At 31.8% G+C, this 72089-nt stretch overlaps 1 protein-coding gene and 1 long non-coding RNA gene across 2 annotated transcripts; one reads left to right on the top strand and one right to left on the bottom strand.

Annotated features, from left to right (window-relative positions):
• The first annotated feature begins 38521 nt into the window (after positions 1-38521).
• Positions 38522-47866, top strand: LOC128242608 (uncharacterized). Its single transcript, XR_008262647.1, has 3 exons — positions 38522-38657; positions 46238-46387; positions 46634-47866. It is a non-coding gene; the product is annotated as an uncharacterized LOC128242608 (long non-coding RNA).
• A 13048-nt stretch (positions 47867-60914) lies between these two features.
• On the bottom strand, positions 60915-65326 carry LOC128242438 (uncharacterized). The gene has a single exon (XM_052959591.1). It carries the CDS (start codon positions 65262-65264, stop codon positions 61992-61994), a length of 3273 nt encoding a protein of 1090 aa, XP_052815551.1. The 5' UTR covers positions 65265-65326; the 3' UTR covers positions 60915-61991.
• Positions 65327-72089: the final 6763 nt, after the last annotated feature.

Below are 72089 nucleotides of genomic sequence, written 5' to 3'. Positions count from 1 at the left end.
AATGCTAATATAAATAATTCTTCTTGGGTAAAGAGAATAAATTATATTATTGGTCATCTTGGTTTTATGGATGAAAGACAAAACTTTGATGTGCATATAAATTATCTTTCTTTACTTAAATGTAGAATTCGTGACCAGTTTATTCAAGATTGAAATGCATCTATAAATGATATGCCAAAACTTTCACTCTATTGTAAAATTAAGGAAAACTTTTCTTTTGAAAATTACCTTGTACATATTAAAAATGATAGATTAAGAAAATATATGACTTGTTTTAGAATATCAGCAGATAATCTTGAAATTGAAACTGGTAGATATTTTTGTACCGCAAGAGCTGACAGAAAATGTAAATGTTGTTCTTCAAATATGATAGAAGACGAGTACCATTTCATGTTGTGTTGTACTATATATAAAAGATTGAGAAAAAAATACTTAGGCAACATCTCCTGGCTTTCTAAATATGTTAAAATCCGTATTACTAAGCAAATCAACTATTAAGATACTAAATACTGTAAAATTTATCAAAATTGCAATGGAAGTAAGAAAATCTACCCTGGAACTTTAACTATTTCTAAAATTTACTGATAATAATTGAGAATATATGATTTATAACTTACCTGTCTGATTATCATGTTGTTGTTTTTGTGTGCCTTTTTTGAATTTTGTGCTCTTTACTGTACTATTTAATCTTTGTGTGTTTGTATTTGTTTATGTTATGACCATGTGTTTAATGGCCATAGGCATTTGTATGCCAATATTTGCCAATAAACTTTGAAGTTGAAGTTGTGAAATATTACGCCCATTCAAGAATCATTGTTCGTAACAGTCGGCACTTATTTGCGCGTCAACATCCATTGTTTGGTGAAAACTCTTTTATTGGTAAACAATAACATTGTGTAGGGTTGTACCACTATCAAAACTTCGCTTATTGACACTTGTGCTATTTGCAAATAAGGGCCCTTTGTTGTCAGTTTGCAACTCTCACACCAACTGTCATATAATTTATTAGGGTAAATTATGTACACAGCGGGATAAGAGGGACTCAAGTCAAGTCAATATTTTATTGGCACATACATTAAATATATTGCCATAACAATCAATATGCATGCATGGTGGTGAAATTTACATCAGCATACTTTAAGTATGTATATTATGGAGAAAGGTATGCAAACTATGTGGGTTCCAAAAATCATCGTCATAATTAAGCATATCATTATTTGAGTCATTTATTAACTTAAAATAGTATTATCCTCGCCGTTTAAAAGCTTGATATAAATAAGTTGCGGTTTTGTTGATAATATTTACATTTGTTCTTAACAATAATGTTACAAATTTGGACTATCTTGGTCAACGTGTATAACACTTAAGCAAGGTGGTATGTTTTTAGATCACGATAAAATAGACATATAAGTAGGATGTGGTATTTAGTTTCAACATAGTTCATATTTCATTTAGTACAAATTCTATTTTCCATTTCAATATTTCTACATTTACCTTCTTCTGTCAATAAAGCATGTGCTGAACACCTTAACATCGTCATAATAATTCTACTATTATCATTTTTAATACATAAAAGATACTTTTCTAATACTAATTCTGATTTGATAATTCTGTAGCTATCTAACTTTGATGATGAATTAATAGTATCACACCAATCGTGTAAATATACATCATATATTATCTTACAACCCTATCAACTTGGGCTTGTGATACAACATCAAGTGCAAAAAAAGAATGAGTACTCGAGTTCATTAAGCAATTTTTGTACAGATAAAAACCATGTTTTGATATACTGACCACGGTCATTTTTCATATAATAAATAATGTATACAAAATAGTCAGATTTACTCTTTCACAATACGTTTGTTTTGCAAAACATTCATTGGAAATCTTGCTAATTCGCCGTATACAGTGACACTAGTTACTAGTTTGTTGTCTTACACAAAGGATATGTTTTAAAATTTTAGATGAACACGTTCTATATCGGGCGATTAATGAAATCCATAAATCTCCGAACCAAAATTAAGTTTTGACTGTACATTTTCCTTTTGAAACGCGCCAGATCTGATACTAACGTCTGTAATTCGTGTATTACGTGAATTTTATATTATTTCTTTTTATATTTTTCGAGTACTAGAGTAGTGATTTGGTACTCGGGTAATGGGATGATTTGTAGCGTAACAGACACAGAACTCTCAGAACTTTATAGAACTCTAAGTTATTAACCAACAATTGTTTCAAAGTTCATTCTTTATAAAAAATGTTCTTTCTAAATATAATAATATAATTCTAAGTACAATATAACGTTCTAATCTCATTACCAAAAACTAACTAAATTACATGCGAGCCCATTTCAGCTTCTTGTCTTCAAGGGGACTACCCCCGGACTCTCCCACTTCACAGAGAAAATGATGCAACTTAAATACCAAGTATATGAGTCAAATGTGACAGCTTAACATCACGAAGCACACACGTTTTTGTAATTAACATAACAGTTTATGCTTTTCTGTGCATTTGTACCAAGTCGGCTGTCAACCACTTATGCATTCATTAACAATCAAATATGCCCTACAATAATTACTAAATATTCAGTTTGAAGACAAATATCCATTTAATTAAAAGCTATTTATATCATAAAAATAACGTTAATAAGATCATTATGTTACAGATTGATCGAGTACTCGAGTATATACCCACAGTATTTGGTTAAAAAGTTATAACAGCCATTCATGGAATGTGAAGTTTAAAATCATTTCAAATGAATAATCACAACATTGATTGAAAAGTAATGACAGCAGAGTTGAAAAGTAATAACAGCAATGAACTTATATCATAACAGGAATTCCAATCAATTTGAAAAGAGTAATTATGTTTGAAAAATTGAATATATTTTACAGAGAGCGATTTTAGAATGAAAGTATACAGAATATAAAAATGTTTCCTGAAAGTAACATGTTAAATGATATATGTGTTGAGATTTGAAACTTTCCAATCATTACCAATGTCTAAAGTACTTAGTGATAATATTGATCTATAAACAATTAAAATTGGTAGGCATCCAATTAACTGTTTTGAAGATTCAAAAATGCTTACTTTCTAAGTTTTAAATGTGAACTGCCTATATTATAAGCCAGCCTGCGTTTTTCTTATAAACCCTCTTAATTGATATTATCAAGATAACTCTATATGGATACTTGGCGTTGTAATTTGCTGAATTGAATTTTGGTTGTCTAGCTCTTTTAAGTCTTTAAATATGGATTTGTCGGGCAATCCCATTAGCAGAAGCACGCTCATGAACACTAAAAAACATCAGCTTGTCATATATTTAATTGATTATTTGGAATGGGTTTAATAAAAGATAACCGCCATATCTCCATTCAGGCATTTGTTTATTTTTTAGCAGTTCAAGCACAAGTCCTTGCATTGGGATCATTGGAGGGGGCATGGAATTGAACAAATTAACAATAACTGGACAAAAGTTTTTTTACATCTTTTTTAGAATTGCTTACATAAAAATACTTGCCAAATTGCCATTTAGTATTTAAGCATTCAAGCGCACATCCTGTCTAGCATAAGAAACATTTGCACAGTCACCTTATTGTTTTACCAAATTTGTAATAATATCCGTGCACTATTCACCATGACATGCCTTATTTAAAGTTAAGCAAGACTGATTTATAACCATCAGATATTCTTTGAAATTAAAGCAGGAACTTGTTTAAAAACTGAAAGTGACAAGATAGCTAAAGAACCCGGCCTGTTGATTTCTTTAAAACCGATCACAATATCCAAAATAAAATCAATTGCAATTGACTAATGTATCTAAGTTATAAAACATTTGACCAAATTTCATGCAAACGAATTGACAACACCTAACAAAAAGCAATCTAAAACAATAATATGCATTAACCTACCTCATTGTTTACCCAAAATAATTTACTTTTTACTGAGGTTGGCAGTTTAAGTAAACAAAAATATACTTCCTGGTCAATTCGGATATTCTCGGCTTTTAAGGTTTTATAAGTCATCAAATTGTTCTTGCCTTTACCCACTCTCAGAAACGAAAAGTTTATATAAAGCCCTTGCAGAAAATGCGATACATTACTAAATTAATGGATGCTATCACTTTGAATATAAATAATTGAATTTGAAGAAAGTCGATGATGCATTGGTGTTCTCTTTCGATACCATGCACTTAAAAGTGTGTTGATGGAATAGTATACTATTTTCATCAACTATTATTATAAATTTTAAATTGTTGCATATGTTTTATATATGGAATGGTTATTTTTTTTTGAGTGTTTTTTCTTACTTTTGATACCTTTCGTTCAACCATTTACGTTATTACTTTATTTAAGATTGTTGGGATAAGAATGAGGTTGTGTACGCAAACTGATTTAACCCCCCAGTAAATTTACATTTTACTGACCGTTCCAAGGCGGTACCTAACAATTCTTGATAAACATACCTATTTTTTATATATAGTATGTATGCACTGTGTTGTTTGTTGAGATTTGTGCTGTTCTTCTATGTTTCTTGTTTGTGATTTTGTGTTATATGTCTTTGGCGTTTACCCAGTGCCACTAGACCGGGTTTATTTTTAAACATTTTGCTACTGAGCTTGTTTCTGTAGCGTTTTGCATAAATATTTGGACATGTTAATCAGCATGTTTGATCCCGTGTTTAAGTTTTTGTAAAAATAAATGCAGAAAAACTAGTTCATAAAAGTATACCCACCGACTCAGAAGATGTCAATTTATCCTTGTAAAGTCATTCACAATCAAAACAATTATTAAGATAGCAGAAAACGGAAGTATAAAATGTCAGGCAAAACGTCCCAAGATTTCTTCGGTACCATTTTCCACAGTTAGTATACATGTTTGCGGGAGTTATATCCATTGGAGTGAGGGATAGTATTAGCATTGTGCGGAATATGGAAGCGTAAAATACGACGTCATGCTGTTATTGCTACTTATGAAGTAAACTATACTGTACTAATAATTTACAAATAGCCACTATACTAATCTTTATAATCTAACTTATCAGTACCTGCTCATACGACTTCAAGCTTCGTTCATTTTATCTCTCGAGAACTATTACGTTTTCCTCCATTTCTACTTTCTATTGTATAGTATCGAATTATATTCAATCTAAATAACGACATTCATCTAAAATAAATCCTTGCTTTTTGTAAATGATAGCATTTTCTAACTTTCAATCTGGCAAAGTACTGTAACTGATTGATGTATTTGTGAGTGTTATTCAAAGCTGATACCAACACGTCATTTTTCAAAAAAAGAATAACGAGGACCTAAATCGCCATGTACATGTTCCAAAAGCATTTTAACTTTTATAAATTTAGTGAGAGAAGCAAAAATATCATATAGTATAAATATTTGCTTAAAGTATCAAATTACACGTAATTCAAGCTCTTTCTTTGATATTGAATTCATGCCACATAGTTTCATGTTTCCGAAGTGTCACCGATGCATCGTAATAAATGATCGTTAACAATAGTTCTTAGGAAGATCTCTTTCTCTGATAATGAATATACGCCTTATATACCAGAATGGTTTGCAGTAAAAATTTATTGTTATCAATGTTGTTTTTGATGAATGAAATCTGATGTAGAGATGTCAAAATTTCGATTTTGACTCTTTAATGTCACTGTAAATGATACCCCTGATTTAAAAAGTAGGCTCATTTGCCAAACATGTAAAAGAACGACAATGTCGGACGAAATGTATGAAACAAGAGATTAATTGAAAACCAGTGAAATCAAACTGCTGAGACAAGATCAGATTTTTCATAATTATTAATCATTAACCAGCAACTGGTACTCGCCGGTCCAATACACTAGCGATTGGAAAGGTCAGCGGTAAATGTCTAGAGAAACTGAAAGAAGGGATGACAGTATGTTATGTGTACTTGATAGTTATTATTCATATTCTTCATGTTTATTTCAACAAAAATGCATTTGTTTAGTGTTTGTTCTTTTACACATAGGTCAAGCAGAGTCCGAATTTGCGATTGAAATATGAACATGTTAGCATTATTTTGGAATAAATGTAAATCAGCTGAGCAATAATGCAAGTCATCCAGTCGTTTATTTTAGTTGCAATTTTGTACTTGTAATATCATTAAATTATCTTTAGAAACAAGTGAGCAAGCAGACAAAGTCGCAACTATAGGCAGCAATTACGAGGGCAATTGAGGTGGAGCCAGAGTTCATGCTGCTTGTTTTAGCAGCCCCAGTCCTTTAAGGCAATCACCCGTAAGGTGGTGCACATGAGCCCGAGAAAGGGAATAGAACTCCACGCTGGTAAGTGTGCGGCAACTGCCGGGACATGCTAACACAAAGAGAAAGAATTTGTCGGGAAGCTCGTCTTTCTCATACTGCTTCAATAATCTTATTGAAACTAAAATTCAACATCTATCTAAGATATGTTATTGTTAATATTTTCTTTTGGGATCAAAAACACTTTCAAATGATCATCAAGTGATTTGTCCGTTTGCATCCAACTTGCACATATATTTATGTTTAAAATGTTCCTGAAACCTTTGTTTACCTTTTTTAGAAACAATCAAATGAACTCAATTTTAATACAGTCCATTATATTAGTTAGGGCCAAAAAAATCCCAATTATATATATGACAATTGTGTTTACCCTAAATCTTGGTCAAAGGGAGCTATTGTCTCTATATTCAAGAAGAGGATACATCTGACCCTGATAATTTCAGAGGCAATACATTAGTTAATGTTACTTCTAAAATATTTTCTTTAATTTTGAGGAATAGAATAAATAGCAGGTGTGAACTAAATAATAAGTTTAGTGATTGCCAGTTTGGTTTTCGTGGTAATCATTCAAAGCTTATGCCATTTTTCTTCTACACGCTATTATCCAAAATGTATTAAACAATTAGTCAAAGCTTTGGTGTGTATTTATTGATTACCAGCGAGCCTTTGATACGGTAAATAGAGATGCGTTATGGATTAAGTTAATACAAACAGGAATTAGCTGTAAAATTACCAACATGATCAATTGTATTTATAATGACGTACAGTCATGTGTTAAACTATGCTCTGCTGTTGAATTGGAATTTTCTCAATTTTTCGATGTAACCGTCGGTCTGAAACAAGGAGAACCACTTTCTCCTCTTTTACATATATTGTTTATAAATGACATCTTTGAGAATTTTAATTTTCAAGCATTTACTACTAAGGATTTAGACCTTTTATCAATGTATATGATTTTATTCGTTGATGATATTGTATTATTCACCACAGATCCAGCAAGTTTACAAGCCCAGATGGATGCTATTCACCATTACTCTGTTAAATGGAGATTAAAAATCAATGTAAATAAAACTAAAGTTTGTGTTTTTGAAAAACGGAAGCAAGCTAGAAATGTGCAATTTTATATTAACAATGAATTGTTGAGTATAGTCGATAACTTTTATTATCTAGGTGCTAGATGGTCAAGCTCTTAAAGCACCACCATTGTCTCTTGTCATTGTTTGACAAAGTTCATCTCGATACTAAAACTAATTTGTTTTTGTTAAACGCTATGGTTGTTCCTATTTCATTGTACGGTTCAGAGGTATGGGTTTTTTTAACTTTAAGGAAGTTGATAAGCTACATATTAGATTTATGAAATATATTTTAGGTGTAAAGCAACAAACACCTAACTCTGCTGTATATGGTGAATATGGCAGATTTCCTTTATTCATTGTATGCAAGAAACGATCTGTTAAATTTTGGTTAAAAATTATGAAAAATGCAAAATTACCAATAAATATGGTATTTAATGTTTTGAATGCTAATATAAATAATTCTTCTTGGGTAAAGAGAATAAATTATTTTATTGGTCATCTTGGTTTTATGGATGTAAGACAAAACTTTGATGTGCATATAAATTATCTTTCTTTACTTAAATGTAGAATTCGTGACCAGTTTATTCAAGATTGGAATGCATCTATAAATGATATGCCCAAAATTTCACTATATTGTAAACTTAAGGAAAACTTTTCTTTTGAAGATTATCTTGTACAGATTAAAATGATAGATTAAGAAAATATATGACTTGTTTTAGAATATCAGCAGATAATCTTGAAATTGAAATTGGTAGATATTTTTGTACTGCCAGAGCTGACAGAAAATGTAAATGTTGTTCTTCAAATATGATAGAAGACGAGTACCATTTCATGTTGTGTTGTACTATATATAAAAGATTGAGAAAAAAATACTTAGGCAACATCTCCTGGCTTTTTAAATATGTTAAAATCCGTATTACTAAGCAAATCAACTACTAAGATACTAAATACTGTAAAATTTATCAAAATTGCAATGGAAGTAAGAAAATCTACCCTGGAACTTTAACTATTTCTAAAATTTACTGATAATAATTGAGAATATATGATTTATAACTTACCTGTCTGATTATCATGTTGTTGTTTTTGTGTGCCTTTTTTGTATTGTGCTCTTTACTGTACTATTTAATCTTTGTGTGTTTGTATTTGTTTATGTTATGACCATGTGTTTAATGGCCATAGGCATTTGTATGCCAATATTTGCCAATAAACTTTGAAGTTGAAGTTGTGAAATATTACGCCCATTCAAGAATCATTGCTCGTAACAGTCGGCACTTATTTGCGCGTCAACATCCATTGTTTGGTGAAAACTCTTTTATTGGTAAACAATAAAATTGTGTAGGGTTGTACCACTATCAAAACTTCGCTTATTGACACTTGTGCTATTTGCAAATAAGGGCCCTTTGTTGTCAGTTTACAACTCTCACACCAACTGTCATATAATTTATTAGGGTTAATTATGTACACAGCGGGATAAGAGGGACTCAAGTCAAGTCAATATTTTATTGGCACATACATTAAATATATTGCCATAACAATCAATGTACATGCATGGTGGTGAAATTTACATCAGCATACTTTAAGTATGTATATTATGGAGAAAGGTATGCAAACTATGTGGGTTGCTAAAATCATCGTCATAATTAAGCATATCATTATTTGAGTCATTTATTAACTTAAAATAGTATTATCCTCGCCGTTTAAAAGCTTGATATAAATAAGTTGCGGTTTTGGTGATAATATTTACATTTGTTGTTAACAATAATGTTACAAATTTGGACTATCTTGGCCAACGTGTATAACACTTAAGCAAGTGGTATGTTTTCAGATCACGATAAAATAGACATATAAGTAGGATGTGGTATTTAGTTTCAACATAGTTCATATTTCATTTAGTACAAGTTCTATTTTCCATTTCAATATTTCTACATTTACCTTCTTCTGTCAATAAAGCATGTGCTGAACACCTTAACATCGTCATGATAATTCTACTATTATCATTTTTAATACATAAAAGATACTTTTCTAATACTAATTCTGATTTGATAATTCTGTAGCTATCTAACTTTGATGATGAATTAATAGTATCACACCAATCGTGTAAATATACATCATATATTATCTTACAACCCTATCAACTTGGGCTTGTGATACAACATCAAGTGCAAAAAAAGAATGAGTACTCGAGTTCATTAAGCAATTTTTGTACAGATAAAGACCATGTTTTGATATACTGACCACGGTCATTTTTCATATAATAAATAATGTATACAAAATAGTCAGATTTACTCTTTCACAATACGTTTGTTTTGCAAAACATTCATTGGAAATCTTGCTAATTCGCCGTATACAGTGACACTAGTTACTAGTTTGTTGTCTTACACAAAGGATATGTTTTAAAATTTTAGATGAACACGTTCTATATCGGGCGATTAATGAAATCCATAAATCTCCGAACCAAAATTAAGTTTTGACTGTATATTTTCCTTTTGAAACGCGCCAGATCTGATACTAACGTCTGTAATTCGTGTATTACGTGAATTTTATATTATTTCTTTTTATATTATTCGGTACTAGAGTAGTGATTTGGTACTCGGGTAATGGGATGATTTGTAGCGTAACAGACACAGAACTCTCAGAACATTATAGAACTCTAAGTTATTAACAATTGTTTCAATGTTCATTCTTTATAAAAAATGTTCTTTCTAAATATAATAATATAATTCTAAGTACAATATAACGTTCTAATCTCATTACCAAAAACTAACTAAATTACATGCGAGCCCATTTCAGCTTCTTGTCTTCAAGGTGACTACCCCCGGACTCTCCCACTTCATAGAGAAAATGATGCAACTTAAATACCAAGTATATGAGTCAAATGTGACAGCTTAACATCACGAAGCACACACGTTTTTGTAATTAACATAACAGTTTATGCTTTTCTGTGCATTTGTACCAAGTCGGCTGTCAACCACTTATGCATTCATTAACAATCAAATATGCCCTACAATAATTACTAAATATTCAGTTTGAAGACAAATATCCATTTAATTAAAAGCTATTTATATCATAAAAATAACGTTAATAAGATCATTATGTTACAGATTGATCGAGTACTCGAGTATATACCCACAGTATTTAGTTAAAAAGTTATAACAGCCATTCATGGAATGTGAAGTTTAAAATCATTTCAAATGAATAATCACAACATTGATTGAAAAGTAATGACAGCAGAGTTAAAAAGTAATAACAGCAATGAACTTATATCATAACAGGAATTCCAATCAATTTGAAAAGAGTAATTATGTTTGAAAAATTGAATATATTTTACAGAGAGCGATTTTAGAATGAAAGTATACAGAATATAAAAAAAATAATTTACTTTTTACTGAGGTTGGCAGTTTAAGTAAACAAAAATATACTTCCTGGTCAATTCGGATATTCTCGGCTTTTAAGGTTTTATAAGTCATCAAATTGTTCTTGCCTTTACCCACTCTCAGAAACGAAAAGTTTATATAAAGCCCTTGCAGAAAATGCGATACATTACTAAATTAATGGATGCTATCACTTTGAAGATAAATAATTGAATTTTAAGAAAGTCGATGATGCATTGGTGTTCTCTTTCGATACCATGCACTTAAAAGTGTGTTGATGGAATAGTATACTATTTTCATCAACTATTATTATAAATTTTAAATTGTTGCATATGTTTTATATATGGAATGGTTATTTTTTTGGGGGGGTGGTTTTTCTTACTTTTGATACCTTTCGTTCAACCATTTACGTTATTACTTTATTTAAGATTGTTGGGATAAGAATGAGGTTGTGTACGCAAACTGATTTAACCCCCCAGTAAATTTACATTTTACTGACCGTTCCAAGGCGGTACCTAACAATTCTTGATAAACATACCTATTTTTTTATATATAGTATGTATGCATTGTGTTGTTTGTTGAGATTTGTGCTGTTCTTCTATGTTTCTTGTTTGTGATTTTGTGTTATATGTCTTTGGCGTTTACCCAGTGCCACTAAACCGGGTTTATTTTTAAACATTTTGCTACTGAGCTTGTTTCTGTAGCGTTTTGCATAAATATTTGGACATGTTAATCAGCATGTTTGATCCCGTGTTTAAGTTTTTGTAAAAATAAATGCAGAAAAACTAGTTCATAAAAGTATACCCACCGACTCAGGAGATGTCAATTTATCCTTGTAAAGTCATTCACAATCAAAACACTTATTAAGATAGCAGAAAACGGAAGTATAAAATGTCAGGCAAAACGTCCCAAGATTTCTTTGGTACCATTTTCCACAGTTAGTATACATGTTTGCGGGAGTTATATCCATTGGAGTGAGGGATAGTATTAGCATTGTGCGGAATATGGAAGCGTAAAATACGACGTCATGCTGTTATTGCTACTTATGAAGTAAACTATACTGTACTAATAATTTACAAATAGCCACTATACTAATCTTTATAATCTAACTTATCAGTACCTGCTCATACGACTTCAAGCTTCGTTCATTTTATCTCTCGAGAACTATTACGTTTCCCTCCATTTCTACTTTCTATTGTATAGTATCGAATTATATTCAATCTAAATAACGACATTCATTTAAAATAAATCCTTGCTTTTTGTAAATGATAGCATTTTCTAACTTTCAATCTGGCAAAGTACCGTAACTGATTGATGTGTTTGTATGAGTGTTATTGAAAGCTGATACCAACACGTCATTTTTCAAAAAAAGAATAACGAGAACCTAAATCGCCATGTACATGTTCCAAAAGCATTTTAACTTTTATACATTTAGTGAGAGAAGCAAAAATATCATATAGTATAAATATTTGCTTAAAGTATCAAATTACACGTAATTCAAGCTCTTTCTTTGATATTGAATTTATGCCACATAGTTTCATGTTTCCGAAGTGTCACCGATGCATCGTAATAAATGATCGTTAACAATAGTTCTTAGGAAGATCTCTTTCTCTGATAATGAATATACGCCTTATATACCAGAATGGTTTGCAGTAAAAATTTATTGTTATCAATGTTGTTTTTGATGAATGAAATCTGATGTAGAGATGTCAAAATTTCGATTTTGACTCTTTAATGTCACTGTAAATGATACCCCTGATTTAAAAAGTAGGCTCATTTGCCAAACATGTAAAAGAACGACAATGTCGGACGAAATGTATGAAACAAGAGATTAATTGAAAACCAGTGAAATCAAACTGCTGAGACAAGATCAGATTTTTCATACTTATTAATCATTAACCAGCAACTGGTACTCGCCGGTCCAATACACTAGCGATTGGAAAGGTCAGCGGTAAATGTTCTTCATGTTTATTTCAACAAAAATGCATTTGTTTAGTGTTTTTCTTTTACACATAGGTCAAGCAAAGTCCGAATTTGCGATTGAAATATGAACATGTTAGCATTATTTTGGAATAAATGTAAATCAGCTGAGCAATAATGCAAGTCATCCAGTCGTTTATTTTAGTTGCAATTTTGTACTTGTAATATCATTAAATTATCTTTAGAAACAAGTGAGCAAGCAGACAAAGTCGCAACTATAGGCAGCAATTACGAGGGCAATTGAGGTGGAGCCAGAGTTCATGCTGCTTGTTTTAGCAGCACCAGTCCTTTGAGGCAATCACCCGTAAGGTGGTGCACATGAGCCCGAGAAAGGGAATAGAACTCCACGCTGGTAAGTGTGCGGCAACTGCCGGGACATGCCAACACAAAGAGAAAGAATTTTTCGGGAAGCACGTCTTTCTCATACTGCTTCAATAATCTTATTGAAACTAAAATTCAACATATATCTAAGATATGTTATTGTTAATATTTTCTTTTGGGATCAAAAACACTTTCAAATGATCATCAAGTGATTTGTCCGTTTGCATCCAACTTGCACATATATTTATGTTTAAAATGTTCCTGAAACCTTTGTTTACCTTTTTTAGAAACAATCAAATGAACTCAATTTTGATACAGTCCATTATATTACTTAGGGCAAAAAAAATTCCCCTGTGTTTCCGGTAACTCGATTGATGCTATTTTTTCCTCGCCGACGCAAACCTTTATTCAGGCATAAAGGATAAAGGTTAAAATTCAAATAATAGATATATCGTCGTTAGTTCGTTGTTTCTCTGGCTCTGGTCCCGGATCTATGCGATCCGGAGAATAAACTTTCATTCTTGATATGTATAACCAAGACGCTTTGTCAACAGTAAAACAAAATGACGGTGTCAATACTGTCTATGGACGTCATAAAATGATCTTTTCTGAACAGCATTGATTTTTAAAAGCCGAGTTCGGCGAACATTTCATCCTGCCCGATATCTTGTAATTGGCAAACGCTTGTAATCGGTCCAAACACATAATTGTTCACAGGAGAAACAAATTGCTGCCTTTATAATGAAAATATTTCGGATATTTTTCGCGGTGTTATTAATCCATGTCCGAAATAAAACTAACTTCTTTCTTACGATACGAATTTGCGTATACCATGCAGGCTTACTGCTAGGCTCCAATATACATTTCAATAATCGTTACTTTAATTTATCCGCATTTATCAACTGTTATTTATTTCGCCCGATTAAAGTACCATCAACTGAAATCCAAACAAACAACTGCGAAATTTAACTTATTAACTCATGTTTTGGAATGAGTCGGCTGCAGATCAAACGGTACAATCTGTAGCGTCAGAGCACGAGCGGTGATTAGATCAAAGGCGCGTGGAAATGGTTTGTATTTAAATCGGTCTGTCGGATACTGTATGATCTTTTTCTACTTTCCCGATTTCCGAGGCTGGTTAGAAAATACCATACGATCGAAAATTAGATACGCAAAATAAATCCATAACCACATTACCTCGTTCTATTGTTAACCTACCTCCACACTAGAGAGCTCACAGTTGACGAGAAAATCGGCGATTTTCTTCAAGGAAATTAACAAATTTAGTTGATAATTGAATGTTTAGCTTGAAAATTATCACATGATTGGAGTAAATGAAGTGCTGGACAAACTTTAAAATTCGATCCGTCTTATAAACGAGTCTATACTAAAACACTAGATTCCATGGGAAAAATAGGCGGGTTGATAGACGAAGGAAAGGTAATGATTTCAGACATTTTACAATGCTGTTTTTTTGTCTGACATTTTGTGAATTATGAAACGCTTACATATAAGATAGTTGATCCGATGCAGCAGAATATTGCATGATCCTGTAATTTGAAATCGAAACTGAAAAAATAATCCGACCGATCGACCCTATTATTTTCGCCATGTGACCGGAAACACAGGTATTTTGTTGGCCAAAGTACAAATAAATTTACGAAGATGAAGAAGATTTTATTATGCAAACAAAGACAAGATCCATAGCATAGCATAATTGACTAATTAACAAGTATAATAATATACTGCTACAGCAAGATGTCATCTGGCATAGTAAGTTTACATAATATATTCAAATAGCAATATGAGACGTACTTGAATGCAGATTTTCATGTCGCACGGGAGAGACAACATGTATTCGATTCAAAACATATAGGTAAAAGCACGTCAGATATATACTAAGTGGCGCCTAAAGGCCTTGAAAGTAAATGTGGCAAGATTTTTTAATTCGACTATCAATCAAATGCATAAATTTGAAGAAACTAGGATTACGCCAAATGTAGATGTTTATACATGTTTTCCTGATATCGTTATAACTATCGCCTTCCAAAACAAAATAAAATTCATCTTCCAATACCCTTGACTTGAGAAAGTATTGTTTAAATCAAGGATAGTTATTTTCTCCTTGATGAAACCTAAACTCATACATTTTCGACAAGTAAATGTTGCCAAAATGCTGCCCAAAATAATAATTTAATATTTAAATAAATCCTTCTTTTCATACGTGCTCTGCAAATTGAAGTTCAATGTTCGAACATTTACTTTCGTGCAATACAAATGTTTGTAAGAATGTCCATGATACAATGAAATAAGACTTTTATACAATATGCTATATTTTGGACTCATAAATTATCCAAAAATTCATCGAACGTACAATGTGATTTATTTTGAAAGTTATTTCAGGGGTTCTGAATTGTATTCCTCCGTCTGCAGATAGAGTTGGGATCTCTAATCATAGAAGTACTTTGGGTTTACCTATAAGTTTATTATTTGTTTTATTGTTGAGTTTCCTCAAGTTAACTTTAATAAGATTTACCATTTGCGTTTTATCTTCATTAAAGATTGTTGAGATAAGAGTGAGGTTTGTGCAATTAAACTGGTTTAAATCCCCAGCAAATTTACATTTTACTGACCGTTCCAAGGCGGTATCTAACAATCCTTGATAAACATACCTAATTTTTTATATATAGTATGTATGCACTGTGCTGCTTGTGGAGTATTGCGCTGTTTTTCCATGATTCTTGTTTGTGATTTTATTTTATATGTCTTTGGCGTTTACCCAGTGTCACTAAACCAGGTTTATGTTTAAATTTTTGCTACTGAGCTTGGTTCTGTAGCTTTTTGCATAAATACTGGAAATGTTAATATAATGTACATGTTTATATTATATGTTACTCATGGACTGTAAGCTTATAGTTAATATAAGTCTAATTTTTCTTCTGCACAAGACTCAATTTTAGGCAAGTTGTGGTGCATACAAATGTGATGTAGTACCAATAGCTCGTTGGGGTGCTCGTGCATTATATTCTAGCTCTTTAATTAAGTTTTATTTAAAAATTAAAACAGACACTTGTTGTCAACTGTGTATTAATTCGATGCGCATTACTAATACTGATATATTTAATTAGGGTGATATGAAAACTACATTTTTGTATACGGCAGTTCATCCAGTTAAAATGTGACTTAGACGCCCACTTGGTTCCGGTAGGTACCGAATTTAAAAACCCCGACTCCGTTATACCGACTGCGTCATACCGAACGACGCTGAAAAAAGGTACTTTATTGACTGGCGTCAAGATTTTATTGCCTATCCATTGCATCGGACACTTGTTTTTCGTGTATATATGCTTTACACTCAAGGAGTCTATTCGATAAGAGATTGGATATCGCATCCAGATCGGCTTGTATATCATGCTGTTTATGGCAGGCGTTATCTAGATGAGACTGGACGTTGCGGTTACATTATGGTGTTTAAGGTCACTTTTAGTTGTGATGACACGTATGTCAATTCAAAAACGAGACCTTTCATAGATTAGTTTAAAAATAAAATAAACAAGAGCATCAATTGTCGCAAAATACTACGGCACCAAGATATATGTCGGCCAAGTTTAGAGACGGGAAGTGTAAATACATTTTTTTTGCCAATTTGTCTACTGTAGTGACTATGAAGACGTTGATGGTTATCGAACCTGACTGAGATATTCTGCCAATAAACTTATTGACTTAATACGGTGACGATTGGACAAAGGCTTCTATATCTATAGAACAAACAACATAATTGCCTCCAAAGTTAAAACGTAGTAATTATATTAACAATTTTCTTACATATTGCACAAAGGTTAACAACTCATTAATAATTAAAAAAAGCATAATGACATATCTGAGGATACTTGACTTACTTATGGAATATGCCCAATTTGTGCCTGAAGATACGTTTTAATATAAAACAATAATAAACACAATCCAATGCATTAAAGTAAAATTCATCAAACCCCCAAATTACGATCTTAGACTATATTCAACAAAAGTATCTTCTATTTCATAAAAGCCTAAAAATAACTGAAAAGTAATATTATTGATAAGCACAAATATTTATGTAGCGTAATGCTGAATAAGATTCGATATTCAAAACATTTCTCGTCTCGCTGATTCCTTTATAACAAAATGATAGAAAACCATATGTCACATTGTATACAATATTTCGCCAACATTATAAAATTCCTTGTAACTTTAGCTCTGTAATAACAATAACAAATGTCTCCTCGTTTACTTCTTGAAGTTAACTTAAAAATTATACGAATAGTTTTTACTTTATACACTAATATTCTTTAGTTGATTTTGGTGACAATTGTATTCTGTTTGTGCTTTTTTTCACATTGTTCGTGCTGCATTAAAAGCCCTGGTTGTGTTGTCACCGATTGTTGTGGTTTTACAAGCTGTATTTGCCAAGTTAACTTATTTAACTATTATTAACTTTTGATATTCACTCAAATACGAAAACTGTCAAATAATGTTACATTGTTGACCTGCTTGTGATGATTTTATAGACCGTTGAATTTTCTTAATCGAACTGATAAACCAGATTTTAGCCAAAGTGGATTTGGTTAAGTGAGAGCTTCAGCAATAAGAGATCGGATCGTCTGCGGCGTCAAAGGTGACCATGCACGTGTTAAGAAAAATATCACATTTGAGAGAGTTATTGATATATGAAGAGCATCGGAATAATCTGACATTAATGTAAAAGCAATGAAAGTAACTTTGTAAGACATGTATTTGAAGTGTGTCAACAAAAAGAGAGAAAAAGGCGATAATGAAATGCCATCAATTGGGACAAATCACGAGTTGATGAAGTGTCCGGCATACGAAAAATGTATCATGAAACGTTTCGTAACGACCATTTTGCAACGAAATGTACAAATGATTAGGCCTTGAGCCTCAAAACAACTCAGAAAACGTATAGTACATTCAGTGGAATCAGATTCGAGTGATAATTTAAAAAGTGGTAATATAAAAATACCTTCGAGTAAACCCGTGCCTGCATATTGTATGAAAAGAGGCAAATATGCAACACTTTAGAATTGAAGAAATGTTATGACTAATTTTTCAGGCATAAGACAACCATACATTTCTCAAAACTCAAACATATTTGATTTTAACAATGAAAAAGGTATGTCATGTTTGTCCTAAAACAATTCACTCACTTTAAAGATTAGCACCGCACCGCAAATTGGCAAGGAATCCTTGCTGCATCAGTCCGAACGACAGCAATTTTCTAGTCAAGCAGAAAATATTTATATATTGTAATATCTCTGATATATAAATGGAATTCTTTTCTCAGAGTGCAGGTATTGGATTGATTTAAAAGTATAACAACTATAAACTATTGTGCATCACTCAGAATTTAGCAAAATATCAATCTGAAGAAGCATTCGCAATCTTAGATATAGAGAGGGCATCGTAGATTACAACCTGGTACATAGCATTATGCTAAAACGTACATATGTGAGTGGACATTGGGGCTAAATGCAATGTGATATTGATAAAACCATGTGAAAAGAAATTTGTAATGGGTTGATCATAACTCAATGCCTTAGGATATGTTGCCTTTTCCACACAGTTTAGCTCTCTCTCGATGTTAAATGTTTATTTCCTGTCCTTTTTAGAAATAGGAAATATTTCGCAAATGCAATAAATAACGTACATAACGATCTCTGAAATAGCGAGGCACACCGGAAACATGTTCAATTTGTTGAATTTGCTGAAAGTGATATCGGGGTACGATATTAATATTATGTTTGATAACTTTCACTGTTGTAAGAGGAGATAGTTAAATGTATGTTCTTTTCCTAATCTATGACAATGACAAGAATTCCTTCCAATCGAAAAAACTCCAAAACTATTAAATAGAGTGTTTTCCCAAAAAGTTACTTTATATGCAATCACTAAAACGTATACAGCTATCTACTTGTTGGCGACTGAGTTTACAACATGTATAATATAACAGCATGGTTTAAAAATACCGTATTTCAAAACGAAAAATATAAAGCGCAGTTTATATATTAATCTTTTAACTTGACGTGTTTGAACGGTTCATAAAGACAAAGTATGATCAAGCAGTTTGATGGAAATACTTAGTACACTTAAAGGCTGATTGAAATAATCATATATGTTAATTAAGACTCATAATTCATAAATTATTATTTCACATTATTATTATTAAAGATGTTAATATGCAAAGCATTGAACTATTTATATACAACAACAACAACAACAACAACAACAACAACTTTTAATGCATTCAGGCAATTATGCCTAAAGCATAAAAATAGTTGACGAGAAAACAGGTAAATTTAGCAAAAGCATAATAATAAAATGTAGAAAAAGGTAAATGATTGTTAATCAGTAGAAGTGAACTATTTTGCAATTAAAGGTAAATATAGAATGCTTATATAAAATCATTTTGTCATTAGCAATTTGCTCGAACAAAAATTTATACAAAATATTCACCAAAGTCCGAATGTTTGTTTTACAGATGTTAGAAGGAGTAGTATTTATCCAATCGTGAATATCATAAGCTAATTCGTGTTTATGTATGTTCGTGTTTATTACTACAACAGGTCAACTTGCTATGAATTAAAAGTTTTATAAATTTTCAAATGACATTTCAACCGTGGATATATAGTGAATTAGTTGCAGAAAACTAGAAAACTAGAAAATATTTTTTCTAATTTTTGTATTGAGTATAGTATGTGTGTTAACACAGAGAAGACAAAAGACATGGTTTTTAAAAATGGCGGGCATCTCTCAAGGGCAGAAAGCTGGACTTACCGTGGAACTGTCATTGAGGTTGTGAATAAATTTACATATGTGGGTGCAGTATTCACACCTAAACTTTCATTTGACTGTATGGCTTCAGAGCAGGCAATAAAGGGGAAACGTCCCCTCAATTCTATCCTTTCTAGTTTGTATAAGTATGGTCAGCTTTCCAGTAGTACCTTTTTTAAAATATTTGATGTAAAAATTTCCCCAATTATGTTGTATGGCTCGGAATTGTGGGGATTTTGTGAACGACATGCTATTGAAAATGTTTTGCTTTTTGTCTGTAATAATTTTCTTTGTACTAACATAAAGTCATGTAATGCAGCTGTGCTATGGGATTGTGGTAGGTTTCCAATGTGGATTGAGAGTATGAAAAGGACTGTAAAATACTGGCTCCGATTACCTCGAATGCCAAATGAGAGATATCCATAGAAATGCTATTATATTTTATTACAATTAGATAACTTAGCTTACCCAATTTCATATCCTGTGTGCGGCAGCTTTTGCAAAATAATGGTTTTAACTTTATATGGATAAACCAAGATGTTGTAAATGAAAAGTTGTTTCTGCATCAGTTCACCGAACGATTAAAAGACACCCATCTTCAGAGATGGTTCAGTAATCTAGAAATGTCACCAAAGCTTATATTGTATAAAAACATCAAATGCAACTATGAAAGAGAGACATATTGTAATATACTTTTGCTAAGAAAATACAGACATGCTTATGCTCAATTTCGTAGTGGTGTCCATATGCTAGAAATCGAAAGAGGACGTTACTCTGGCACCCCTCGAAACCAGAGACTATGTAAATTATGTAATAAACAGGAAGTAGAAGATGAGTACCACTTTCTCTTCTCGTGTCCGGTGTATGATGATTTACGAGTGTCAGTTATACCGAGTAAATACAGGACCAACACAAATATCCATAAGATGCATATCTAACTAGCATCTAGAAATGAGAGTATTATTCAAGATATTGCTCTTTATTTATATCTTGCATTTAAGAGACGACAGCATATACTTGATGTCCTGTCTTAGTGTAAAACCTAAAAGGTGTGTCATGCATGTTCATGTACATTCATGTATATATATATATATGTTTGTGTAAATGTTCACTTAAAACACTGTACTGTGTTTATATTTGTAATATTGTGCATAACTGTGTCAGGGGCTGGAGGCCTAAATCACAAAATAAATGTCTTGTCTTGTCTTGTCTTGTCATATAAGTTCTGAGGTTATTTGCATGGTATATATATTTTGCCATATTTATGATTGTGTCAATGGTTTCTTCGCATATTAATTTTGCAAACTTGTGTATATTAGGCCAGTGTGAATAGTATGATTTAAAAAATTGTTTACGTATATCCCGGAATTTTGGGAATACTTAAAAAAAATGGTATTCCGATTATACTTGGTTGTGACTGCAGTTTGTACAAATTCTCTGTGTTCTTGGTATATTGTTATATCTCCCCGTTTCTATTTGCAGTGTGTGAGAACTGGCTCTAAATTTTGTTCATGCTTTTCTGAATATTTTACATTTAATTCGGTCTAGATAATTTCCAAGAACAAAATTGTGTTTAAATAGACAGTATGTTTCAAGTTTTTCTTGAGTTGTTTATTCTTGAGTACCATGATTGTTTATAAATGTATGTTATTCTTTGAATAATTTTGTAGTGTTAATTTAAGTTCTCGTTTGGTTTACCTTTATGTCATTAATTCCGCATTCTTGTAGAATGCGTTTTATATGAAATGCATTGTTGGCTTTATTTATCGATCCATTGTCCACTGTACTTATAAGCATACTATACGAATTGAATAATAAAGAGTTTTAGTCACTTTTAAGTCATTTAGACGAGTTTTATTCAGAACGATTTTCATTTGTATTTCCATTGGAAGTATCCCAAGATCTCCATCTAATGCGCCTATATTTGTTGATTTTTAAACATAATAGTTTTTTTCAGTATTTGCTATGGATAAGTTTGATGTCTTTACTTTCGTGATATCCAATTATTACAGAGTCATGGTTTAGTATCGGTGCGACTAATGTGTTGAACAGTTTATGTTTTTCTGAAATTTGTAAATTCGTTTGATTATAAATCATAAAAAGATTAAGACCCTAAGCTGCCAATTGATTCTGCTTCCCCCAGGGATATTTTCTTAAAGCTTAAGCAAAACGCCACACAATGAGATATGTTTACGCTCTGGTGGAGCGAGCATAAGTGAGTAAAGGACTATTTGACTGCGTTATCCTAAGGATATACTTTTAAGTTTTATCTGTACTATTTCCATGTATTATGATCGTTTATAAGATTAAAATTGGTAATTCATCGTTCTAAGAAGGTTTTCTAATAATTCATACCGAGAGAATTGGTGTTAGTTACGTTACTGTTAAAACACAACATAAAAGCAACGTTTTTTTTGGAAATGATATGTTACACAGAGTGCTTATACAAATAAGGTCATTATATTTTGCTTGATGAAAGAGGTATTCTATATTTTAAATATGTATTAGACAATTTCATCAATAAATCCCTAAACTTTCTTATGGTTGTGCAGATAACGCGAGTGTAATTTACGTTACTTTTAGCTATATTTTGCATAATAATGATTGATGCTGGTAAACTATGAATACTCTTTACACAATAAATCACGTTAGTTATACACACCTTATAGTCTGGTTTCATTTCTAATTTGAACCAGTGATAAAACCTACGTAACCATGAGTACGTTACTTAGACAGAGATTTGAATTTAATTCTTAAGTTTCAGGTATACAATGGGTAAGATCAAATAGAGTTGCAATCAATTTATGGTTAAAGCACAATAATATAAAAACATATGTATTTGTTCAACGGATATTGTAAAAAGGTATCTCAAATATATATTTTTAATTCTTTCTCATTACAGCGTGAAATTCATTGAAATGCAGTTTACAAACATAAATATAAATTGATAAATAAGGGGGAACTTAATTTTGTAATATAAATTAGATTTAAAATTGAGCTCATGGAACGGGCCAGACAACTATGGAAGAGTTCATTTAGAATCTAATTGTGAACAAAACTGCCCTTTTCCTATGGTTTCATGGTCCTTAGAAACTGCTGATAGAATTCCTTTTAAAACCATGTGAAGATGTTCACATATATTTGTCGGCAATGAAACGCTTCAAAGCCTACCATGAGTACCTGATTCATTCGGAAAGCTCGTCGATTACCCTGATTTATTCAAGTAAGTTGAATGCAAAAAAGAACTGCGCTAACATTCTTGATATCTGGTCCCGAAACAAGAACTCCTACGGACTGGATGGCATTTATGGGCAACAATGACATACTAGTAACCAAAATGTCATGTTTACTTTACGACCAGTGGAAAATTGACAACTTTGCAGACAAGTTTTGAGACCCTGTTGTTTTGAGAGAAATATGTTAAAATCTTACAAGTCTTGAAGGTGCCAATGTTGAAAAATTTCACAAGAAGGCGTTGTTTTCATCCTATCAAGAGGCAGGCGTTAAAACATTCAATGTTAGATCTTCAGATATCCTAGTGGTTTGAGCGGTGTATTTCAGGTTTTTTTCATACTGGTGTAGGTATTTAGCGGCCATTTATTTCGGAAATGAAATTGGTCAAAACAAAGGAGAAGATATTTGTTCAGTAAAGTTAGCCGAATAGCTTCACAAGGTGCGAGACAACACTTGCGCCTCTTTAAATCGTAGACAAGGACTATTTAGAGGTTAATGATTTGTTGCTGCTTACCATTATGCGATAAACGCCCGAAGGTGGGTTAGGGTTAACGTTTCCGATATTTTCTATATTTGGGAATGTAAGTTGTCATTTAGTTTCTGATGATGGCTTGATTTTTTTTTTCGTTGCATCGAATATAGAAACTTATTTGTTTTTTTCAATGTTTTTATCCTATCTGTGTTTTTTTGGGTCTGTTTTGACTGATATTTTCGGATTTAATCTTGTTTTCAAATGAATAGGGATACAATTAACTAGTGTCGGATATTTAAAGAAATCGTTTTTATTTATGTTGTATAAGCGTTTTATTTCTTCAAAACTGTAAAACTCATTTACCCTGTAGTCGTATATGTGTTCGAAGAATCGTATGCCTTTTTGATACCATTCTTTAAAATACAGTGTATGACCGTTTTGTTTTATCTCTTCTCAAGACTTCTCTTCATAAAACGTGGTTTTTATTTACTAAAGATCCTTCTGATGTTATATAATTTATAACTGTTTGATCAAAATCTGATTCTAGTAGGTTTTCATGACCGTAGTTCTTTAGTTTTCTATGGAAGAATATTTTCCAGTATCCGATTAGGGTCTATATATCTTTTCATCCATAATGCTTTAATTGAGTTTAAAAATGATTCTATATCTGCATGCTTAAGTCCACTGTGTTCATAGTCTTGGTAAAGGATATTTCTTTTTTATTTAATCGAGTTTCCCAGCCTACATTAAATCAAATATGAATTTTTCTATATCATCTATCATTTGTTTAGTTGGATAAGCTTGTACAGTAAATGTATAAATGAGCTTAGGTAAAGCAAATGTTTGAATTACCGTAACTTTTCCGATCAGTGTCAGTTTTCTGTGGTGCCATTGTTTTAATACGTTTCTAAACTCTTGATTTTTTTTATCAATATTTCTTGAAATATTTGCATTTTTATCATTTGTAAGAGTCATTCCTAAAGTGGTAGCATAAGCGGATGTCCATACAATTTTTTTGGTATTACACAATTGTGTATTTGAGTTTTTTTAATGATCCCTACCTCATAATGATTGATTTATTGGTGTTCAGGTTTAGGCCTGAGCATTTTGAGAACATTTCTAAGGTTTGTAAAAGTGTTTCAAAGGATTTCTTGTCACCATTATTGAAAAATGTTGACTCATCGGCAAGAAAGGTTTGCTTTATTATTTTGGCATTACTTTGAATTCCTTTTATGTCATAGTTTAGTACAATATAGTTAAATAATGTTTGAAAGCAAATTATAAACAATGTCGCCGACAATGGGCAGCTCTGTCAAACGCCTTTTTCTAGTAAAAATGACTGCTATATATGTCCATTATTATTTATCAGACTCTGAATGTTGTTGTAGAATAGGGTTACCCATTTTAAAATATCTGGTCCAAACTTCAATGATTTTATGCATTCAATGATAAAACTGTGGTTTAAGTTGTCAAAAGCTTTTGCAAAGTCGGCCAAACATAAGAGTCCTGGTTTTTTGTTTTCTTGTTAATATTCTATGATTTCAAAAATTACCCTCCTATTATTCTCCTATATATCTTCCCTTAACAAACCCAGATTGTTTATGACTTATAATTGATGGTAAAACTTTTTATATTCGACTTTTTATGGGTTTAGTTGCTATTTCATAATCTACCTTTAGTATAGTAATGGATCTCCAATTAGTAAATTCATCAAGGTCCTTATTCAGTTTCGGTAAGAGTGTTTTTAGGCCCTGTTTCTGGAGGTGTGTTAATTGTCCTGTAGTGAATGAAGACTTAAGTAATTTAATAAAGTATTGTTGTATATCTTACCAAAAAGTTTGATAAAATTCTTCAGTTAATGCATCAGAACCCCTTACTTTTATTGTTTTGCATATCTTTTAGGGCTAGTTCACATTCTTTGCTGGTCAAAAGGCCTTCACATGCATGTTTTTTTTATCTTCTTTAAATCTTCTTTAACGGGTTTCATATCGTATTTTTTATTTTTTTTATCTTTAGAGTATAATTGTGTATCACATCTCACTTTCTCGTTTAAGATTTTTTCTATACCTGTTATTCTCTCATTTTTAACCTTTTGAGTATTTATTGATTTTCCTTCAGCGCGTTTCTGCTCAAGGTTAGCAAATTATTCGTGCACTTTTCCTCCACATGCATTTGTAATGTGGTATATTTGGAAAGTCAATTGCAGTCAGTAAATAAGCGTATTCTATATTCATTTAAGTTAAGCATGACCTTTCAAAAAGGGAAAGTTAAAGCTGTGCTAGTCACATTGCACAATACATATTTGTTAAGCAATAATGGGTAGAAACATAAGTATCGAAATATTTATATTAAACTGTTAAGTTATTTTTTAATTTCTATTCTTGTATATATTTACATGCTAACATGCATTTTTGAATACGCTGTTTAAGTTGTGTACGCGTACAATTCTTTTGCACATTCATTGTATTGTATATTACTAATCAAATATAAGTATCACTTTTCTGACGAGATACCGAGACAAGTGCGGTACCAATACTAGGCAATTGAAGGCAATATATGCCAGAACTCGCTCAATATCGACCAAACTCGGCCAATATCAACAAAACTCGGATAATATGAGTTTCCTCTGATTAGATTGGCTACAAAACTTGCCTAATATAGAATTTGAAAAATTAGCCATTTTCATTGGCTGTAGAAAATCGCCTTATATGAGAAATATGCTGGAAAATATTTTTAAAGATAGCCATTTTGTTTCAGTTTTCCTACTGTTTTGATAGTATCATGAGTTTGTACAGCGACAAATTGGACGACGAAGGTGAAACATTTGACGTTTTGGCAAACGATTTACGAAATTAAGACGAAAAGACATGCTTCCTTACAATGTACAATGCTTTATTCATAAGTATGTGCAGACACCATGAATGAATAAGGGATAAATACGGCTTCAATGTGGACTTAAGGTAAGTTATTAGAATGTTTTTAACCAAAATAGTAATAGTTAAATAATAAAATATTTATTAATTAAGGGATTTTATATTGGCCCAGTTATTTGTCCTCTGTCAGCTAACCATGGACAAATAACTAGGCCAATATGAAATCACCTCATTAATAACATTATATTAAAACATCAAAAGGTATTCAATATATAAAGTAGTTTAAATCACATGTATTTATAAGCATACTGCTCTTGATAGTCAATCGATAGCCTCCAGTTTCTGTTTGAGTACACTGAGCGTCACAGATAGTGTCTCCCAATACTTTTCCTCACGCGTGTTGTCTACTTGATACCCATCCAACGATTGTAACCACGGTGTTGTATCTGGCGAATATTCCCGTCTTGTCTTTTATGAAAGAGTTTCCGTGCCCATGCCCATGCTCTTTCTGTCGCACCTTTAAGGTTTTGTAGGGTTTTCCTTATAGTACCCAAGACGTGTCTATTCAGGCTTCTGAGGTCCTCTCTTATAAAATTAAGCGTCCTTTTGAATTCTTTTCTGCGCTTGATGAGGGTATTGCATTTTATTTTTGAGACGTACTTCACAATAACATGCCTTGGTTTTGGTCCAGGTCTACAAAGTCGGTGGCACATATCAATATCGTTTTCATGTAAATTTAAACCTTCAAGTTTCTCATTTAAAGGTTTTACTATCGATGTTGTTGTTGTTTTTGGAGTTTCAGGTTCATTGCTTTCTTAAATGCCCGTAATGACAACATAGTTTCTTCTAGAGTATTGTTCAAGTTCGTTTATCCTACCTTCTTGAGTAAACACCGTTCTTAATATTTATGTGAAAAACTATAGAAACAAGCTCAGTAGCAAACAGTTTAAACATAAACCCGGTGGCACTGGGTAGACGCCAAAGACATAGCACATAAAAACAAAAAATCACAAACAAGAAGCATGGAAGAACAGCACAAAACTCCACAAACAGCACAGTGCATACATACTATATATATATATATATATATATATATATATATATATATAAAACCAGGTATGTTTATCAAGTATTGTTAGGTACCGCCTTGGAACGGTAAAATGTAACTTTACTAGTGGTTTAAAGCAGTTTGTGTGCACAACCTCACTCTTATTCCAGCAATAAGCCAACAACTATTTGATTTTTCTTGTCAGATTGAAGTTGTTTTCGAAGATTGTCATTTCATTTTCGATATCAAATAATATCGACTCTAATCTATCGATCTTGTCGTCGGACGCTTTGGTGAGTTCCGATATTTCCTCACTCACTATCTCTTTAATAATATCTTTAAACGCCTTTTTTTCCATACAACTTCATTCAATCTCTCAGTTTTATGTTTCAGCTCTTCTTGACTTTTATTAATAGAAAGATCGGTTGTAAATCCGTAAAATTTCCATAATCGTCGTCTTCTAAAACAGTTTCTATTTCTTGTGTTTCTGTGGACTTTTCTGGGTTTTTTTCCGTCATTTCTGAGGCTTTGTCTATCTCACCAGTATTCCCGTGTCTGCTTCTTTCTTTCTTCCCTTTCTTTTTGCGTCGTTTTGTCGACAATGTTTGATACTATTTGTGCTATTATCGAATTCACTCACGCTGCTTTCACCCTCTCTTATTTTTATAGTATAATATTGCTAGACTGAACAAACTTTATCGATAACCAATTGCTACGTAAGCTGTTTTACAACATCGATTCGCATCAGTGACTTCGATCTAATGTCTAACGAAATGCTTTACAAAGTCATTATTTTACTGTTTTCAAAGCAATATTTTGATTGTATTGTTACCTTGTAACTAAGTGTCCTTTTTATTTAAAAAAAGAAAAGTACTCCATTCTATTTTTCATTATTAAATCACCAAAACAGATTTGTTTACAAAAATATGTGTATTTGTCAAGGGGACACCACTCTTAAAAAAATGGTTATATTCGAGCATACGGAACATTACTATTTATCAGCTACGAAACAGACAATAATGAAAACACATTGGGATAAGTAACTTTTTGTTGGGTTGATGACATCCTACACGGTTGGTTCAGGTATAGGAAAACAGTACCAAATGCTATCCATTCTATGACCTTATGAAGAAAGCTTTATTGCATTTATACATAATAAATAACTATTTTATCTAATCAATCTTGACCACATCAACCGACTAGAAGCTTCGTTCATTTCATCTTTCGAGAACTATTGCGTTCACTTATTTAAATGGTGTAATATTACATTATAGTAAATCTTAAGTATAGAAAGATCGTATTGTGTGAAAGTTTAAAACATTAGATAAAATGACAATTTCAGGATTTGTCAATAATTTGGTCAAATTTTCAACAAAATTACCAGAATTACTGATTTTTATATTATTATATTAAAGTATAACATACCTAAAGTATGAAATCATCGTGTTATAAGCAGTGCAAAACATGACAAAACATGGACTATTTTAAATCTATTAATTACATGTTCAATTGCCAAGTATGGAAAAATTATTTACTTTAAAATATAAAAACAGCTCATATGGCTGAATATTATGTGAAATATTAACCAAATAAGAAATGAGAAAAGAAGAAATATATTTGCGAAGTTCTGTTATTTGCCTAGTATCGACCTGGATCAACGACTGAACAATTATATCACAAAAATGACTTTTTATCAGAACTGACATGAGCTGCATTTTGTGGAAAATAACATTGGAAACCTGTATGCTATCAGATCAAACAGGACATGTTATAATTAGATAAAAAGTAATGAAAGCAAAAACGAAAATGTTGATTTTTGTAATTTGATCACAAACAATGAATATAAGCCTCAAATATGTAACTTTTTACATTTTATGTTTTATTCTAAAAATGAATTTGTAAATATTTTGTAACATAATTGGTTAATTTTTACATACATTGATCTTTGTGTTTAAATTATTAGAGTAGCAATGTAAGTGGCTTATTGTAACATAAGCTATGCACAACCTAAAACGCCGATGGCATTCCCACAACATTTGCATGCGAAGCAGGCCTAACACAATCTAATCCAACCCTCTTGCAGCTGTATGCTACTGTATGGCAGACAGTTTGACAAGCGCACTGTACGACTTTCATAATATGAGCCTGAACTGGTGCTGTATCAGTTGTCATTGGATATAGTACTTTGTGACTCACTTCTTCCCAAACCCTTTTGAACGGGTTCTAAACAGTGTTTCCTTTCCCGTTTGAACTTGTTCTATGTCTTTGGCGTTTACCCAGTGCCATTAAACCAGGTTAATGTTTAAACTTTTTACTACTGAGCTTGTTTCTGTAGCTTTACGCATACATATTGTAGAAATACCCCCAAACTGTTATACTTAACACATACTACTTCATCATCCTTTTGACCCAAGCATTGTCATTCATAAGCACAACGGTGTCTTTCTTTCTAAACGTGAGTTCTTTTATAGTTTTGCCAACCACTCTAGCTACCACATTTTCACAAATCTGTTTTGCGTCATTAGCATTACCCTGATATAATGCAACTACACTGGCTATACTCTACGTATCTGCTTCACATTATGTTTCTTGCAAGTTCAGTGTAACAATCTCTTATCTTTGTTTTTGTCACAGCATGAAGGTCACGACAGAATCCCAACAGCATTTAAAGTCTTATTCATACCTCGACCACTTGTCAAACCTCTAACATGTTCAGACTTCACATTAACATATGCTCATTCCACATGAGCATCTGCGCAATAACTAAGTCCTCGTGATTAAATATCATATAAAAGTTTATTAGTCCAATTTGTTGTGTGTATATCATATTTCTGTTTATATCAACGTCATTGGTTTTGATGCAAAACGAGACGCCGTTATATATTAAACATTGTATGACGTTGACTTCAATTCCTTGCCAAGATTGATTAAACATCTAACGATGAATAAGTTTAAATAATAAAAATAATAATAGTAATAATAATAATAACAACAACAACAACAACAACAACAATAATAATAATAATAATAATAATAATAATAATAATAATAATTATTCCAGAAAATTTAGCTTCTGTTTATAATTTTAACTGAGCTGATATTTCAACGCTAAATTCCATTATGACTTTTGGCAAATTCAAACAATTCTCACGCTAATTTATAGTTAGTATATGACACTTTAACCAAATAATCACCTTTCTCATATTATGATAATCTGTCACTTAAGTTTGTTGTAGAGCAGTTTAATACAGTGACTTAGGTACCCTTTCAGTATAATTTCGTCCAGTTCTTGGCATACTCAAGAAATTCCCACTTTATTTTGTTTTCAAACATTTTTCCCCAAAACTCATATTTAATTAATGTCAATGTATAAGGTAAGTTATGGTGCGTATACTATTTATTAGATACAGTTTATTGCTAAAATGAACTTCAATGTAGAAAATTACCAAAAATGTATACTTTTGCTTACATATTTTAACTTCTTACGTCCTTTTTCACAACAGATGATGTGTCTATACATTAAATATATTATGTTGCTGTAAACTATCTAATACATATATTTTTGTCTGTTATCTATATATGTATATCTAATTTTGATATAGACAAATCCCAGAAATTCATACTTTACTTTTTTTACCATTTTACCCCAAAAATCACCTTTAACAATATAAATTATGCTGAGTCTACACATTAGATATGTTATGGTGTTGTGCAATATCTAATTAGTATAGTTATTCTGATATTTCTATCGCTAGATCCAATTTTGATAGAGACAAATCCCAGAAATTCATACTTTTGTTTACATTTTTTAACTTTTTACCACAAAAATCAAAATTAACAAAATATGATGAGTCTAAACATTAGATATGATATGGTGTTGTTTACTATCTAACAAATATAGTTATTCTGATTTTTCTATTGCTAGATGATAATTTGATAAAGACAAATAACAAAAAAATTAACGTGCAAAATCACGTTTAACAACGTTATGATGTGACTAAATATTAAGTATGTTACGATGCCGTATAATATCCATTCAATAGAGTATTTTGGGTTTTTTTATTGCTAAATCCACATTAGATACAAACACATTCCGGAAATTCATACTTATGTTTACAATTTTTAACTTTTTTACCCCAAAAATAGCATTTTTCACTTTTGTCCACACACAGCATATATCAAACAACACAAATGTGCCAAAATTAATTTAGTGCATTTTTTTCTCCTTTAAATAGAGTTATTATGATGTGACTTAATATAAGGTATGCTATTATGCTGTATAATATCTATTAAATAGAGTTGTTTTGTTTTTTTTATTGCTAAATCCACATTTGATACAGACAAATTCTAGAAATTCATACTTATGTTAACAATTTTTAACTTTGATGCTGTATCACGTTTAGCAACATTATGATGTGACTTAATAATAGGTATGTTATGCTGCTGTATAATAACTATTAAATAGAGAGGTTTTTAACATGCAAAATCACGTTTAACAACATTATGTTGTGACTTAATAGCATTTTGCACTTTTTTCCGCACACAGCAGATATCAAACAATACAAATGTGCAAGAATTATTTCAGTGCATTTTTCTCTCCTTTATTTGCATTTTCAGCCACAGGGTCACTGGACTATTATGAATTATATTTAATTGATCGTCATCAAGAGTACTTCGCACATCTCTTTCTTTGTTATTGAATGTACACTATATAGTTTCATGCTATGGACCGGTGAACCATATTTGATTTCTGGTTATCAAGCGTGTTTTGATAAATTAGAACAGTTGCTTATGCTCAATTCGTTCATTTACAGACAATGTGTAGGACTGATTGATAAGTTTATAAAATTGATTATAGCTTTTAAAACTGATTCGACGTCATGATTCAATGTCTTTAAAATTATCATGTTGACTAATTGGTTTTGCTGGTGATTGATTTAACCTTTTTTATTACTTAAATTAAAGCAACTTTTGTTCTGACATCGATTGTTTTCAAGTTATGATTTCCAGACCAATGTTAAATTTGATTTTCGACTTAGGTTCGACATATAGGCAGCGTTGTGACATTTTTCGAGCTCTTTGTGATGTTTTTGTTCTCGGATAACTTTCGGCATTTATCCTTTTTTTCAACAATATTTTTTTATGAGTTTTGTGATTTTACCCACATATTTAACACTTTTAAAATAACAATTTGATAGTTGACATATTATATATTCCCAATTCATTTTATACACACGAGTTCACGCATTATTGTCACCTGAGGCTGTACGATATCCATTTCTTTTAGGATATGATTTTTTTTAGATATTTCCTACCATAAAATATTATAATGATGTCAGGTTATCGACTTTGATGGTTTAAAACAATGTCGAGAAAACCATAACAACATATCGACCAAAGAATTGGTAAGGCACTTTATTAAATACTAATAAAGCGGCGGACATAAATGAACATTTGATAGATGTTGAAACAGATGAAGACTTGGATGAGATAAAAGAATATTATATTTAATACTGACAAAACGAAAGAGCAGCGCGACTTGATTACACTATACCAGAGATTTTAATGTATGCAATTGATGAAATAAATAGTTTACTTGTTCAATTATTTAACCGACCGATAGGAACAGCGAGAAGACGAGGTAACGAATATGACGATAGCTTTAACAGCGGCGTTGGTAGTGGTATCAGAGACGACAGAGGCAACACTGACAAAGAGGGTGGTTAGAATAGTACGTGTTTCATTTTGAACGATGGTAGTAGTAACTTCAATGACACGAGCAAAGCATAACTCGATTGTCAAACAAATTGCAATCACAGGGAGTAATACCAATCAAATGGATGACTAAACAACAAAAACAATTTCTGGTCGTAATATGCAGAGGAAAGCGCATTAAAGTCGAAAAATGTCACGCAAATAAATATGTTTTTGTATGTATATCCATATAAAAATTGACACGTGTGTAGTAACATTAATGGTCCGAAACATTGTGTAAAACAACAACATGCGATGGTTTAATAACAAATATACTTATAATAGGTAACAAATCACAAACTTGTCGAAAAAATGTCACATAGATTATTTTTGTATCACCTCGAAGACAAAACAATTGTCCCTCATTTTTTGAAAATCAATATATATATATACTTAATGAAGTTTAAACATTATGGGGTAAAATAAAATCTGTAAATATCACAAAAATGGATAAGTTTGGTATGGATATGAATACATAATAACCTTAAACCTAACCCTAATTCAGCACACAATTGGTTATATTTCGGAACTAGTCCAGACGGAATTCTTAAACGTCTATAGCATAAAATATCTTTTGAATGTATCCGAGATTATGGTCCACAATACCACCCCCCCCCCCTCCATCTGATATTTTATAAAATATCACTGTATAAATTAGCTGAAAGTACAAAAGTATTAAAATATTAATTTGAAATCGTCTTTACAAACCTTTCAAGATCTTTGCACAAATATGATCAATGGTCTTTTATCAATATTTCCACAATACAGTCTCATATTAAAACAGGTGTAAATGTCATGATTCTTTCAAAAAAATATCTTAAAGGGTTGCCACAGTATACTCATTACTCTGAAACCAGCTTAATAAAGTCAGAAATAGGGCGTAGATATGTCTGACACCTGCCTTCTTTGAAAGTCTTAACTTCTACCTTTCTTACCTTGTGAGCACTACTTGGAAACACCCTCAAAACAACACAAAGAGGCCAATTGTTTCTATGATCTATGAACGTCTTTATCTTTCAAGATAACAAGTCACCAGCTTTAAGCAGAAACACATATCAACATGGCATTTAAAATAGTTCTGATAATCATAATCATCAATTCCCAGACGCCTCCCAAGTGGCAAGTGGGGGGGGGGGGCGGTTGTGAAAAATTGAACAACCGCAGACAACCTTTTTCAGAAAGAAACTTCTTGAAAATAACATCTTCGACACAGAAATACTCAATTTATAAAGACAACTCCTCCACTGCTCAAACAAAACATGGACGATAAGTTAGTTCCTTACACCTTATTCCTTTTTCGAATAAGAAATATGTAACTAATTTCTTATTCCTTATTCAAAATAAATAATTGTTGATATGCATCAAATCACTTCTTTGTTATGTGTTTCGTATTTTCATAACAATTAAACAGCTTTGTAAATAAAATAATGCACGAAAAAAAATCGAATAAGGAATAAAGAACTTGTTCCCTATTCCTTATTCAAACTCGAATAAGGAATAAAAATGTTTTAAGTAATACATTTTTTTGCAAATAACAATGCAGAAGTGGTCTACATAAATAGTTTACAGAAATACATTGTCTATTTAAGAGAATTTAGTGCTTAAAGTGCTTTGAAAACGCTCCAAAATCCGAATAAGTAACATAATTTACGAAACAAACTCGATTTCAATGTGCTTAATTTATTCGTTTTTTGACGAAATATAAACAATGATCTTATTAAACAATTTGAATAAATGCATTAACTTATTTAAAGGGATAGAGTGTTTCAAGTACTTAAACCGCACAGTAAGTTGAATAAGGAATGAAGAACAGAAACGGTGAATTTTCAACTTTTTAAGAAAGACATTTTTTGATCAAATAACTATGCAGAAGTGGTCTTCATAAAAAGTTTAAAGAAATGCAGTGTCTATTCAAGAGAGTGTTAGTACTTAAAGTGCTTTAATCATGTACCGACCTCCGAATAAGAAACAGAAATTTTGAAAACGTCAAAAAGTTAACTTACTCGTTTTATCACTTTTTGACAAAAACAGTTTGCAGAAGTTGTCTTTATATTTTTTTTAAGAAATGCACTGTCCATTCAAGAGAGTTTTAGCACTTAAAGTGCTATAAAAACGCTCAAAAACGAATAAAGAACAGGATTTACGAATAAATACTCAATTTCTAAGTGCTTCATATGCTATTTGTTGACGAAATATCAATTGCACATTGATCTTATCAAATAATTTGAGATAAGGAATAAGGAATTAGGGACTAGTTCCTTATTTCTTATTCAAACTCAAATAAGGAACACAAACGGTGAATTTTCAACTTTTAAAGTAAGACATATTTTATATAAATAATAATAAATATGCAGAAGTGGTCTACATAAAAAGTTTACAGAAATACAATTTCTATTTAAGACAGTTTTAGTACTTAAAGTGCTTTAAAAACGTACCAAACTCAAAATAAGGAACATAAATCTTGAAAACGTAAAGAAAATCACTTACTCGTTTTATCACTTTTTGATAAAGTAACTGTGCAGGAGTGGTCTATTAAAACGTTTAAAGAAATGCATTGTCTTTTCAAGAGCACTTTGAAATTGAGTATTTTTCGTTATTTATTCGGATTTTGGAGCGTTTTAAAAGCACTTTAAGCACTAAAACTCTCTGGAATAGACAATGCATAGTTATTTGACAAAAATGCATTACTTGAAAAGTTTTTATTCCTTATTCGGGTTTGAATTAGGAATAGGGAACTAGTTCCTTATTCCTTATTCGATTTATTTCTATTTTTGTGCATTATTTTATTCACAAAGTTGTTTAATTGTTATGAAAATACGAAACATATAACAAAGAAATCTTTTTATGCATATCAACAATTATTTATTTTGAATAAGGAAGAAGGAATTAGGAAAATCGAACTAATTTATTGTCCATAAACAAAACTTGTTTCTCTACCTCTGATTGTAATCAATCTACGCATTGCATTTATGAAAGAAGAAGCACTCATGGACTCGACAACCTCTATATGCAACTTCTTATCACAAGGTATGTGAACATATTAACCCAACGTATACTACAAGCATGGTCTCCTCTCGTCCGACGAATCACAACTTCCCAAGGTCCGAACGCATCTACAACAATATAAGGACGGGGTGGACCGGGAGAAAGGCGATCTGACGGTAACAAGATGTTATGGAAGAAACCAACTTTTTGGAACCTACAACCCTGAGACCGGCAGACCGTAGCGCTCTTTCGGTTATATTTCTCCCTTTATGATTGACTTGATTATGAAAATAATACACTTTAAGTTTTGAAATATGATATTTTATTGGAAGAATCACTGGATCTTTTTCAAGGTTCGACAGGTTATTTTTTCTTAACCTAACACCCACCTTCAAAAACCATAATAATACAACTATCCTTCTGAATTTGTCTAATGTTTATGAAGCAATATAACCTTTCTTTATTTACATTGTTCTGTACTTGCTGTTAAATGAACGTTTCTGTGTCTATCGTGAAGTCACGAGTTTGAACACTAGGTGACATACGACTTGGATAAGAACAAGCTACATTTTTCAAGAGAGCAATAACAACGACTATTCTGCTACATCCAGAACTAAATGAAAAACTTTCAGACGTGGTAGTGACGAAGGTGTTCACTTTAGTACGAACCTCTTTGTTAACATCAAGATTTATCAAAGGAAAGCATCCGGTACATCTTCCTGTTAAGCATTGTTTTTAACTGGACCACGAAACCATAAACTATCAACTATAATTCCTGAAGTCTCAAAGTTTGTAGTAGCACAGTCTACTGGGTTACTATCAAGTTTGCTATAAAAACAACTCCGCAGAATCCTGTCAACGCTATTGCCAACATATGTCAACGAGTCTTGTTTTGAATGTATCCGAGAACAACCTTGCTGTCAGTGAAAAATGAGACAATATCAAAGTGGACGGACACATTTACAGAAACAATATCAAATACTTCTACAGCCAAAACTACCGCACAAAGTTTCAATCAGGGAATTGTTATGTCCACCTTTTGGAGCAACCTTGGGTTTTCCAAGAACAAAATAATGAGACCATGTACCGTCATCTGACATCGCTAACAAGTAGACAGCTGCAGCATAAGTTTTTCTGAAGCATAAGAGTTAACATGTAGCAGCTCCTTTGTCCTGGTAACACTCAGAGAAACAGGTAAGTACATCCAAGGTATTTCTAGGTTCTGTAAACTCTCGGTAGATACTTTCAAGTTTTCCTATTGCGTCGTTTTGGTGTCCGAGAGAGGTTTATCCCAATCAATCGTCTTTTGCATAAGTTCTTTGAGAATGAGTCTTCCTGGCAATACTACAAGAACAATTAAGCCTTAGGGTTCATATATGCTATTGATTTCCGACAACACTCCGCTTCGAGTAAACGTTTTGTCTTAAACAAACGAACTGTCAAACACTGATACAATTGTGCTCACGTTTCTATTTGAGTTTTTTTCGCCTTGGTGTCTGCATGATGTGGTCTATTCTTTTCAATTTGATGACAGAAATCATTGCGGCACATAGTTTAGTATCTGGATGCTAATGATGCTGAGAGAAACCAATGTGCCAAAGCACCTTCTTTAAATCTTAGACCAATGATTCCGCCTGTGTCCTTTAAAACTATTTTCTGTAGCTTCCAGAGTGTAGTCCAGCCAGATATCGTTAAATTTGCCACTCGAAAATTATGCTGTAAATAAGCCCTGTATATAGTCCACCTCCCTTGATAGTCTGGTCATATTCAGAACTTGAGCACTCATTCAATTAGCGTTATTGTATGCATAAATGCATCTTATTATGTTGTTCTGACTGTATTAATTGCATTTTATAGTCATTATGAATATGTAGGCAATAGTTAAAGCTTCGCATAAGTTTTAGCGGCCGTGTTAGACATCATCTTGGAAAGCAATGTTGTACCACGGTATTCACAACTACAACATGTATCTTTATAAACTACAGACTAAGCCTTTCTTTTGATATATAGAAGTCTGTGTTTATAGATACATACCGATATGGTGTCAGATTTACTATCAAATCTGCTGTACTTATACCAATTCATTAATTTACAAACATTTAAAAAATTAGCACATAAAAAGCCCCTTACGTATGAATTTTATGCTTTAATCGTCATATTCATGTTCCAAAGGTATTTTGATTCATACAAACATGATGACAGAAGCAAAGTTAAATTGTGTAAACATTTGCTAAAGGTATCAAATTTCACGTTATTCAAGCCCTTTCTTTGATACTGACTGAACGCCATATAGTTTCAAGTTAAAGAAAAGTTGTCGTTGAAAAATGCTTACTTTATCGTTATCACGGATGTTTTGGATGAATTACATCGGTTGCTCGGGCTAACTTCATTCATTTGCATAAAATGTCTGCGACTGATGAGTGAGTACTTAAATTGATTATATTTTTAAATATTGTACAATCTTGTACACTTCAAAGTCTTCAAAAATATTTTCGCAAAAACATTATACTGTTTTGGATTGTTTTCATTTTTACATTGCTGCAATCATATCACCTTTTTATTTTGTAACCGATTGTTCTGGATTTTCAAGCTATACCTGCAAAATCAAACTGTTTATCCAAAGTTAAAATTCGATCAATATGCAATTTTGTGACATTATTTTATGTGTAATATTTTAAAAACGAATTAGATTATTTGTCCACTAATTATTTTTTACCTTACAAATTGATCAACATTTTCAATACAAGTTCTGTTTTCAGCGATTTTACAGTCATGTATCTCAATTATTGTAATAATTGAGACTTCATAGCTTTTAACTATGTATTTGTTAGAGTTTTTCCGAATAAATTAAATCAATAATTATTCACGACCGGACTTTACCTAGACCTAGTCACATATCCTAATCATGTTTCATTTAAATAGATGAAACGCATTTCTAACTATACCATTTTCTTATGTTGTTTATTCATTAATTTTGATGATGGTTTTTCAGTTTGACCATGGTATGTCAACTTGCCTTATCAATATCTGTAAAAAACACACAATATTCAATTTATTAAATTAATCAAAGAATGTCCGTTACTTGTGATGTATATGCGTTATTCGTAATAAATTGCAGGAGCTTTTAATTTGTTATCAAAGAGAGAGAAATATAAATCAGACGTTATAAACATTTGCCTATGAATTTGTATATGAATGTAAACAATTTAAACAATTTGATAGTTAATTGAAAAGTGAAAATGTTTTTTCCCCAATAGTTAACAACAATTTTCGTTTTGTTGAATATAAATATTACTACTTCCCTATTGCATTGTTACGGACAAAATATAAATGTGTGTAAGCTTGTATTTTATTACCATTATCAAAATTATGACAAAAATACTATGTTCATTAATGAATGTTATTACACATACATCATACAAAAACATCATATATGTATAGCACAATTTAAAAAATGAACACAACTATCGATCTAATTTCTTTGCCACTACACACATTTTTGCAAATGTCATTCGCTTTTGTTTCATACATGTTTACCCTTTTCTGTTATGACTAGAAACCGTCGTAGGATTCAGACATCTTTATAAGTTTGTAAAATGGAAACACAAATACATGTATCATTTATGTTCCAGGTTAAGGTAACATAGACAAACAGAAACAAATCAAATACTCAAATGGACTTTTAGTAATAAGTATGATATCATATTGTTATAAGAAATACATCATTCAAACCTACCTATTATAACCTGTTTTTTCAGTGGAAATACTACACACAGTAATGGAGTTTCAATTGTTACAAATACAAAAGCTAATATAGACATACACACTTATACTTAATTTTTAGAAAGAGAAAACACAGCTTTCGACTCTGAATTAAATCACCATTCTTAAATAGTATGGGCCTAATAAGTACGAACCTACACTCTTGAAATCTTTACAAAATGTTATGCTAAAATGCAAATAAAACCTATATTATTAAAAAACAAACATCATAGTTTACAAACATTTGCATACCTTGTAAAATTTCATGTGTTTAAGCTCTTCCATTGATATTAAATGGATGCCATATAGTTAAAGGTAACAGAAGGGTCAACGATGAAAACTATTTTATATACCTTTTTTACTATTATTAAATATTCCGCATTACACAACACAGTAAATCGTATACACACTAAATGTAAAAAATATGGTGTTATCATGTAATCTTATTTAAGAAGTGGGAGTGGTTGCCATACATAAAAATGAGAGAGTTTTATATTGATAGAGAAACAGATAAAAGAAGATGTAAAATGACAAGACAAACAAAAGGCAATGCTTAAACCAAAAATAAATTAATTAAAGAAGCATTAATATACTTCGAAAAGGTAAGAAAAAAGACTGTACTAGAGAGTTTTGCTTAAACGTATTTCATTACATGCAATTTCTGCTTATGTATTGTATTTTAAATATCTTTATCAGAAAAGAGCACAGCAGAACAGATCAGAAAACTTGTTGTTTATTTTAGCATATACAGTTCGTCGTTGTTAACAAGCGTGCTTTAAATGAGTCCAGGCTCAATTCATAAATTTACAGAAGATTAATGTAACTGGTCGTTGAATACTTATTTAACGTGATTAAGGCGTTGCTCTTTATACTAGTATAAAGTCCTATATTCGATTATTTTGTCACTTCTATTCTGTTTGTTATTGTGTTGTTAATTGCTGCAATAAAACTATTGTTTTTTTCACTGATATTATAAATATTTAAACATGATGACTTTTGGTTTTGAAATAAATACGAAAAAGGTGTAAGTAACAGATTTTGATATGCTTTTTATGTTTAAAAATAGCTTTTTTTCCTCGAATTATGTGTTGATATTTCCTTTTTTTGTTGAAACCTTTCGCAAATGTTTAGGTACTGAAAAAAGGCTTTCTTTTGCATATTATATACGACTTATCATCTTAACTCGATTAGTTTGTGGTTGTGTTTCACAATGTTCGAGCTACAATTAAAACCTTCGTTCTTCCATTATATGAGTTTGTTTTGTTAACGATAAATTAATTCATTACACACGAGTCAACTATAGATCTTGCCTTAGCCACAAGCATTGCGAAAACAAAACGACATTGGCCATTTGTCATCGAATGATTTGATGTTACAAACTATGTCTGTCAAATAGAACTTACTATACACGTATTTACTAATAGTCTTTTGTTTTGTGATATGTATTCACATTTACGACGTTTCGATAAAGATATCTATAATTGAATCTTAAGTTGTTACATACTATGTATGCTAGTTATCTGATCAAGCACATGCTATTTTTTATTTTTGACCAAGACACGAAATGTTCTATCATTACTGTGCAATTGTTGGGACTATTTACAAACTGTTTCGCTCTGAAACCCAGAAATGTGTTAGGTTTTATCAAACTGTGTGGTTTTGCTCTCTGTCTTCTCAAATAACTAACTACAAGTATGTTCAATTTACTGACCAAATACGATAAATTAAAAGACATAGATTTTTTCTGACTTTATTATATATTTGTGTGTTTTTCTTTCACGTTTTCCGCTTTGCAATTTAGTTATTATTTTCATCATTTTGTTTTGGTTGAAGCGCAATTTGTTGCATGTTTCTCTGAAAACCCTTACAGTGACTACAAACCCATGTAAATCAAATGATATGGAAAAGGAAATATGTATATAATCTGACGTTCGAAAGTCTATAGGACTTTATTAAAGTATTATTGTTACAAATAGGCATTTGTTTTAAGGCTGTCCGAAAGTTCAACCATTATGTAATTGATTTAATAGATTCTTAAAAAAGGTTATATTAATGCACATATAAACAGTCACAATTATTAATTGTTATTTTTAGGAAATTTTAAAAATGCCGCATATTTTGAAGCATGAGCTAACAATAAAGTAAAAGTTACAGAACATTTATTTTCTTACATTCACTGATGAACATTTGCATTTTCACAATGAATTGTATTATAAATAGGAAGGTTTAAGGCAAACAAAAAATTAGTTGCTATGGTAACCATTCAATAAAAATAAAAAAAATGCTAAGAAACATCATTTTATGTTAAACAGGAAAATTCTGTAAGTATATCTTGTATTGATTTTCCTGACAATTGTTAAAAACGTGAACTTATCACCACTAAGCAATTCTTAACAATTAAATATAAGAATGACATTGTCAGCAAATTTTAAAAGTAAATAAATTTAAGACAACATTGACAGTTGCCCTAGAACACTAGACTCTGGCTACTATGGTAACGGTTTAAAAATTGACTCATTTTCTGAATTGACATGGTAACTATTAACACGAAAACATACTACTAATTGTTTAGAAACAAACAACAGGACGACATTTCTGTTTCAAACCAAATTTAATACACTTGAGTGTTTAATTATTGGAATCAAAACGTGCATATATTAAGAAACGAAATGTGCGTTCATGTATTTGTAACCATTTATAACATGTGAAATTTTACACATAAAAGACAACATTTAATATGGAAACATATTCACTCTATAATCACTCAAAATTGCACGAACGGTTAATGTTAATTTAAAAGAACAGTTACTTCTGTCAGAATCCTTAATCCTCTTTGCGCTAAACTGTACCTCAATATTGCAGAATTTAGCAAAAAAATCTGTGAGACACTTCATAGTATGACTGCTGCATGGTACAACCACCGTCGAATTCTGAAGAATTTTAATTGTCAAATTACACCAAGTTGATTTAGTAAGGCTCCATGTTGGATTTTTTTTGGCCTTTTTTCATGAACCTAAAGATATAACAAAGGAATGTTTTGATTTCAATACACATGTATACAAAAGGAACTACATGAATTCAGTGTATATGGCAACATACATATAAAAATGTAAACATACAGTTTAAAAAGGTTTTAACACAATTAATTAAGGGAATACATCATGTTATCACATATGATCATAATACAGTTGACATACATACAGAGATAAGTAGGGATTTTCTAATTCAAAACTTCATTCTGTTCAACATTTTTGTCCACTTTTTGTATAGCAAATTACTTTTATGATATTTATAATTTATCTTTTCTTTCCAACTAATTCCTCATAAAGGACCATATTATATTTTTGATAGGACAAAAAATATACAATTTGAACATGCAAGTAGGTTACTGTATCTGCATCAGTCAGGTGAGAATAAAACTGAAAGTAAAACTCAGCTTTGCAATCCTTTCCATCTCTCTGAGTGGCTGAATTTGAATGACATGAATGTATGATATGGCTTTATATCTCACTGAAAGGAAGAAAAGATCAAATAAAAAGAAGGGAAAAATACCGATAAATAACAAAACTCACCATGCATGAATTTACAGACTTAATAAATTGTTAAAATATATACTCACAAGATTTTGTTGAAAAAGTTACAACAGCCAATAAAATATGAAGTTTCAAATCATTTCAAACACAACATTGAGTTGGAAAAAAAATGACAGCAGAGTTGAAAAGAAATGACAGCAATTGAACTGATATCATAACAGGAATTCCAATCAATTTGAAAAGAGTAATGATGTTTGAAAGGTTGAATAATATTTACAGAGAGTGATTGTAGAATGAAAGTATAATGAACATAAAAATGTTTCCTGAAAGTAATATGTTAAATCATTGATGTGTTGAGATTTGAATTTGTCCCATCATTATCAACGTATTAGCTACTTAATGATCAATTTTGAATTATATCCAATTACAATGGGAAGGCATCCAATTAACCGTTTCGAAGATTAAAAAAATGCTTACTTTCTTAGTTTTAAATGTGAAATGCCTATATGTAAGGCAGCCTGAATTATTTTATTAACCCACTTAATTGATATAACCAATAAAACACTTAATGGAAACTTGGCGTTGTAATTTGTTGAATAGAGTTTTGGTTGTCGAGCTCTTTTAAATTAATAAAAATGATTTGTCGGGCAATACCATTGACAGAAACATGCGCATAAACGCTGAAGAACTTCAGCTTGACATATTTTTAATTAGTTATTTGGGATGGCTTTAATAAAAAATAAAAATGAATAAATCTCCATAAAGTCATTAGTTTATTTTTGAGCAGTTCAAGCACAAGTCCTGGCATTGGGATCATTGGAGGAGGCATGGAGCTGAACAAATTAACTTAAAAGATGTTTATCTATGTTTTAGAATGGAACACATAAAAATAACTGTCAAATTTCCATTTAGTCATTAATTAGTATTTAAGCATTCAAGCACACATCCTGTCTAGCATTAAAAACATTTGCACAGTCACCTGATTGTTGTATTAAAATTGTAATATGATAAAATTGTTCACTTTTCATCATAATATGCCTTATTATTTTTTGAAATTGAAGCAGAAACTTTTTTTAAAACTGAAAGTGACCAGATAGATAAAGAACCCAGTCTGTTGATTTCTTTAAAACCGATCACAATATCCAATTTGAAAATATAAACAATTGCAATTGACTAATGTACCTGAGTTATAAAAAATTAGACCAAATTGCATGCACAAGAATTGACAACACGAAAGAAAAAGCTATCTAAACTTAATAAAACAATGATATGCATAAACCTACCTCAATCTTTACTCAAAATAACTTACTATTTACAGAGGTTGGCATTTTAAGTAAACAAGAATTACTTCCTTGGTTTAATTCGAATCAATTGGATGCTTTCACTTTGTAGATAAAATGATTGAATTTTCAGAATTTCGATGATGCATTGGTGTTCTCTTTCGATTTGGACATGTAAATCAGCATGTTTGATCCCGAGATTTAGTTTAGAAAAAATAAAAACCGAAACACTACATAATAGTTCATAAAAGTTATACCCACCGATGCAGGAGACGTCAATGTATGCTTGTAAAGTCATTGACAATCAAAACGGTTCTTAAAATAGCCGAAAACGGAAGTATAAAATATCAGTCAAAATGTCACAAGACCGTCAGGAAACGGCAAATTAAAATAAAAATGCTTGTAAAACTTAGACCCATTTTATATTGACTCGCAGAATGAAATTATTATTTTGGTACCGTTTTCAGCAGTTAGTATAAATGTTTGCGGGAGTTATATCCATTGAGGGATCGTATTAACATTGTGCAGTATGAAAGCGTAAAATACAAGGTCATGCAGTTATTGCTACTTATTAAGTAAACTATATTGCACTAATAAATTACACATAACCACTATACTTATTTATAATCTCACTTATCAGTACCTGCCCATACGAATACAACCATCGTTTATTTTATCTCTGGAGAACTATTAGTTGTCCCTCCATCTCTACTTTCTTTTCCATAGTATCGAATTATATCCAATTTAAATAATGACATTTATTTAAAATAAATCCTTGCTTTTTGTAAATGTATTTGTAGTAATTTCTTACTTTCCATCTGGTCAAGTACTGCAATTGTTTGATGTGTTCGTATCAGTGTTATTCAAAGTTAATACCGACACGTCATTTTACAACAAAAATGAATAATGAGAACCTAAACAGCCTCTCAAATATGCAATGTATGCTTTAATCGCCATGTACATGTTCCAAAAGCATTTTTACTATTAGGAACATAGTAAGAGAAACAAAAAATATCATATTGTACTAATATTTGCTTAAAGTATCAAATTGCACGTAATTCAAGCTCTTTCTTTGATATTGAATTTATGCCACATAGCTTCCGTCACCTATGCATCGTAATAAATGATCGTTAACAATAATACTTAGGAATACCTCTTTTGGTGATGACTATGCGCCATATATAACAGAATGGTTTGTGGTGAAACATAATTAATTTATTGTTATCAATAGTGTTTTTGATGAATCAAATCTGATGTAAAGATGTCACAATTTTGATTTTGCCTCTTCAATGTCACTATACATGATGTAAAATCAAACTGGTGAAACAAGATCAGATTTTTCATACTATTACTATTATGGTCCCCTTTATTATTTATCCATTATTATATCAAAAGTAAGTATTTAATATTCATGGATATAATCAGGTACTGTTGCTAGGCGTTACAAAGAGAGAAGTTCCGGAAGAGCTGCCTACAAAAGAAAGAAACCCAGCAACTGGTACTCGCCGGTCCAAAGAACCAGCGATCTGAGAGGACAGCTGAAAAGTTCTAGCGAAACAGAAAGAATGGGTGACAGTATGCTATTTGTACTTGAATAGTTATAATTCATAATCTTTTTGCTTCTTTTAACAAAAACGACTTTGTTTTGTGTTTAGGGTTATTTACAATATAGGTCAAATAGAGTCCGAATTTGCGATCGAAATATGACCATGGTAGCATTATTTTGAAATAATTGTTTATAAGCTGAGCAATAATGCAAGTCAGTCAGTCGCCTATTTTATTTGCAATTTTGTACGTGTTATATTGTTAAATTATCTTTAGAAACAAGTGAGCAAACTGACAAAGCCGCAACTTCAGGCAGCAATTAGTGTGCCAGAGAGTGTGACAAAGCCAGTGCGTGTGCTGCTTGTTTTAGCAGTCCCGGGCAATCAACCTGGAGATGGTGCCCACGAGACCGAGAAAAGGATTAAACTCCACGCTGGTATGTGTGCGGCAACTGCCGGGACATGCCAACACAAAGAGAAAGAGTTTTTGGGAAGTTCGTCTTTCTTATACTGCTTTTAAAATCTTATCGAAACTAAAATTCAACATGTATCTAAGACACTAGTGTAACTAAACGTTAAGTAAAGTAGTTATAGATAAACAATTTTATTAAATGTCATGTGTCATTAGAAAATACTTGTACATTATTTAATACTGCTGGTCAGTTCTTGAGATATTTACTGAGAAATGGATATCTGATAACTCATTTTCTACTGATTACTGCTAACGTAGTCTTGTGAAGTTTCAAAGAACAGCATTCTGAGTATCATCATAAGGCTTTAAATATCTTAACATGCATGTAGTCACACACAGATAGAACAAATTGAATTGTTGGACGATATGAAATATGGGCAGTTTTCTTGTATTAAACAGTTGTAAGATATTTTAAATGCTGGCACAGTTTGTCTCTATACCAAGTAATTAAAAATACCGATACTATTGTTAAGGTGAGTACTGAGTATTGCTGAGTACTTGCTTGAAAATTTGTACTGAAGTAAGAATGATGTTAATTCGCTCATCCCTGAATATTTCTTATTTAAAATCTTAGCCTAAGTATCTTCGATTAATGCCAGTGTCTTATGATATACCTTTCCTCTAAAAAGGACTTTGACCTCCTTGTTTTGAACAAGGGGGTTCTAGCCCTAACCCGTTTGATAAGGCGAGATATCCTCATGTTCACTGAAGGGGAGGACCTGCGATGATCCAACCACCATCAGGCTCACAGATAATTTATATTGTTGACGCATGGTTATTTTGGGGCTGGTGACAGGAGAGAATTCCCTCATGTGGTGTATGGAGAATCCGGGAAAATTTCCCTGATCCAAATGGACAAAGCACAGGCTTTGTGCCAGGTCGGGTTCAGTCGATGAACACAACTACTGCATAAACTATCAAGGATCTCTAATCATTTTTAAAATGTTAAAGTAAAATGATATTAAAACATAATGACCATGTCATGTTTATGTATATTATTGTATATGACTTGTTTTCCAAATACAAATTTGAACTGTCCTTGATTGCTAAAATGTCATTAACTGATCATCCTTATTTCGATTTGTATGCCAGAAATCCTGTCTTTTATGTATATTCATATTATTGTGAATATTTTCTTTTCTGCGCAAAAGCTGTTTTAAATGATGCTTAAGTGATATGTCCGTTTGCATACAACTTGCAATTGTTTAAACTGTGCCTGATACCTTTGTCAGCCTTGTTTAGAAACAATCAAATGGACTTATGGCATGCCTTTTTTGATACTGCCCATTACTTAAGGCCACCCCCCCCCCCCTGTGTTTCCGATAACCCGACCGACCTTATTTTTTTCCTCGCCGACCCTATTTTTTTTAGGCATAAAGGTTAAAATTTCATAACTATATATATCGTCGTTATGTTCGTTGTTTCTCTGGATGGATCCTATGCGATCGGAGAATAAACTTTCATTCCCGATATGTATGACAGAGACGCTTTGTCAACAGCAAAACAAAAGGGCGGAGTGAATACTGTCTGTGGAATATCCGTATTTTTCGGGCATATATGCTTAAGATCTTTTCTCAACAGCATTGAACTTTTAAGCGGAGGTCGGCGAACATTTCACCCTGTCCGATATCTTATAATAGGCAAACGCTTGTTATCGGTCCAGACGCATTATTTATCACAGAAGACACATTTTGCTGCCGTTATCTTGAAATTTTCGGATATTGTTCGCGGTGTTATTTATCCATGTCCGAAATACACTAACTTCTTTCTAACGATTAGGCTTTGCGTGTATCGTGCAGGCTAACTGCCAGGTTGCAATACACATTTCATTATTCGTTACCATAATTTATCCGCAATTATCAATTTCTATTTATTTCGCCTAATTAAAGTCCCATCAACTGAAATTCAAACAAACAACTGCTAAAGAAAACTTATTAACACATGTTTTAGAATGAGTCGGCTGTAGATCAAACAGTACAATTTGTGACGCCTGAGCACGAGTGGTGATTAGATGAAAGGCGCGCGTAAATGGTTTGTATTTAAATCGGTCAGTCGGATACTGTTTTATCCCATTTTACTTCCAAGAGTTCGTCTAGACTGGTTAGAAAATGCCATTCGATCGAAAAAGAATCAGTAATAATCAATAACCGAGACCTTTCAAGTCATGACCGAAATGTTTGAATTCACTATTAATATGAATGAACCTTTGATTGTACGAAAATAAGATACGTAAAATAAATCCATAACCGCGTTACCTTGTTCGATTATTAACCTCGCTCACAGTTAAGAAGAAAATCGGCGATTTTCTTCAAGCAAATTAACAAAATAGGTGATAATTGACTGTTTGGCTTGAACATTATCACAGTTTTGGAGTAAGTGAAGCGCTGGACTTGCTTTAAAAATCGACCAAGTCTTATAAACGAATCCATACAAAAACACCAGATTCCATGGGCAAAATAGGCGATGTAAAACGGTAGTCAAAGGAAAAAAATAATGATTTCAGACATTAAACAATCCTGTTTTACTGACTTTTTGTAAATTTTGAAACGCTTACATATTACATAGTTAATACGATGCAGCAGAATAATGCATGATCCTGCAATTTGAAATCGAAACTGAAAATAAATCCGTCCGACCGACCCTATTATTTTTCGCCATATAACCGGAAATAAAGGTATTTATTTGGCCTAAGTATAAAATAAATTTATGCAATAAACATCTTTCCCAAAAAGAAAAACAGCAGGTAAATAACTTTTAAATAAAATTTTATTGAAAAAACTAAACATTTCCTTTATGTTAACACTATTTTCTTGTAACAACACCATTTCATGCAAGAGTCACTTATATATTGCTGTTTTTAAGGAGCTATATTATGTTTTGAAGACATTGGAGTATAAACTCTGACCATTTTCAAGTTAGGTAATAATCTACTCTAAAAACTCGTCAATCAATCGAACACATAATTATGTAAATAGATTAATTGAGCTCGAGTAACTGTTTACTAACTAATACGAAAGACTCTTGATAACGATAGAGTTCATTTGTTTACCGCCAACTCTTCTATAAATGGAATTTGTATGGTTAACATTTAATAAAGAAGAATGTCATCTTGTCAAGTACTCTTCATAACAATAAATAAACTATGTATCATCGGTGACCTATCTGTAACTTGAAACTATATGGCATATATGCACTATCAAAGTAAAAGCTTGAATAACGTGAAAATTGATACTTCTAGCAAAAAATTATACAGAATGATCTGTTTGCTTCTCTCACTATGCTTATATCAATAAAACACGTTTGTCACAAGTATGACGATTAAAGCGTGAACCTTATTAGTTAGACCCTAGTTCTCATTATTCAAATATGTGTAAAATGATATATTGGTATTTAATTTAAATAACACTGATAGTGACACATCAAACCATAACGGTACTTGACCATAACATTTTAGTATATGATACAAATACATTTACATAAATAAATCCTTTAAATATATGATATTAATAATTGATTGATAATTTAATACTATACAAATAAAGAGTAGAAACGGAGAGAACCGCAATAGTTGTTTGCGCAAGCACGATCAAGTTTGCTTAGAAAGTTTAGTGATTATTTATTATTTTTTACTGCAATAAAGTTTTCTTCATAAAGTCATCCATATGATACAATTTGGTATTGTTTTTCTGTTCTTTTAACCAACGGTGTAAAATGTCATCAAAACAATAAAAAGGTTACTTTTCGAAAAGTCGTGACCGTCTGTGCAGAAGCTGATTAATGATAGTGGTGTTTGATACCTTTGTCATACCATCTATGACCGATGTCCAGCATATTCAGTTATAGGAATACCGGTTGCCTCATCCTTCGTTACCCCAAATAAGTTTTTTTATGATGCGAGTGGTTTTTGATATGATTGGGTAATTTCTGTTATTAAAAATGTCTTTATATTACAACAAATCCTCATATACACCATGTACGTTTGTTTGTATCACATAACAAAGACAGTCAGTGTCTGTAAAAAGGAAATTTACAATATCTCTATCATATTTCATTAAAAATTAATTGTTATGAAAATCATACATAAGGTACTTACTGTACTTATATGGGGTAATCTCATATATTTCCTGTTGAAATTTTAGGTCGGTCATTTTTAAATTTCTTCTCTTCAAATTATTGTAAGGCAAATCACATTAATGTCCAGATATGGTTATTCGTAATCCATACAAATCCCGAAGAAAGATTCGCTACTTGTTGTTGTTTTTTTTCTAATACGTTTTAACACAAAAAACTTTCACTAAGATAAAGAAAAAAAAATGCATTATCGTATGTAGAGAACATAATTATCAGTTACTTTCCCTTTCATGTAATATACCATTAGTCCTCCGTAAGAACAGGTTAGTGTTTAATTCATAGAAATCAATGGCCTTATTGTTCTTCTTGTGTTAATGTTTGTTCTACCTTGAAGTTCAGAAAAAATAAACAAGTAAATAGCATTGAAATTCGGTAGCGTGCGAATATAAATGTAATGCTAGAACTCTGGAATGGATTAAGAGGTAAGCAATTTCAGCACACTTTAATTTTTCCAATTTTTTTCAAACAGTTCCATTAGACGTTGAATGAACCAGTCAGTTCAAGATATAATGATGAAATTCAACATGTAGGATCATATAATCACACAAAATGTTTAACTTTTAACTACTATCTTGTCTGAGTACATCGTAGGTAAAAAATCTTTAAATATTTAATAAAAGGAAATGAAGCCAAATCACATTAAACACTACTATCTGATCTAATCCAACAATATCAATATCATTGTGTCATCTACATTGTAAGCTGTACAAATGTCCGTCATTAAATATGTACTTCTGCTAAAGTTTGGAGAAGAACTTTTTAAGATATATTTATCTTTCGTTCTAATCTTTTTCTAGATTGTACATGTGTTTTCTCTTTGTCTTTATAATATGTGTGTATACGTTGATGAATAAAATATGTTTAAACTAACATGTAGAATCCGACAAGAAGTAAGTATACACATTTGTAACTACAATTATAACACTTGATCATTCAAGCCGCACAATAGTATAGTCTTCTCAGGTCTAATTCACAGTTTGTAAAGTCAAGACTTTGTTTGTTATCAAGAAAAGTTCAGGACAAATATTGACGTTATCGAAATAATTCAGAAAAAGAAAACGTATATCGTGATGCGGATGTCACAAATCAAGAATTAATTGGCACCTTGACAAGTAACAACAGCGTTATATTTATAAAGTGTATGTGAAATCTATAAGCATTTAGACGTTTATATTTTTTTTTCAAAATGCAACTACATATATAGCATCCTTACATAACCAAGCTTTCAGTCCTTTGATTTTATGAAGATCTTTAAAACCTTTTTTGGCTGACTCGGAGTGTTTGGCATGTGACTTAATTTTCTTCAATTATTTTACATTTTCAAATAATTTGGAAGGAAATATTCTCTAATACATGTCGCTTTTATTTTTAATAATGTTTTCTTTATTTGTTCCCAGTTTTAATTCAATGTTGCTTTTTATTATGAAACTCTATGATCACACAGTTTTAAACAGTAAACGGAAGGTACGATAACAATCGAATCAAGTTTAGCATCATCATTACAAACTCTAACTTGAACTAGGATTTGCACTAATAGTTTATGATTCGTTGCCTTTTTATGAATACAAAAAGCATTTTTACTCTTTTACATGCATCGTTATTAAGGTTTGCTTTTGTTGCGAAAACATTAGGCTATTCAAATACCTTAAGTAACGTGAATACCATTCTGAAAACAGACGTCTGCGTGTCGGTATCTTTTACTATTAAATACCTTTTCTTTCAGACACAAAATCTCCAAAACGAACTATGGTATTTCGGGATTTAAAAGGGCCCTGAGCGCAAATCATACTCGATAGCACCATCACATCTTCACAGCACTTTTGCCAAAGTAACAGCACCATCACTTTTTATACTTGCATATTTTCCTTAAGATTGTATATGTTCTGGCGTAAGAACTACATTTGTATAAATAAAAGTACTTATGTCCTTGTCTCAGAATGTTTTACGCCGTTTTTATGCACCAAAGTGTATTTAAAATGCAAACAGGTATCCAATTATACACGTGTTTAAATGCACCACAGTTCGGACAATATTGAAACGAAATCGCAGCAAATCCAAAATAAAAATGATCATACAAGGAAAAATATTCTCCGAATTTCGAACTATGTCCAGATAAAAAAAAAATAAGATAAATAAAATTATAAGATATACTCACGTGTGTGCAAAAAACAAAAGCCGGAGCTGCACCATAGAAGTATTGCCAGCTCATTTTATTCGCAACCCCGATAATATGAACACCTTGGAGTTTGCGTTTAGTAGGCGTGTGTGTCGGTTTACAAACTATTTATGACAAAACAACTGGTTACACACGTTTTAATTTTTAATCCTGACCTTCGCATGGCTTTAAAACATTTCAGTCAATATAAGTAAACAAACAGGACTTTCATTTTAACCCAAACCAACAGAGAATGCAAATGCCAAATGCCAAATGTCGTCAAAATATATCACGTCAGTATATAGTAGCATCTCAATAAAACAAAAAAAGTTCATAAGATATCAGATACAGAGTGGTTGGAAAAATATCAATTTCAATACATACAGATGTTCTGGCGTGTTTGCTACTTCTATCAAACTTGAACATCTTTTCCAAATCAAACTTACCTAATACCTCCATAACAGAATATAGGAAACGTATATTTCTTATTCCGAGAACTTTTCCACTTTTGTCCATTTTTACTTTATACTTGTCATAATTTTTGTTTTCCAATTATTTATAGCAATAATTAAAGACATATCCTTGGTTTTGTTTATAAATAAGCGACAATAGCTTATAACGCATTATTGTCAAAAACCATTAGGTTAGATATGTTAGTATTTGTGTCTTCAAAACCAATCTATCTATTAACAAATATTCGAACAATGAAAACAAATGAAACACATTCATTTACTAGTAGTATATATACTTTACTCTTGCAGCACATTTCTAAAGAATTTCATTAAATATATATAGTAAGGAAAACAAACTTTTTATTGTTTTAACATTTGTATACAGTATCAAATTTTCGTAATTTAGGCACTCTCTTTTGTATTAAAAATATGTCATATAGTTTCAAGTTACAGAAGGGTCGACGGTGAACTAGTTTTATTTTGATCACTTTAAAGCGGATTTTGTATGAGTTGGAACAGAACGGTTCGCTTTTTTGTTTTTAGATTTGTGTGTTTTTACAAGCTGCATTTTCTGTTCTAATTTTTTTAACTAGTAGTAATTTGTTGATTTCAATTCCAATATTTTGTCTTTGAATCGATACATAACAAATAAAATTAATCAAGTGTGTTAAACTTTTTTGGAGATGCAAAACATACCTCTGTTGTTTGACAGTCATCTTTTGTTGTTGTACTCACGGTGATTGCCAAAAAAACCTTACCTGCACACGTGTTAATTGTGAAGGTTTTGACTAAGACACTAAAATAACGAAAACAAAAATATTTGTGACTTTTCTCGTACAGCGAAAATGTCTGAATTTTTTGGTCATCGAATTATTTAGATTATAAATGTACCTTACTGTTCATTTAATATGCTATTTTGTGTATATAAACATATAATAAGGGATATATTTCATATTTTACGCGCTTTAATAAAACTTTTTATTCAATTGTAAGGAATAACATACTGCGCAATACAATTATCTTTTGAAACACATTGAAGCGTTTGGCTTGACGAAAAACTCGAATACAAACCTCATGTCATTTTCTCAACAGTTTTGTAATTGTTTTCACATTTGTAAGTACTTCAATATAGATTATTGTAGTGGTTCTATCAGGTTGTATTGTTTTACGGATTATAAGGTCCTAATTTATTTCATTTGCATTGGCTAAATGTTTGTATTGATGTAGAAACGATAAACATAGATTTAGAAAAAAAATATTTTATGGTTTTCAGAAAATGTTCGCACTGCTAAAAAGAACTTTGTTGTTTTCCATCGATATTTTTGGGTATACATATTTTGTTTGCCAAATCACGTTTTACACACTTGTTATGTTTTGTCTTGACGAAAACATATACGTCTTTTATAAGCATCAATTATATTCCATAATAACAACAAAAAAAGTCAAGAACATGGAAAAAATCCATGTGCGGCTCATATACGGAGACGGACAATAACATTGATAAGCTTACCAGAATCATAAATTCCTGCAGTAGTCGTACTTTTAAATATACACTCTGATTATGGACACAAGGCAAGGGCCAAAACAAAAATGCACACCAACAACAGATCACAAACTCACTAAAATAATTCAACTGATAAATCTGAAATATCCACAATTCTTGAAACAATTACATGTATTAACATCGGACTGACTGGTCTTAAAGTGATCAATAAACAAAAACAACAGTGACATCACAAAAAAAGGACGTTTTGAGGGCATTTGGTGTCTGCCCGGGAAACATATGACCCGCATTGATGTTATGTAAAACGTTCCAGTAAAACTAAGATTAGTTCTTCAAGACTGTCTGTATAGTATGGAAATAAACAGAATCAGTGTTTGTAAAACTGAGCCCTCAGAATGGATAAGCTACGCAATCATTGTCAACATGACACATTCGAAAGAAATGTTTTTTTGATTCAGAAAACATACAATCGCAATACTCATACAATAACTTCTGATGAAAACAGTTGAAGGCGTTATGTCATGGAATCAAGGAGAAAACATAAGATACCTGTTTGGCAGACCAAGATGAAAGAAAACTGCTCAGAATTATTGATAATTAACATAAGATTTTGAAGATACAAACGGTTAGTATTTGGAATAGTCATGCAATGTGCAATATCATGGTAGCCAGAAGGAGTGGATTATGGACAAAATACTTGTCACCTGAAAACTTAAATAGAACCGTATAAAGTGCAGAGTTGGTTTTTGAAGGTTCAAGAAAGTAATTATTTTATATTATTTGTTCATTCGACTTAGGAAAAATGTTTATTAAGATATATATGTTTTCCCTACAAATCTGGCTAAATTTATGTGATCTTTCATTTCAACTATTTACTTCAGTGTTCTAGTTTTATTTTTAAACTTTCGGCTTCTGACCTTGTTTCTGGAGTTTTTTTTATATAAATATTCCATTTTGAAAAATAGTTTGAGTTTAAAGTCACATATATCATAGACGTTTAATCTGTTCAAAACCCTTATTGACGTATGGAGGTTATTTTGAAATTTTCAAGTAGGACAGCTTTGCAATAAATTTTATTTCTTTAAGTAGTTAGCTTTTTTTCTTGAAGTAACAAATATTCACAACTATTTTGTGTATAAAAGTATGAAGTATCTGTAAATAGTGGAAACGCCAAAAAAACCATTCTGTAAAAAAATGTCATATAGAACAGTTTCTTCCAGAATGGAGATGTTTTCGTCAATTCTGACCGCGAAACTGTTCTAAGTAAAATAAATGCATATTTTTTAAAGGCATTTGATAAAGTTTGAGTCATACCTGTACTTTTTACATCTCTTTAATGACAAATTGTATCCACAGCAAGCAATTACTTCTTTGACAACCATTGACTTCCATATTAGTCGAATTCCAGTTTCTCCATGGAAACAAACAACAGACAATGCCTTGATATCTCTACAATAAACGATAGCTATCATTAAATAACTAGGCATCCACTTATTTCCTAAGCAGGCAGCACTATCCTTTATAAGCTATGTATTGTTGGTCATATTAAAATGGAACTGTTGCAACAAACAAAATTTTACGATCAAAATCGAACTTCGCTGCATCGAACGTTGAGAAAATGTCAACAATAGTTTCAAAAATTGCATTATGACAATGTGTATCATCTTTCTATCGCTTTAAATATCTGAACAATATGTGACTAAATTTCCTTATGAGATATGCATTTTGACATTTTCATTTAAATATGTTTGCAATATTTTGTTGTTACCTTTTTATTAAATAAAATATCTATAAATCTATACACAACACTGTACAAGTATATTTGAATTGTTTTAGTATGAGATCTTCGCAATTGTTGAGCGCTTAACTACAATCGTGAAAGAGTATAAATCTTATTTGCAATAATTCCTACATGACAAGAATGTAAGCTTTAGACTTAAGTTTGCGTAACTACACACTAGAGGTTTTTACACTAAACCTCATATATTGCACAAGTTACAGGTTTAGCAATTAAATGCTTTGCAAAGATTTGTCTAAAAGATTTTTCTGACTTAGTATTCATTTATATTAATTGTTTTATCACAAAATGATTTATAATTGGGTCATTGACATGACATGAACCTGCGAGTGTGTTGCCCTTTTGTGGAAGAAATGGCAACATCGCCAAATGAGTGGCTATTTAACTTCTTTATTATTACCGTTCTGACCGCCTTTATTATCCATTCTAATCCAACTTAGTTTATGTTATCCACAAAAAGCATACGCAGACTTTTCCATCAATCTGTTATTTTTTTGTAAATACACACTTTTTTCTCTTTGATGCACTATACTCTCATTATTTATTATCAAAATATTTATGTAACGCTCTTGCTGTTCGTCCTCAGTAATTGCCCCAAAATTTAGGAATTCATGTATATTTCATTATCCCTTATAAATTATGTGTGTTTTTTTGTTTAAATCAATCAAATTATAATCAACTCTTTTATTTAATACAAAGGTCACCTTGATTTTAGCAATAAGTTTATTTTGACTAACTTATTGAGGAATGTCAATTGATAAAATTCAATTTTCACATTTTGATCGATTAAACTGTTAAGACGATAAGACGCTAACTTTTCCTATATGTCAGACTAGCGCCTTGTTTAAATTAAATGTTATATTTTTACCAAATTATTTATTTTTCTGCTGCAGATCTTTGTTTCTTTTGAAGTAATTCTTTCCTTTTTAGTAATGACATTAGATCATATATTAAAAAAAAAAACATGAAATACTTACAATATCTTTATTGTCAAGATTACCTTATCTTTGGTGTTATATTTACCTTATCTTTATTGTCATTTTGTATAGTATTGAATTATCATACAATAATTAATATAATTTTATTTAAAATAAATCCCTGGGTAATGTAAATGTATTTGTATCATATATTTAAAATGTCATCGTCAAGTGCCGTTATGGCTTGATGTGTAAATATTAGTGTTATTTAAATTGAATACCAATATAGCACATACTTTACACATATTTGAATAATGAGAACCAGACTCTAACTAATAAGGTTCATGCTTTAATCGTCATACATGTGCCAAAAGTATTTTAATATATATCAGATTAGTGAAAGAAGCAAACAGATCATATTGTATAAATGTTTGCTAAAAGTATCAATTTTCACGTTATTCAAGCTCTCACTTTGATATTTCATATATGCCATATAGTTTCAAGTTACAGAAGGGTCACAAATGAAGCATATTTAAGTGATCGTGACCAAGAATTCTTTATAAGATGTCTTTCTTCTTTATCAAATGTAAGCCATACAGTTTCAAGTTATAGAAGGGTTGGTGGTTAACATATGAACTTTATCGTTATCAAGAGTGTTTTGGACTAGTTAGAAAACAGTTACTCGCGCTCAATGTATCTATTTACATAATAATATGTTTGATTGATTGATGTGTTCCTAAAGTAGATTATAACTTAAAAACGATGAGAGTGTATATTTCAATGTCTTCAAGATATATGTGTACATAATATAACTCCATAACAACAGCAATTAAATTTTAAATTAGGTAGCAGTTTAAAGGTAACACCCCCTAAGTGACTCCACTCTTATGTTATTTACTGGAACAGCCTTTGGCAAGCTTTGGTGAAACATGCCTGGATCACTGTAAAATTAGATTACATGCAAAATCTTAACCAGAATTAATCAGAAAGTCCAATTTAAAAAGGGCAATTTAATTTGCACCATATGCAAGTTAGAGATGTAGTCAAAATGTCACGCTTTATCTAATTGCAACTGCAAGTCAATTGAAAAGAACAATTTTATTCATTTATTATTGGCATTTCAATATATTTAATTTGTTTTAAAATAATTTGATTACATGAATTTGCTTTCAATGTCATTTTTGTGTTGCTATCCCTGTCAACTTGTATAATTCGCCTTTTAGAAAAAATAATGACTTAATGAAGGGCCCGACCCCATCCCCCAAATGTGAAAATACAACCCTTAAATAAGCTGAGAAAAAACATTCTTTTGTTAAGAAATTCCACTCTTTTTTAATTTGATCATGCTTATTATTGTATTTGCATTTCAAAATCATTGATTATCATTTTTATATCTATAATAAAGGAACCCCGCTTGAAATAGAAATTTGTACATATGTAAATACTGCTACAACTTGAAAAGTTTGTTCAGATATTGCTTGTTTTTATAGTTTTCATCTGCGTTCATATGCATTTTATTCTCAGGAAAAATATAAAAAGAATCTTAAACGGATTTATATTTTAGATGTATACATATACTTTTTTCTTCTAATTGTATCATCTGAAGTCTAGTCGCTTTAGAAACAAAACCATTGCAGTTCCTTTCGTTAAAAAAGTATGTTTGTATATGAAGCACAGCACGCTGGGATAAACTGGTAACTTTATGTTTTGTATGTTGCAATTGAGATTTGTTCGCATTGTTGATGTCAAAGTGCATGTCATTTGCAAAAATATTCAAATTGCAATATTTAAATAATATTAACTAGTATTGCTGCACCTACATGTATTTTTAGCACTACTTAACAGAAAACTTTACAGAAATTACTATTTTATGAACATTGTAAAAGATTGCTTTGCCGTACTCATTCCGACGTCATCAGAGTCGCTTACTCATTTATTGTTAAACACTCATCGAAATACCAAATGTCAATGTAGGTCTCTTCAAAAGAATGTGTTGATGAATTTAATAACCAAAAATAATCATACATTGTTAAAGACTAAATAACTTTGTAGGTCTACATATTTATTGAATGACCTTCGTATATTGTAAGTAAATATAATTATACTAGTTTTATGGACGATAAATATAAACTATACATATGATGCGTACCGATAAACAGCCAGCTTTTCCACTGGAAAACACTGGCTTAAATTGGTAAACAGAACTGATATATGGTTATTTTTCTTATTTAAGTTCAGGTAAGGAGCTGATATTGAAGTATATTGAGCAGCTTAAACCAGCATGAATATGTCACCTTTAAGTTACTGAAAACTACCTTAACACTACAGCGAAAGTGTTCCATGAAAGCAAAACGGCTTGTTTAACATTAGGCAATAATTTATCACATGTACAACATAGCTTTTTGAAACTGTGTGATAACTGCTTTATGTAGACCTATATATTTTGATAGCACTAATAAAAATAATGTACATATGAGGTTATGAATAGCAGTTCAATTGAGCGTAATACAATGGTATGTGACCAAAATCTCACCGTCCATGTTGACTGGAATCTAGTAAGTTAAAGCTACGTACAGGAACTGGTCTGATACCTGGATCTACGGGTCCTCCGGGTATCCAGCCAAGGGTCTGCCATCAGCCAATCAGCTCTCTACTTTCAAGGGTCACGTTGATGTCATCACAACACTCCCCCCATTAGCCACCTTCAAGACCTGAGCGACTTTATGACTCAACAACCTTAAACCAAGGCAAACCAAATGGGGCCAAAGGGGACTCAAAACCCAAAAAGAAGATAAACCAATGGAAAGAGGGGGCAACTTCCTAGACAACCCAATAAATACAACTAAGTTAAGACAAGTTAGCAAAATCAAAACTGCATACAACTAATTGGTTATTTTAATCTACAAATGTGTTTTTAATAGTATGCATATATCGTTACTAATGAAAAAAAAGTACTGTTAAACAGATACAAGGCTGTGGTAAACCAGCGGGATGACTAGTGTCCGAATGATTAAAATTCGTTAAGTAAATAACTGTTTTGGGGTTAATTGCTATTTGGTAATATCTGACTCCTGACTTTTTCAATACAGAAATGTTTTCTCCCCCAAAAAGGTAACATAACGCCATGTGCTATATTGTTAGATTTATTGTAGGGCCTCAGTATATAAATGAGAGATAAAAGTTTATATTTATGCATATCAAAAATGTGTTAATCGGTGTTATGTAAGCTATCTTGAATACCATTACCACAGCCAGACAAACAATACAGTTAATATTGAATTAGAAAGGTTAAAACAAAAAGTGTCTACATAATTATACAGAGCTTTAACCAAATTAATTTAGGAAAAAACACTGACATAAGAAACAGATGGGTATATATATTGAGCATGCTCAATTAATGTCAAATATGATATTAAATTGATGGACATTTATTCATATTCCCTCTACCTAAAATGATCGATAAGTGAATGCTAGTCTTTTAAAAAAGACGCTAAATATTTTAAGTTAGCAAGGTTATGTTAACTCATGTTTATTCAAAAATGGTATGTTTGCACTGTTAGGGTTGCGAAAAAATTCTTTAAATTTGATATTCCCTTATTAGAAAAGTATTTCCCTTTGAAACAAAAGTCCATCCCTTCAGTAACTGGGTTCAAAAAACAGTCTGAGATAAGTATGGAACAATTCTGAAAATACAAATATCTCAGATAAATATATAAAATAATTGGGCACTTGTAAAAAAAGGTGTTTGTTACTACAGTTTTGAGATTTTAAGTTTTTGTACAAAAGTAAAAGCAACCGACAAATCGAGCAATTACATTAGGCTGCATGCATGTTTATTTATATTTTCTTTTATTTTTTCCTTCAAATTGGGTAAGTATGCATCTTTCATTAAAGTAAAGCATTGGGTGCTCTCATAAAAATAGTTTCACCAGTCTTAATCTCCTAAAATCTAAAACATACGAACATTTTAACACCTTTTCCATTTTACATCATGGTATAAAACGGTTATCCAACGAAATCATATCAAAGAGTTATGTTCTGAATGTGTTCATGACTTACGTTACGATGCAATGAAAACTAAAAGAACAAGGCAAGAAGTCAAAAATTCAAATATAAGCCCTGTTTAGAGACACAATGCAAGGGACCAAAACGTCACTGAATTAGAGACTCAAGAGTAAACATTCCACATAACACAAGTACGAACCGTCATTCCGAATCCTTCGTCGTTTTGTATTTGATTGTCGAAGGCAAAGCTACTTCAAAATGTTCTACTTTCTCTTGTTTGTACTGTTTAGTCATTTCCGACCATATTTCGACTGACACTTGTACTGTTCGGGAACCAGTAACAAGAAAATTACAATTATGCTGGTTATTCAATGTTTTGTTTCTATAGCACTTCAGGGCCTTGTCGCCGTCAAGCATGTGGTCTTTTTTATCTAAACCATTGTATGTAATTCCTGGTACATGGCTTGGCGCAAGGCCGTACAAATACACGTTATCCACCCAGAAAAAGGGCGTCACCGATGCGGCTTTGAATATTGCTGGAATAACGTCATTAGAAAAGAGTACCAGAAACCCGCTGCAATATTCAGGATAAAATTTCTGTCCCTTAAAATGGTTTTCATTTACATACCACTGGCTTTTCTTTTCCCGAATGATGAGCATAGTTCCTGGAAAAATATGATTGCATAGGATTTGTTTCGTTTTGTTTGTATATTTTGGTATAACTTTAGTAAATAATCTGAACATATGAACAACGATATTATCGTCAACTTTCAGGATGTATTTAGCGTTCCGGCACCACTCGGAAACCCAACGGTACCCCATCACACCTTTATGTGTAAGATTCTTGAAAGCATCGACGAAATCTCCTTGTAAGATGTCTTGGTGTTTTTTGAATTCCTTTTCCAATTCTGTCTGAACCGTTTTGTCATTTACGGTACCGAGAAGGAATAATGTTCTTACATTTCCTAAGGATTTATAATGCGTATCATTAGTCCAAGTTTTTCTCATTACATTGCGCCTTTCAAAATGGATTGGAGCGGTATGAACAATGATTAAGACGGTCAAATCGGGCACAGATGAACATAATTCTGGATTTTCAATCAGATAAAATCCTTTTAAAGTCACTGGATATTGGACATCCGATGATGCGTTGATTTTGGCGATCAGGTCCGGATTTGGTGATATGGCTCTCAGGTCTTCGGGGGCTACTGTACGGTTCCCTTTGACTGCCAAAAGTTTGTCGGCTGGGCGAATTATCGTTTCATGATTGATTGTCGAACTCACAGCTTTTTCATTTTCTTTTAACTTTTCGTACTGTTTAGTCATTTCCGACCATATATCCACTGAAACTTGCATTGTTCGGGAACCAGTTACTAGATAATTACATTTGTGCAGGCGATTCATTGTTTCGTTTCTATAACACTTTAAGGCTTTATCGCCGTTTAGCATGTGGGCCTCTTGTTCTAAACTAGTGTATGTAATACCTGGTACATGGCTTGGAACAAGGCCGTACAGATACACGTCATCTACCCAGAAAAATGGTGTTACCGATGCGGCTTTGAACATTGCCGGTATGGCGTCATTAGAGAAGAGGACCAGAAACCCGCTGCAATATTCAGGATAAAATTTCTGTCCCTTAAAATGGTTTTCATTTACATACCACTTGCTCTTCTTTTCCCGTAAAATACGCATTGTTCCTGGAAGTATATAATGGCAGAGAATTTGTTTTGTTTTGTTTCTAATTTTTGGTATAACTTTAGTAAATAATCTGTACATATTAACAACGATATCATCGTCAACTTTAAGGATGAATTTAGCTTTCCGGCACCGCTCGGAAACCCAACGGTACCCCATCACACCTTTATGAGTAAGATTCCTGTAAGCATCGACAAAATCTCCTTGTAAGAGGTCTTTGTGTTCGTTAAATTCCTTTTTCAACTCTGTCTGAACCGTTTGGTTATTGACTGTACCAAGAAGGAACAATTTTCTAACTTTTCCTAGAGATTCATAATGCGTATCATTAGCCCAAGTTCTTCTCATTGCATTTCTTAATTCAAAATGGTTTGGAGCGGTATGAACAATGATTAACACAGCCAAATTAGGCACAGATGAACATAATTCTGGATTCTCAATCAGATATGATCCTTTAAATGTCACTGGATATTTGACATCCGATGAGGCGTTAATTTTGGCGATCAGGTCCGGATTTGGTGATATGGCCCTTAGGTCTTTAGTGTCTACTGTAAAAGTCCCTATGGCTGCCAAGTCTCCGGCTGGCCGAATCATCGTTTTGGAAGTAATTGTCGATGTCACGGCTTCTTCAATTTTTTCTACTTTTTCATTTTCGTACTGTTTAGTCATTTCCGACCATATGTCTACTAAAACTTGTATTTTTCGGGACCCGGTAACAAGATAATTACATTTATGCTGCCGATTCATTGTTTCGTTTCTATAACACTTTAAGGCCTTCTGTCCGTCCAGCAGGTGGTCCTTTTCCACTAAGCCGTTGATATTATTTCTTAGAAGATGGTTTGACACAAGGCCGTACAAATTTACGTCATCCACCCAGAAAAATGGCGACACCGATGCAGATTTAAATATTGCTGGTATGACGTCATTAGTAAAGAGGACCAGTAATCCGCTGCAATATTCAGGATAAAATTGTTGTCCCTGAAAATGGTTTTCATTTACATACCACTTGTTTTTCTTTTTCCGAGTAATAAGCATAGTTCCTGGTGTTATATAACTGCAAAGGATTTGTTTTGTTTTGTTTTTAAAGTGTGGTATAACTTTAGTAAATAGTCTGTACATATCAACAACGATATCATCGTCAACTTTCAGGATGTATTTAGCATTCTGGCACCGCTCAGAAACCCAAATGTACTCCATAACACCTTTATGTGTAAGATTACTGTCAGCATCGACGATATCTCCTTGTAAGAGGTCTTGGTTTTCTTTAAATTCCTTTTCCAATTCTGTCTGAAGCGTTTGGTTATTGACTGTACCAAGAACGAACAATTTTCTTACCTTTCCTAGAGATTCATAATGCGTATCATTAGCCCAAGTTCTTCTCATTGCATTTCTTAATTCAAAATGGTTTGGAGCGGTATGAACAATGATTAACACAGCCAAATTAGGCACAAATGAACATAATTTTGTATTTTCAATCAGATAGGGTCTTTTAAAAGTCACTGGATAATGGACACCCGATGATGCGTTGATTTTGTCGATCAGGTCCGGATTTGATGATATGGTCCTTAGGTGTTCCGGTGTTACTGTTAAGGTTCTTATGACTGCCAAAATGTTGTCGACGGGTCGAAATGGTCGGCTAGGCGGCATATATACGTGTAAACGTATTACATGAACCCGGTCAATGTATTCAAACATTATCACAAAGGTTAAACTGGTCAAGAGCAAGCCGACGGCAATGATTTTCTTTGATGTGTGAATCAACGACATTTTAAATCGCTCCATTAAAACACAGTGAGGCTATCCCATAATGCACATTTTAAACGCGAATCGTATCCGTTGTAGTATTAAATTGCAAAAGTATTGAATTACTTGGGTGACATTCATACACTGCAAGGTACAAAAGACACAATTCAACTTATTAAGATAATTTGAAGCGTTAAAGATATAACACATAGTTTACCTGTTACCTGTTTTAAAGGGTCTGTACTCCGTATGATAAAACAGCGAAAAAAAGAGAAAATTTTCGAAAACTGACATAAACTTGGTATCGATGTGTACATTAAATTGGAACTTACTAACTGATATACATGAAATTACAATTAATTAATTTTTCGCAGTATTTTTCTATTAAAAATATTTCTAGGTATGTCTAAATTGTAGAATTCATTCTTTATGCGTAATTGGCTAGTCGATGTTATCACGTGATATGACCATGTTAGGTATATACCTTAAATATTCCAAGTGTTTAGAGTAAGCCTTCATAGCACAGTGGATACAGCACTGAACTGCAATTTTGGCGACACCGGTCGAACCCGATCTCCGACTCGATTTTTTTAATGTTGGTATGTTTTTTTACAATTATGATATCAAAGGGTAAAACATTCTATTAAATAACTAACCGGAGATTCGTTACAGAAAATAAAAAAAATTGGTGCCAATCTGGTGTACAGTCCCTTTAAGAGATTTACAGCCTTCCTCTTACAAGGAGATGATATTTATTATATTTAGATATTTATATTTGATAATGTATTGGTATTCATCGTATTGTTTTAAGTAAATGTCAAACTCATTACCATTGATGAACATCTAAATGAAAATCATTAGAATTTGAAAAATCTGAAGTCCTATCGAGTTTTTGCATGAATCTGTTAAGGCTTTCTCATGTAAGACTTCCGTCATTCAATACTGGTCATATGAATAGAAACTAAGAAGGTGTCCTAAAATTACAAACTTCGTGACGCATTATCTAAAAGAAAATAGAATATTACTGGTTAGTTGGAGGTATTCATTTGGAACTTATCGGCCATTTTCCATCGAAAACAAACTCGGATGTATGCCGGTACATCAGTAGTAGTAGTTCGTAACTTTTTAATAATAATATTGATTTATTGTAATGTTTTAACTGTTATTTTAGATAACTAAGATTGAATTAATTGTCAGTGAAGTTTTGCATACGTTTTGCATATTTCAACTTTTGCATTAATAATTAAGCTTCCATAGAGTAAAGTCATTGAGTGTATATGCTAAATTCAAATTACTACGTGATCTACTTGCAGCGTAGTTAAATGTAAATATTTCTTACATTGTAAGCCGTCCATATACATCCCAGGTTGTTTCTGATGGATAATTGCCGAGGTTTTCCGAATGGGAGGTTTAGATTACAAGTTTATTTTAATGTCTCATAATTGGATATTTTTTTTTCTTTTGCCGTGTAAGTGAAACAACTGTTGTATATCGCGGATACCAATTTTGCTCATTATCTGTGATTTGCTTTGAGATGGAAATTATAAAGATCCTTCTCCACGTAAGAATTATAACTGAATGTGAGATGACTATGCCTTTTCAATCGGCCATGGATAAGAAAGAGAAATCTTGCAACAGACTCGGACATAGGATAACCGGTAAGCTTAATACAATTCATAGATTTCCCCTTGAAAAACGTTGCTAAGCAGCGTATCTTATTATCAAAACATCTCGGTTTTCTTGAACGCCTAGCTTTAGTTGAGTAAAGTAACCATGTATATTGAATGTGCGCCAATCCTACATAAACACAAGTTATTGACGAGCTTTTAAAATACCTGTAGACGTCTTCAATTCAATTACAGACAGCTCCAATCGAATTAATGATAGCATCAATTGATAAAAGATATCTCCAATTCAATTAAAGATACCTCAAAATTAACTATATTAGAAAGCTCTTCAATTAATTTATCGGTATTTCCATTTCATTTAAAAAACCTTCCTTATTCAATTGGATATATCTGTTACGCTTGGTTTACCCAGATGTTAGTGTTGGTTTACGTCATTTAAGACGTACCGGAATTGTATTACAATCCGTAACCGTTGGCGGGAAGATACAACTTCAAGATTAACAAGAAAAACCTATTTTATTAAACATACACATACAAAAAGTTAATGGTAAATCAATAATGACATATTATTAAAATAACACATTGATGTTGATCCGTGTCCTAACAAGGAACGTGTAACGTGATAAGACTGGCATATATAAATGGAGCAAATACAAACATTTTCCCAATTCATATAAATTAAATTTAATGTCAAGACTGGCATTTATAAATGAAGAAAATATAATGGATTTCACCATCTGTTTACTACGACACCGATTATGTGTTGCGTTGTATAAATCTCTCATATGTTCAAAGGCTGTGGTATACGAAATGTAAAAGAAAAAATACAATTATAAATGAATAAGAGTTATGTTTACTTGTACAAAAAACACATTTTCGAAACAAGCCAATATTTAAATATGACACTTCATTTTATGGCATCAGTCATAACTGTCCAAACTCATAATTATCTTCTCAAATTTCATTATCAACTCTCATCGGTCATGCGTTAACAGTGATACACGGTTTTTCACACCTTATCGAATTTTCTTTTAATTGTCATTGCAATTTCTACACCTTGCGAAAACACCTAGCAATTGTTTATTTATTTTGGAACACGCATTCGGGATAAAGTGTGAAATTATGACCTCAAGGGAGCCATAAGGTTTTGTGCATGATTTGTGTATTTGGGACCGGCTCGACTCCTCGACCTATTTAGGTTCGATGCAGCGTCAGTATACTTTATATGAAAAAAGAAAGAAAAATGTTCGGGACCGAGTGACCGCCAGTTCTCGAACAACCGCCAGTTCTCGAACGACCGCAGTTTGACTGTAACTTGAATTGAATTTAAATCATTTCAAGTTTTTGTATAAATTGTATTAATTAAGTATATTGTCTTAAATTCTAACTTCGTATCACCTCCCTCCTACTATAATAAAAAGGTCCTCTTTTTATGCCCCCTTTTGAAAAAAGTGGGGTATATTGTTTTGCACATGTCGGTCGGTCGGTCGGTCGGTCGGTCTGTCTGTCGGTCGGTCGGAATACCAAATGGTTTCCGATCAATAACTTGAGAACGCTTTGACCGAGGGACCTCATACTTGGTATGTGTATTGGTCATCACCAGCAGATGAACCCTATTGATTTTGAGGTCAGTGGGTCAAAGGTCAAGGTCAGTGTGACCTTTACATGAAAAACGGTTTCCGATCAATAACTTGAGAACGCTTTGACCCAGGAACCTCATACTTGGTATGTGTATTGGTCATCACCAGCAGATGAACCCTATTGATTTTGAGGTCAGTGGGTCAAAGGTCAAGGTCAGTGTGACCTTTACATGAAAAACGGTTTCCGATCAATAACTTGAGAACGCTTTGACCCAGGAACCTCATACTTGGTAGGTGTATTGGTCATGACCAGCAGATGAACCCTATTGATTTTGAGGTCAGTGGGTCAAAGGTCAAGGTCAGTGTGACCTTAACATGAAAAACGGTTTCCGATCAATAACTTGAGAACGCTTTGACCCAGGGACCTCATACTAGGTAGGCTTATTGGTCATGACCAGCAGATGAACCCTATTGATTTTGAGGTCAGTGGGTCAAAGGTCAAGGTCAGTGTGACTGTAAGCTGAAAAAAGGTTTTCTGATTGTCCATATTTTATTTTCTTATATAGTAGACAGTAGAAATTTATATGTCACTAAATGCATGAGTTGAAGTATCAGTTTTCAGTGAACATCTAGTTTAATTATGCCCCCCTTCGAAGCAGAGGGGTTATATAATTGCTTTGCACATGTCGGTCGGTCTGTTGGAAGACCAAAGCTTGTCCGAGTGATAACTCAACAATTCCCGGACCTATGGTCATCAAACTTGACATGAAGATTAGGTATGACCAGTAGATGACCTGCCTCATATGCATCCAATGACAAATCAGCTGTCATTTCAGTCCATGCATATTTCATTCAATTGTCCAAATATTTCTGGCAACTTGGCGCTCAGGGGGCATAATGTTTGACAAACATCTCTTGTTATATTAGATTTTAAAAATTAAACACATTTATTCAATTTAAACATTCCATTTCAAGGCAACAATGTCGGTCACATATAAAATCAAACACATGTCAAACATAAATACTTGAAATAAAGCGTTAGAAAAGTAAAAAATAACAACAAACAACATTCTGCTAAGTATTCTCTATATTAGATAATTAGGGTTACAATCTAATAACAACCTGAAATCATTATTTCGATATTTATTTCTAAATTGTATCATGTTACCTTTAGATTTTATTATTGATAGTAAGAAATTTCACTGTGATTGATGAAAAAGATCAGCTTTGAAGTGTGTACGACATGCAAAACAGCCTCTCAAAAAATAACACATATTTTATAACAAATCTCGCGCAGCTTGTTATTTTAAATGCCTTTTTATATTTGGAATAATAAAACAATTCTTTTACATCGTAAAACGTCACACAACTTTTCTTTACTATTTCACTGTGGTATCTTTCTCTTCGTGTTTCATTTCTCTAATAAAGGGTTTTACTTGACGTTTTAACAAAGCATTGTAATTGTAATGTTTTATTGTGTATTGGCAAAGAAATGTGTTGCAGAAATGCCTTAAATATGATTCCGTAATTGGTTAAATTTCATATAACAATTTCGTCAGTTTCAAAATAGAATTATAGTGATTTAATTATCGATCATGTAATCGTCAATTTGGTATTGTAAAATATCAAATTTATAAAACACAATTAAATTGATCCATACATCTAAAAATATGAGTTCGATCATTTTTAATAATAAGTTTCAATGGCATTCGTTGTCTAATTCCTCTGAAAAAATATTTTAAATAGAAAATAAATGATTGACAAAGTTCAACATTTGATATTGATTATAAGTATTATTGTGATATTCGCATAGCACAGAGGTTGATTGTGGTATCTGATCTAGCTGAAGGCTAGTCGGTCTTAAGAAATGCTTAAAATAATGAGAATACTTAGCAACTATTTCTAAATCTGTTGATGCAAAAGCTACGTCAATATTTTAAATATTTGTTGTGCACCCCGATACCGGATGCTACACTATATCATGCAATTTATAAAACAAATATTTTTTGTGATAACTAAATAAATTCTGGAACAATTGTATATAACTAAAAGAGCTATGTTTTGACCTTAACATAAAAAAGAACATATTAAACAAGCAAATTGATAAATCCGGATGTCCGTGACTTTGAATAGGTGCTTGTTAATCAGATGTATAAAATAAATTTATTTATACAATGATAACACATTCAATGAAATAAGTAATGAAGAACACAAAAGTTTTATAAAACTATCCAACACGATATCACCAAAGTTATAAACAATCCAACAATAATGCTAATATTATTTTTAAAGAATGAATAAAGAATACTAGTCAAAAGCATGTACGTGAATAATATTGAGTTACCTTAAAATTATGTGTGAAGAACAATCAAGGATCGATGTCCACATTTTTCCTACCTTTTTTATTTTTAAACTCTTGTTATATAGTAATAGTTCTTCATTGTTGCAATTTTAAAGTCGAATAATTCATTTAAAACCGAACAAAACCACTACATTTAATAGTTTCGGTCAATATTCGGTCAATATTTAACATTAACACATATCTATTACGTTGTTGGACATTAATAAGTTGTTGACCAGAAACTCGACCAAAACAATTAAGTTCATGATACATCGCGTAGAAAGTCATAATGTGACAAATTATGAAATAGCACGTTATATTTATTGTATCCACATCAATATGAACATTAAGCACATGTGTAGAATGTTGATTCGCCTCACATAGTGCGTAAAAACAACAACATAACATTGGTCGTTATACCGGTACGAACAAAATGGAAAACAATTACAAAATGTTTATAAAAAATCGGTTTTATTGTCGGGATTTGGGTCAAAACCAAACGTAAACATGTGTTTTTTTAAGATATTTGGCATACGTAGTATGTATATTCTACAATTCGGTTACAAAGGTCTTTATTGAAGCGCGTAAATATGGAAATATATCCTTCAAATATATAAAAGTCACAAAATTTGTACCTTACGACGAAAGAGCAACACAAATGAACACATGAATGATAGATTCAATTTAGGAAATATCTTATCACTTAATCTGATAACACAGCAACACAAAAAACATATCGAACTAGAAAAAAACCCCATCGAGAAATGTACAATTATTTGTGTGATTGTTCGAAAAACAATGCACACACTGTGCTTTGTTATATAAGCTCATAATTATTAATCTATGGTTGCGAATAGTGACTGTTTTGAACCATTCTGTTCACCTAACGGTTGAATAAGTATCGTGTTTATGTTGACATAACATTGTTATTCATCCGAACGCTACTAAATGCACGGTCAGAGCCCATTTCTGATAACCGACCTGATAGAAGAATTAAAGCGTACAGAAACAACGAAAACACATTGTCATACCGAATACGTGTATGCAGATTAATCCCATTTCTATCAATTTATGTTTTCAGGTATTCAAAAGGATAAGCTCTTCTTGATTTCAAACGTGGACGTCCCTGTGTAATAACCTTGCAGGGGATTTATTTGCGGCGTTTGAGCCCTCATCGGTATTGTTTTTGGAAACCGTAACGTAAAGCCGAGGATGCTCATCAATGCTAGCTTTTTGCACTTATTTTACATGTAATTAACTCTTGTCAACGAGGTTTTTCTATTAACAAAAAGTGTGCAGCTATTTTAAACGGATG

The sequence above is a fragment of the Mya arenaria genome, chromosome 8, assembly GCF_026914265.1.
Source record: "Mya arenaria isolate MELC-2E11 chromosome 8, ASM2691426v1".
Taxonomy (NCBI): Eukaryota; Metazoa; Mollusca; class Bivalvia; order Myida; family Myidae; genus Mya; species Mya arenaria.
The sequence above is the reverse complement of the archived record's forward strand: the minus strand, read 5'-3'. Positions and strand labels throughout refer to the sequence as shown.

Coding starts and splice junctions, on each gene's coding strand:
- LOC128242438 (XM_052959591.1), bottom strand. CDS start 65,264: ATGGAGCGATTTAAAATGTCGTTGATTCACACATCAAAGAAAATCATT.